The sequence below is a fragment of the Bos indicus genome, chromosome 4, assembly GCF_029378745.1.
Source record: "Bos indicus isolate NIAB-ARS_2022 breed Sahiwal x Tharparkar chromosome 4, NIAB-ARS_B.indTharparkar_mat_pri_1.0, whole genome shotgun sequence".
NCBI classification, from domain to species: Eukaryota; Metazoa; Chordata; class Mammalia; order Artiodactyla; family Bovidae; genus Bos; species Bos indicus.
The window spans coordinates 118,171,742-118,242,921 of record NC_091763.1 but is presented as its reverse complement, the minus strand read 5'-3'; the positions used below and the strand labels follow the sequence as shown (position 1 = coordinate 118,242,921).

General features: G+C 51.1%; 1 long non-coding RNA gene across 1 annotated transcript; it reads left to right on the top strand.

Moving 5' to 3' along the window:
* Positions 1-18,934: 18,934 nt before the first annotated feature.
* LOC139182819 (uncharacterized) lies at positions 18,935-38,943 on the top strand. The gene is made up of 4 exons (XR_011566391.1): positions 18,935-18,995; positions 20,464-20,662; positions 31,039-31,168; positions 32,169-38,943. It is a non-coding gene; the product is annotated as an uncharacterized lncRNA (long non-coding RNA).
* The last annotated feature ends 32,237 nt before the right edge of the window (positions 38,944-71,180 follow it).

Below are 71,180 nucleotides of genomic sequence, written 5' to 3'. Positions count from 1 at the left end.
TGGCATAGTCAATAAAGCAGAAATAGATGTTTTTCTGGAACTCTCTTGCTTTTTCCATGATCTAGCAGATGTTGGCAATTTGATCTCTGGTTCCTCTGCTTTTTCTAAAACCAGCTTGAAATCAGGAAGTTCACGGTTCATATATTGCTGAAGCCCGGCTTAGAGAATTTTGAGCATGACTTTACTAGCGTGTGAGATGAGTGCAAGTGTGCGGTAGTTTGAGCACTCTTTGGCATTGCCTTTCTTTGGGACTGGAATGAAGACTGCCCTTTTCCAGCCCTGTGGCCCGTGATTGTTCATGTCGTGAAGTGACTGTTGGCTTGAAGGGTGGTCTCCCCGTGCTTCCTAGGCCAGGCACCTCGTGTGCCAGTCACGTGGCGAGTCCAGAGGAGGATGGTAGCTGGGGTGCACTGAGCGCTTGCTGTTCGCAGGCTCTGTTCCGTCTCAGCCGCCTCTGTCATCTCGTGTCTGCCCAGCCTCACGCAGGCTCCCAGGGGTTTTGGGGTCAAGGGTACGCCTGCCTGAGGGCCTTCGCGCTTACCGTCTGCTTTCCGCATGAGCGCCGTCCCCCGGTTACGCATGTGGTCTCGCCCCCGTGTCCTCAGGATTGCCCCTCCTCTTCATAGAGTGCTTCTCTCGCCCGTGTCTAGATTCTCCTCCGCCCACTTCTCCCACCCTGTGTGTCCGCATCTCCGAGGATGGCGTCACCTGGCCCCCCGCACGAGCCTGAAGCTCAGGACTCCTCCCTGACTCTCCCCGTAGCTGAGGTGTTGCCAGGTCCTTTGCGTTTCTCTCCCAAAGACCCACAGATCTGTCCGCCGCCGGCCATGGCCTTAGTCTCAGGTTTTAGCATCTCATGTCCCCCAGCTGCTGGGCCCACTTCTTCCCTTTCGGTGGCTTTTGGAACGGCAAGGAGACGTAGTTGCTGTGGCATGGGGCAGCTGTCTACTCATTTTCACGACTGCGTGGCATTCCTCTGTGTGAGGCTGTCACAGTTTATCCATTCCCCAAGTGAGGACATTGGTTGTTTCTGCTCTTGCTGTTGTGAACTGTCCTGCTATTACCAGGGTTGTGTATTTTATTTCAGGCTCGTGCCCAGGGGTTTCTCTGGGATGCGTCTACCCGGGAGGGGAATTGTGGGGTCACAGTGCGTCCAGATGCTCGACTTCACAAAATGATAGCAGGTTCCTTTCCAAAGAGGTGTGTCAGCTGGTCTCTGTGGTCCGTTGGTCCGTATGCTCCCTGAGTTCTCACGTTGTTAGAATTCTTAGCTTTTATCAATACAGCGGGCAGAGACTGGTGTCTCACGGTTCTTAGTTTGCCCTGAGCTGATGACTAGTGAGATCAAACGTCTTCTCACGTGTTTATTGGATTTTCTTGGTATATCTCCTGTGGCTGGCAGTGGCTGTGCCTCTTCCTTTCCAATGCTGGTGGCTGTGCTGCGCTATAACTCTCGGCTGCACGGGCTCTGACCGCCCCTGAGGGCTGAACTCGAGCAGCGGCGCTGGCCGGCCGAGCGCCTCCCTGGCTGTCGGGGGCGCGGCTCCCAGGGCGTTCCCAGGAAGGACTGTAGTGTGGCAGGCAAGGGCCTCCCGTCACTGTGTCATTCCCAAAGTCAGAGAATCTGGAATTCCCGGGCACGCACCCGGCGTCCTCTGTCCTCTGGGAGCAGCTCCCAGGGGTCGTGCCCTTCTGGTCACCTTGTGGTCCCTTTCCCCGGAGGGTCTCCTCTGCTTCTTCACGCGACCACAGGGAGGACGCTTTCCCAGAGAGCGGGCTAGGCGACGGGAGCGGGACTCCCCGCGCCTTCTCGGGAGCTCAGGTGTCCCGGGCTAGGGTGTCAGCCACTGCCCTGGGCTGGGGTTCCCGCGTGAGCCGCTCTGCACGTGAGCCGGGCAACTTCAGCAGCAGCATCCTGCTGATGTGCACACACGCACACGCTCTTACACATACACACACACTCAAACACTACACACTCACGTACACACACTCATAAATCACATACTTCACACACTCACACAGTCTTACACATACACACACACACTCTTACACAGACACATACTCTTACACATACACAGACTCTTATACACTATACACTGTTATACTTAACACTTATACACACCCACATGCTCTTACACACCACATACTTATATACACTCACACACTGCTACCCACACATCCTTATACATTCTACTCACATATTCTTATATACTTTCACACACTCTTATCTTACACCCTCACACACACTCACAAACTCTCACACACACTAGTCACACCTATACTACACGTTACACACTCTCACACGTACACACTATACACTTACACACACTGACTCACACTACACACTAACACACTCATATACTACACACACTGCACACTCAGCCTACACACACATGTACTACACACACCACACACACAAACACACACACCCTGACACACATACCACACCCACTGCACGTGCAAACACACACACGTGCACTATACATACTGCACACGCTCACACACGCTCACACACACACTCCACACACCTGGCTCACACACACCCCCCCCAGTGTGGTGCCGGGCGTGCTCAGTGTCTGGCCACGCCCGCAGCGGCTGCACACACGCTGCGGGAAGCCGTGCGCCTCTCCCGGCCCCTCCTGTCCCCGCCTTTCGCCGTCTCTCCCCCCGTGTCTGCCGCGCCTTCTCTGCTTCTCTTTGAGGGGACCTGCCTTTATGTCTCTACTTGCCCAGGACAGTCCCATTTAAAACAGTGTCAGAGACACCTGCACAGTGTGACTTAATCCCGGGCAGTGTTGCTAAATCTTTTGCTCCAAGGAAAATGTTAACCGACGGTATACTGCTAATGGTGCAGGCCTGCCTCTCTCAAAAATAATTATAGATCAATAAATTATGGGGTGAATTATAAAGTAATTGACTACAGTGTTCCTTTAAATATTGATGATAATTGATTTAATTTATAAGACCATTTCTTTCCCTCTTTTCATAACTGTTGAGTAGAGCACTGGTATCAGCCCCGAAGACAAGTCCACCTCTTGTCTGGGTGAGTGTCATGAGGTGTGTCCTGTTTGGGGCTGTCCTGAGGGATGCCCTGCTTTCTGGCTGTCCTGAGGTGCACCCTGTTTGTGGGTGTCTTGAGGTGTGCCCTGTTTGGGGGTGTCATGGGGTGAGCCCTGTTTGTGGGTGTCGTGGGGTGTGCCCTGTTTGGGGCTGTCCTGAGGGGCGCCCTGCTTTCTGACTGTCCTGACAGCGCTCTGTTTGGGGGTGTCCTGAGGGGCGCCCTGTTCTCTGGGCCCTGCTCCTGCCCTGGGAGGGGCGGCTGCAGGGTTTGAGTCCATGTCAGTGTTCTGATCCCTCGCTGACCGCCGTCAGGCTTGGCGCTCGCACGGTCCCCAGCCGGGGAGGACGAAGCCCAGGGGTGAACATGCGCACGTCCAGAGCCTCAGGGAGGTGTGGCTGACGGCGGTCATAATTGGCCCAGCACGGCCTGGCCAACACACGCAGAGGCGCCTTCCGGGAGACGCGGCCCCGCTGGTGTGGAGACCCAAGCAGGCTTCGTGCCTGGCAGCTCAGCGCGCACTGGGCTCTGTTGGTGCCAGCGGCAGAAGTGGGCCACGCAGAACCTGCGTCCTGCTGCTCCAGGGCGTCACAGCCCGACCAAGGCTCCTCCCGTCCCCGGGGCACGCCCGCCCCAGGAGTCTCCCGCAGAAGAGAGAGACCTCGGCTTCTGCAGGCCTGGCTCTGAGCCACATTTGAAGAGACTGCCACCTAAGGGTGGCCTGGACCCACATCCCACTGCCCGAGGATGACCAGGCCGTGGAGGTTTTCGGCCTGTAACCCAGGCTGTGTCTGTACGGGGCGTGTGACTTGTATCATAACTAGCGTGTGCGATGATTTGTTTCTCACACGCCTGTTGAGAACTGAGGGCTGATGGCACTCATGCCGTGTGGCAGAAGGGCTGCCTCCCCTCCTGATGGCCCTGGAGGAGGCATTAAGGACCCCATCAGTTTCTGGCACCCTGAGTTGCTGAAATTACTGAATTCCCAAGCAGAAGTCATAAGGAAAAGGGTCATGTTTCAGTTCAGTTCAGTCGCTCAGTCGTGTCCGACTCTTTGCGACCCCATGAATCACAGCACACCAGGCGTCCCTGTCCATCACCAACTCCCAGAGTTCACCCAGACTCACGTCCATCGGGTCAGTGATGCCATCCAGCCATCTCATCCTCTGGTGTCCCCTTCTCCTCTTGCCCCCAATCCCTCCCAGCATCAGAGTCTTTTCCAATGAGTCAACTCTTCGCATGAGGTGGCCAAAGTACTGGAGTTTCAGCTTTAGCATCATTCCTTCCAAAGAAATCCCAGGGCTGATCTCCTTCAGAATGGACTGGTCAGATCTCCTTGCAGTCCAAGGGACTCTCGAGAGTCTTCTCCAACACCACACTTCAAAAGCATCAATTCTTCAGCACTCAGCCTTCTTCACAGTCCAACTCTCACATCCATACATGACCATAGGAAAAACCATAGCCTTGACTAGACGAACCTTTGTTGGCAAAGTAATGTCTCTGCTTTTGAATATGCTATCTAGGTTGGACATAACTTTCCTTCCAAGGAGTAAGTGTCTTTTAATTTCATGGCTGCAATCACCATCTGCAGTGATTTTGGAGCCCCCAAAAATAAAGTCTGACACTGTTTCCACTGTTTCCCCATCCATTTCCCATGAAGTGATGGGACCAGATGCCATGATCTTCATTTTCTGAATGTTGAGCTTTAAGCCAACTTTTTCACTCTCCACTTTCATTTTCATCAAGAGGCTTTTGAGTTCCTCTTCACTTTCTGCCATAAGGGTGGTGTCATCTGCATATCTGAGGTTATTGGTATTTCTCCCGGCAATCTTGATTCCAGCTTGTGCTTCTTCCAGTCCAGCGTTTCTCATGATGTACTCTGCATATAAGTTAAATAAGCAGGGTGACAATATACAGCCTTGATGTACTCCTTTTCCTATTTGGAACCAGTCTGTTGTTCCATGTCCAGTTCTAACTGTTGCTTCCTGACCTGCATACAGATTTCTCAAGAGGCAGATCAGGTAGTCTGGTATTCCCATCTCTTTCAGAATTTTCCACAGTTGATTGTGATCCACACAGTCAAAGGCTTTGGCATAGTCAATAAAGCAGAAATAGATGTTTTTCTGGAACTCTCTTGCTTTTTCCATGATCCAGCGGATGTTGGCAATTTGATCTCTGGTTCCTCTGCCTTTTCTAAAACCAGCTTGAACATTAGGAAGTTCACGGTTCACATATTGCTGAAGCCTGGCTTGGAGAATTTTGAGCATTACTTTACTAGCGTGTGAGATGAGTGCAATTGTGCAGTAGTTTGAGCATTCTTTGGCATTGCCTTTCTTTCGGATTGGAATGAAAACTGACCTTTTCCAGTCCTGTGGCCACTGCTGATGTTTCCAAATTTGCTGGCATATTGAGTGCAGCTCTTTCACAGCATCATCTTTCAGGATTTGAAATAGCTCAACTGGAATTCCATCACCTCCACTAGCTTTGTTCGTAGTGATGCTTTCTAAGGCCCACTTGACTTCACATTCCAGGATGTCTGGCTCTAGGTGAGTGATCACACCATCGTGATTATCTGGGTCATGAAGATCTTTTTTGTACAGTTCTTCTTTGTATTCTTGCCATCTCTTCTTAATATCTTCTGCTTCTGTTAGGTCCATACCATTTCTGTCCTTTATAGCGCCCATCTTTGCATGAAATGTTCCCTTGGTATCTCTTAATTTTCTTGAAGAGATCTCTAGTCTTTCCCATTCTGTTGTTTTCCTCTATTTCCTTGCATTGATCCTTGAAGAAGGCTTTCTTATATCTTCTTGCTATTCTTTGGAATTCTGCATTCAGATGCTTATATCTTTCCTTTTCTCCTTTGCTTTTCGCTTCTCTTCTTTTCACAGCTGTTTGTAAGGCCTCCTCAGACAGCCATTTTGCTTTTTTGCATTTCTTTTCCATGAGGATGGTCTTGATTTCTGTCTCCTGTACAATGTCACGAACCTCATTCCACAATTCATCAGGCACTCTATCTATCAGATCTAGGCCCTTAAATCTATTTCTCACTTCCACTGTATAATCATAAGGGATTTGATTTAGGTCATACCTGAATGGTCTAGTGGTTTTCCCTACTTTCTTCACTTTAAGTCTGAATTTGGCAATAAGGCGTTCATGGTCTGAACCACAGTCATCTCCTGGTCTTGTTTTTGTTGACTGTATAGAGCTTCTCCATCTTTGGCTGCAAAAAATATAATCAGTCTGATTTCGGTGTTGACCATCTGGTGATGTCCATGTGTACAGTCTTCTCTTGTGTTATGTTTAGCCCTAATCATTTTCAATCTAATCTGTTTTTTCCTTTTTTATGTATTCACATGATGTAACATTGATTGTTTCAAAGGGAATAATCCAGGGACATTTAGTACATCATTGTACAACCATCACTTCTGTCTAGTTTCAAAATAATTTTCTCGTCCCCAGAGGAAACCTCCCACCACAGGCACTTCCTCCCTCCCTGTGTCCTCCCAGACCCTGGGAAACCCTGCCTTCTGTCTGTAGGCGTGACCTGCTCTGGACACTTCAGGTGAATGGACTCATCCTCTGTGAGGCCTTGTGGCTGGCTTCTTTCACCTGGAGAGGGTTTTGAGGGTCCTCCCCCCGCAATGCTTTGGCATGAGGCCCCAGCCCTTTTATGGCCAAATGGTACCGCACTGTGTGACCAGATCTGTATAACGTCCGTTGTTCATGGACAGCTGGGCTCTTTCCCAGACTCTTAGCTGCTGTGAATAACGCTGCTATGAGCGTATCTGTACGAACATTTGTTTGAGCCTCTGTTTTTACTGCTTTGGGTACCTACAAGTGGGATTGGTGAGTCGTGCAGTAAGTCTGTGTTTAACTTTTCGAGGACCCGTCAGATTTTCCAAAGCTGCTGCGTCATCTGCATCTCCACCAGCAGCGCGTGAGGGTTCCAGTTTCTCCGTTCCGCCTACAGTCGCCAGCATCCAAGCCTGGGCTGCGGTCAGGCTCCCAGTCAGGAGGACCACAGGCTGCGGGCCTGAGTGCTGGCCTGGGGGGATCTGTGGACGAGCCACCAAGATCTGAGTAAGCCGTAAAGTCTTTGTCCACATTCTGAAACCTACGAAGTCGTCATTGAAAGGGTGGTGGCCAAACATGAGGCATTCTCATCCTCTCTTTTGTCTGCATTTCTGTTCTCAGAGAAAGTTCCTGCAGTCATCTCGACTCTTGCTTCACAGAAAATAACTTTAGCCAGAGTTTTGAGTGGGATAAAATGGGATCAAAAGATCAATTTCCCGATTTACTTATTATTAAGATTAAATGCAGTCACTGACCACCCATCTGTCTGTGGATTTGGTTGTTCCTCAAAAGGGAGGGTGAATTACATTCACAGAGCAGGCGTCTGCTCCTGAACTATGGCATGAGCCTCAGAGAGTGTAACATAGAGATAGTTAGAACCAATGTACAGAACTCAATTCTTTAAACTTTGCCATTGACTTCTCTGAAGCTTCAGTTATCTGAAATAAACTTATGCAAGTATGAAATATAATGTTTTAGACTGCAAGGTAATATGTTATGTAGTATTTGTAAAATACTCTAATATTAACTAGTGATGATTTGATTTGTACAGTCATGAGTTGTTAAAATGACTTCATTTTAACATCCACCAATGTAGATTAATAACGTAAGTTCAGATTTAAAGATTGATGGGGGAAACGATGCTTGTTCATACTTTTCCAAGTATTGGGAGTTTGGTATGTTTTGAAAAGAGTAGTTTAAGTTTTGGGTGTCAGGAAATGGGTTTTCTCAGAGCCCATTGCTGGCAGTGGGTGGGCCTAGATACTGGCACAGAGCATTAACTATACTCCTTACTAACCTTGAGGTGGATAACTTGGAATAAAGTTTTAAAAGTTAAAAAAAAAACAGTGGGGCAAGCTGCTCAGGCCACAGGGTGGGATTTCTGGGGCTGGGGACCCCCTGGTGCCCTCTCCGTGCTTCAGAACCTCTAAGAGGCAGCGTGCCTGCTGGCCGCCACTGGATGAAGCTTCAAAGTGGTAGGGAAGCCCGAGGGACATCATCAAAAAAGTTAAAGGTGAGGTCGTCCCGCGGCTGGGTTGGGCGGTGATCCTTGGCGTGATGCTGGTGCCTCCAAGCCGGCCGCGGTGACCCCTCTTCTCATCTGCGCTGTTTCCTGCTGGGTTGGGAGGTTGGGAGCAGGGAGGGGGAGGGGGGAATGGCCTTTAGTGAGAGTCTCACATTGCCCAGGGCTCCCTCGTGGGCGGTGGTGGGTTTTGGAGGAGGCAGAGGGGCCACGGTGGGGGCAGACTTGGCCTGGGCTTCCCGTGGCCAGATGGGCCTGGGGGTCAAGCCTGTCCCCCTCTCTCCATCCACCTCGTCCAGCAAAACAGGGCAGTGCGCGGAGGGCAGCAGGCCGAGCCGCGGTGGAGAGGAAGCAAATGGGTTGGGACTCTCCCGTCTCCAGGGGAGCGATGATGGCCCTGGAGGCCAGTGGGCCGCACCTGTGATCGGGCTGGGCACCCTAAGGGTGGGCACCCACTGCCCGCCCTGCGCCCTCCTTGTCCTGCTCCTGGTCCCCATCTTTCCTTGTGGTCACTGCCTCCCTGTCTCTCTCTTCCCCCATCGGTCACTGTTGGCAGAGCCCTAGGCCTGCCTTTGTCCAGGTAGAGACCCAGCAGCAGAGCTGCCCTGCGGTTGGGGTGGAGGGGCTTCGGGCAGGGCTGCCCCCCGACCCCGACCCCCGCCAGGGGAAGGGCCCTCTCAGCCCGTGTGAGGCTGCCGACAGCCCCGTGGAATCAGGAGGTGGGCATCCCCGAATGGATGTGCACCACAGGGCTGGCCAGGTCACGCCCTGAAGAGTCAGGTCTGAGTGTCCCCTAAGGGGGACCCGGGAGAGGGCGGAGCTTGGAAGGCGGCGGGTGGGAGGGGCGCGCCTGCTGGGGGCCCTGGCTGCCGCCTGCCTCCCGCCAGCCAGCCGTGGTGCGGGATGCTGCGCCTTCCCGGGAGGCACGGGGGCTCCTTTGCTTGCCTCGTCCCCATCTCCGATGCCGTTGTTGGACTACAGTGCTGCCTGCGCGGTGACCCATCACTGTGAGCGGGGCGGCGTGGCTCGCGGGGTGGTGTGGCTCGCGGGCTGGTCTCAGCGCTGTCTGTCTCCCAGGGCCCGAGAGCCTGGATGGCGGAGCCTGTAGCGTCGCGGGGGCGGCTCTGTGGTCACGAGCATTTCCGGGGAAGGACGCGTCCGCTCTGAGAAGCGGAAGTCAGCTAGAGTTGGAGGTCTTTGCCGTTTTCCTTGCCAATCAGTCTGACCCTCCAAGTCCATTGTAGAGCCTTGACTTTAAATTTACCTCCTAGGAGGGGGAGGAGTACCCTGTCCCCCTCCACAGCAGAGTGTGATTGAGAAAGTGCCAATTCACGACAAAGCGTCTCACCAGCAACCCCAGTTGGAAGTGCTTTCATTACTTAAAAATAGATGAACATGGAGAGAGCTGTTGTTCAGTCACTCAGTCGTGTCCAACTCTTCGCAACCCCATGGACTGTAGCACGCCAGGCTTCCCTGTCCTTCATTTTCTCTTGAAGTTTGCTCAAACTAATGTCCATTGAGTCAGTGATGCCATCCAACCATCACCTCCTCTGTCGTCCCCTTCTCCTCCCACCTTCAATCTCTCCCCAGAATCAGGGTCTTTTCCAATGAGTGAGCTCTTGGCATCAGGTGGCCGAAGTATTGGAGGTTCTGCTTCAGCATCAGTGAATATTCAGGATTGATTTCCTTTAGGATGGACTGGTTTGATCTCCTTGTAATCCAAGGGGCTCTCTAGAGTCTTCTCCAGCAAGCAAAAGTTAGTATGTTCTAAGAACTCAGTGTTGATGTTAACTGATCTTAAGGTATACCTGCTCAAAATAAGATCATTTTAGGCAGAATAGTTTCAGAGTTAATTTTCAGACTGTATTTGTTTTTAGTAGTACTTTAGGATTTAATGTGATGAAAGACAGCTGTCGTGTGTTTTAAAATTTTCACTGTTCAGGCTAACAAAGGGATTGCGTCCTTCTTGTCTGATCGAAGCATCTTTCTCTGTGTCAGCACCAGATGGCGCTATGGTGCAGGTCCTTAAAACACGATCTCATCTGAAAAATGAATTTGGGAATCATAGCTGCTGGCATCCTAGTTTCAATAGATTTTGTTCAGTATTTCAAATAGTAGATCAGAGAGTCAAAAACTGAATTTAGTGTGTTTTTTTTCCCCCATCTCCATTCTCATCTGTTGTTGTGGTAGAAAGACTCTTTCCAACAAATTCTGGGTTTTCACGGGGTGGCGGGGGTGGGGGTAACACACAGGGTGTCTGGGGTGGAATTTCCGTGGCTTTGCCCCACAGCCTCTCTGTTTTTCTGTTCTGTTCTTCTCTTCCTTCTGCAGGAGAGTGAGTTACTAAGAGTAACTCACAGCACAAGGTTAGTGGCTTATTTCACTAGAGGAATGGGTGCAAAGGAAGAATAACGTTTGAAGCAAAGAATTGAATTGCTGATGGAACATAGCTCTCGGTGACCAGCCAGTTCAGAAGATTTGTTCATTCAAGACTGACACTTACTTTCACTCTAATCTCGCCGGTGTTCTTTTTATCTGGGTACAGAATAAAACCGTGTCATTTGCTGTGATAAAGACATCTTGCTCAAGGCAGATTTGGTTTTCCTTGTTTTCACAAGAATGCTATAACTAAGAATGGCCCCCGTGAATTTACAGTGAATGAAAAAATGTTTTCGGAGCGTTGATTTGAATTCAGAGAGGAACTGTGTAAAAATGGAACAGGAAAAGACATCTGAATATCCAGGAACGCTATAATTGATGCGTTTAAATCCTAAAACACTATTTATCATTGTCACTAATGCAGATATAATATGTACTGCTGATGCTTCAAACGATAGGGTAGATTCCATTGTTGAAGTTACAGCGTCTAGTGTATGTTCTTACAGGTTATCCTTTATTTTTATAAAAATATTCCTCTTGCTGAACATATATTTTGAGATTAAGAAGTACCTTTTCTGTCTCCGAGAGGAATGTTTCTCACCCCTCAGTTCTGAAATCAGACGCGTGCTTTAGAAAGACGACCCTGCAGTGTGTGGAGGATGGGGTTGGGGGGCGTGAGGGCCAGCGGGCACCTCCTTCCCTCCGTCTGTTCCAGTGAACACCTGCTCTGCGCCCGGCAGTGGGGCACAGTGGCCAGCGACGGGAGTCCATTCCTGGGGTGTGGAAGGTCCGAGCACACCCAGAACACGAGGGTCTTTGGGGATAGAAGGCAGGGAGCCCTCACAGTCCCCCGGGGTCTACAGCCCTGAGACAAGCGTGGGTCACACGTGTGTGGGCGGAGCTCTTCTGACTCTGTTTCTGCCCACCTCACCTCTCTGCACCCTTGGACCTGGGTGTTTCGCTGATGCCTTGTACCCACGCCGCACCCCAAACTTGGTTACTAGTGGGCTTACTAGTAATAAGTTTTAAAATTTCAGGCAGGCCCTGGAGTTAAATCTGATGGTGGACTCAAATACTGATGGGTTTCCTTGATGGGAGTATTATGTAAAGGAACTCATATGTGAATTAATGTTCATATAGACACCGTGTCTGTAACATGGCAAAAACCTGAAAGCATTGATTTCTGGTGCCTCTTCTCCCGATTACAGTGGAATAAAGGCCTGCATTTTTCACGGTGTGGGAAGGGAAATAAGTCCTTTGTTAGAGTACGGGACGTCTACTGACTCAGCCATTCAGTGAGTATTGATGGTGGCCCTGTCTGCGCTGGGCTAGGTCTCTGTGACACCACCCGACCCTAAAGGATCTGGTGGGCCATGCTGCCTGCCAGCGTGGAGACCCTGCCTTCATCTGTAGAGCTGGGCTACGTGAGGCCCTCGAGTGGCTCTGGGCACACAGTAGGAGCTTAATCCCTCCTAGTTCCCTTCATTCATAAGCAGGTCACAGGCCAGGTCCTGGGACGCAAGGCCAACGCCAGCAACCCAGGCCTGCACTCCGCTCCCACCTGTCAGGCGAGAAAGGCTTCTGCCCTGGGAATCCCATGTGGGGTCTCAGCGTCTTTTCTGCTTCCCTGCTTTGAGGACACGGGTGTTGGTTTGTAAAGCTTCCGACACTGAGACCCAGCCCGGCCCGGGCTCTCAGGGCCCGGGGAGTGATGAGTGATGGCCAGGGAGGGCTGGCCTTGTCTCGGTGAGGTGCACGGGTGAAGGGGCCAAGAAGGCAGAGGCGGCCCGCGCTGCAGGAGGAAGCCGGCCCTGCGGTGTTCATGGAGTCCTGGGCTGGTGCTTCCTCAACTCTGTAGGAGAGAGCGAGCGAGCCCGGGGCCGCATGTTTCAGTGGTTCCTGCGTGCCCCTGCCCCGTGCCCTAGCCGGCCCTGCAGTGTTCATGGAGTCCTGGGCTGGTGCTTCCTCAACTCTGCAGGAGAGAGAGAGTGAGCCCAGGGCCGCGCGTTTCAGTGGTTCCTGCATGCCCCTGCGCCATGCCCTCTCCTCATCGCAGTGTTCGGATGAATCTCTGAGACGTACATCAAGGGCTACCTCCCGGCGCGTGGCCCTGTGGCCCTAGGATGACAAAGAGCCTGGACGTTACATAGGCTGTGCCCCGTGGCATGAGGGATCTTAGTGCCCTGACTAAGGATTGAACCCACGCCCCCCGCATCAGTGGCCGGGGGTCTTAACCACTAAAGCACCAGGGAAGCCCCAAGATTCTGGACTTTGATCCCGGAGCAGGGGTGCTGGAGAGTTGTTTGCTTCCAGTTCCGCCCCAAACCACAGAGGACAGAGTCTGTGAGGACGCTCGCCCTCCCTTTGCAGAGCCGAGAGCAGGACAGAGCTGCGATGCGGGCGCTAGGTGCTGCGGGCCCTGGGCAGGACTTCCGGGACTCGGGGCGGCCCGGGCGCGCTGGTGACCCGGCAGGGCGGGGGGCGTCTTTCAGCACCTGCTGCATGTGCCGCGAGTCCCCGGTTTATGAGATGGATGTCGCGCTGGGTCACGCGGGCGGTGCTTGTCAGAGGCGTCCCCGAGCTGGGGGGCTGCCCGAGGACCCCGGGCGCCTCCTCATCACGGCCGCTCCTGCTCAGCGCGCCGATGTTCCGGCTCTGGCGCGGTGCCCATGGTGCTGGGCCGTGGTCAGGGTGGATGGAGACAGGGTTCCGTGCGCTCCGGCGGGGTCTGCCGGTGCGGTGGTGCCCTGGGATCTGCGTTTCGGGGGTCCTTCTCAGTGAGCGGTCTGTCTGGGATGAAGGCTGGCTGGCCTGGTTTGGCCTTCCCCTCTGTTTCCTGTGTGCGCTGGCGGGGGCGGGAGAGCGGCCGGTGGTTGCTGAGTTCTGCGGTGCTTCTGTCGGAGCATCGGTGACGGCCGGGTCTGCCCCGCCTCTCACCACTGCAAGAATTCCAACCATTCCAGGCAGGAAAACCCACTTCAACTCCTAAGCTACAAGCAACAAAGACACACACAAAGCTGCCCTCGGAACGCAGAGAAAGGGAGGCATTTGCATCATGTCCTTCTTCTCGTCCTCCGGGTGTGAAGTGTGTGATTTTAATGGCTCATCGATGGTAGGAACTTGGGGGCCACTCTGTTTGGTCTGTTGGCTTATCGACCAGACCACCGCAGCTTGCTTGTGATAACAAAATTTCACTGTAGGAGAAACTGTAGAATTTCTGTCTGTTTCACGTATGGGGGTTTAGTTCGTGTAAGGAGTCTCGTTGTGAATGGGCCTGGATGACATACACGGCTGAGGCTTTTGTCTCAGACGGTCAGAATAGTAAGTGTAGTCACCACTGAATTATGTCCTGGACTGAAGTAGATTCTCACCATTAATTGGATGTAGGCCCTCTGACCTTTCTGCAGGAAGCAAACTAAAGGTATAATAATTTTTATAAAGATGAGCTTTCTGTACTTCCAGTAATTTTTTTTTAAAAAAACACTGAAATAATTTCTAGACAATGGGAAGAACTCTGACTTTACTGTCCTTGAAATAAGTACAGTTTGGTTTTCAGGGTTGTCACCTCCTCTTTCTCTCTCACCGTCACTCTCCTGCCCCCCGCCACAGCCCCCGACCAGGTGAGGATGATCCAGGAAAACGAACGCAAAGATCACTCACATTCAGGAACAAACATCTAATTGAGTCAAACTTAGATTTCAACCAATGTTGTTTTTAAAATGATCTCATTCAGATTCTTTCCCAAAATGTCAAGCCAAATAGAAGCCAGACCAACACTTGACAAAACTAAAAGCCTATCTTCAGTGGCACTTTTTTCATCTGAGACTAAATACTTTATGTAACATTTACAAAAACTCAGTAACTAGAATATGGAAAGCAGGCTAAGAAAATCAAAGGCTCCCAGTGGGCTTTTGAGATAAGATAGCGCGGATTAAGCAGGAGGAAGTTGCACATGGGCCTCAGCTTGTTTATTTCAGATTCTGCTTTCTTTTATCATTATTAGTTTTTGAGTTCTGTCTCTTTTTCATGGGTTTTGCTCCACTTATTGGATGGGCCACCAGTGTTCCTCCTGAACACTGTGAGTTCAAGGTTTTTTTTTTTTTTTTTTTTATCATTTTCTAATTAATGTTTGCAGGTCAACTGATTGGGGCTTCCCTGATGGCTTCAGATGGTGAAAAATCTGCAATACAAGAGACCTTGGTGTGATCCCTGGGTCAGAAAGATCCCCTAGGGAAGGGAATGGCTACCTACCCCAGTATTCTTGCCTGGAGAATCCCATGGACAAAGGAACTTGGTGGGCTACAGTCCATAGGGTTGCAATGAGTCAGACATGACTAGTTTGCTTCATGATGTAAAGACTGGGCCAACTTTTCTGATTTCAAAAATCTGATGACCTGGTCAAGAGCTACGTACGTAAGAAGGGCCCAGTGACTACTGATGGTGGTTTAACACCAGAGCAGACTTGAAAGGGTGTCGGAACTTGCCTTTGCTGAGGTCTGCCGCTCTCATTGTCCCCCCCTCAGTGACGCCTGGCGGACCCTTGCCTCTCGCCGCCCTGAGAGAATCCTGATGGCTCCAGGTTGGAACGTGGGAAGAGTAGATGCCTTCCAGGTGCCCTGAGCCACATCCCACGCTATGCAGTCTGGGGACAGCCTTGCAGAATGGATCAGTTAACTGTTCAATTATCTTTAGTGTTTATAAATTTAGGTGAAGTAACCAGTCTGACCTTTGGATGTGAAATCAGTGTCTTGATGTAGCAGCGTAGACTCTCTCGTTTAGGATGGCTGTGTCAAAGGTGAGAGATAATCACTCTGTTTTGCAGTTAGATAGTGTACAAAAAAGCACGTGCCTCTATGCATATACTTGCTACGTGCATTTTTATGAAATAATTTTAAAGACACAGATGCATCTTCTTATATGCCCTACTTGTGCAACCATGGAAGGATAATTAGCAACATATATAAAGTGTGTTAGTTGCTCAGTCATGTCCGACTCTGCAACCCCATGAACTGTAGCCCACCAGGCTCCTCTGTCCATGGGAGTCTCTGAGCAAGAATACTGGAGTGGGTTGCCATTCCCTCTTCCACGGGACCATGTTTTGTCGGAACTCTCCACCACGACCCGTCCATGTTGGGTGGCCCTGCATGGCATGCCTCAGAGCTTCATTGAGCTATGCAAGCCCCTTTGCCACGACAAGACTGTGATCCATAAAGAGAAGCCTGGCGTGCTGCAGTCCATGGGATTGCAGAGTCAGATATGACTGAGACTGAACAAGAGCAAAAGCAAATGAAGTACTTTGTCAGTAAAGACAAGAGTACTGTCCATAAATACTCCTACCTCTGCTGAACTGTCAAAGATTGTTTAGAATTAAGGGCAATAGGCTGCTGGCTACGTGACTGAGTGGTTTATTTGAAGTAGAGACGTGTGGTCTTTGAAAGACGTTATCAATGATGTGACAGAAATCTTGAAAAACACCCATTTCAATGGGAAACTATCGTCAAGGCTTTGTACTAACAGGTTAGCTGCCGAGACAAAGCCTTGGGGAATATAATATTATGCTTGAAGGTATTAGTTGCGACAATAAAAAATGCAAAAAGCCACCACTCCATTAATCTTAGTCGTTTCAGCTAGAACTTTGTCGCGATAGTGTATTGCACAGTTAGTGGGTTTCCTAATTAGGTGGGAACTTGATTTTCCTAGTTTGCGTCTAATAAGTATCGATGCTGGTTGTGCTAGTGAATTAGCAGAGGATTTCATTTAGTGCTCGCTCTTGCTTCTGCCACTGGGCTATCACGGAGACCTGTGGGGAGGGGGTGGCAAGGCTGTGGGGCCAGCTGAGCGGCCGGAAGGTCAGGGCAACTTGTGCACACACGCGCTGAGGAAGGCTGCACCCCGGCGGGTAACGCTTCGTCCTGGAGACCCTGGTGCTCCTCACCAGCTGCTGGCTCCTCCTGCTTGCGCTCAGTCGCTCTGTCACGCACGACTCTTTGTGGACTCCCCGTGGACTGCAGCCTGCCCGGCTCCTCTGTCCATGGGATTCTCCAGGCGGGGATGTTGCAGTGAGTTGCCATTCCTTCCTCCAGGGGATCCTCGAGACCGAGGGATTGAACCCACGCCTCCTGCATCTCCTGCATTGGCAGGTGGTTTCTCTACTACCACGCCATCTGGGAAGCCCTATCCTGGCTCCTGTTATCTCCCCCAAATAAACAGATTTGGGGCCATTTATGGATGAGGAACCACTCCACTTAACAGAGAGAAAGCCCTCTCGGAGGGAGTGGTGCCAGCCGCGGCCATTCTGGGAGCTGGTCTGGGAGGCGTCTGTTCTGGTCCTTGGGGCGGAACTTGGGGTGGGGGGACCACGGCCCCATCTCCTCCTTCACTGTCTCCTGCAGACACCAGTACCGGGCCAAGAGCCACCGTTCTTCTGTCCTCAGATAACCGGAGTGTGCAGGTAATAGAGCTTTGCTGCTTCTGAAAACAATGTGAGTGTTTTTTTGTAGCGGACTGGAAGCCAGCATTCTCCTGTTGCTTTCTGTTTACGGCATGGAAACCACGTCTTCACCCCGTGGGTCTCCAGTGATCAAGAGCCGCATGTCAGGGAGCCTGCCTCGTGCCATCTGTCTCCAGATTGATAGTGGCCTGTGCTGCTCAGAGCGAGTGAGCTGCCGTTTAAATCCCCACCAACTCAGAGCGAAGCTGGGGAAGCCAAATTCTGGCTTGCCCGCCTCCCTCACCTCCTCGAAAACAAACATCCAGAAACGCGTTGCTTCTGGGCAAAAAGGCACTGCTCCTTTGTGTTCTCTTGGAGCACGCCGTGCTCCCTGGAGCTGCGAAATATCCCCCCATTGTCTGTGTGAGGCTCTGTCTGTCTCCTGGGTGTCTACCTGAGTCTGTCCCGCATCACGTGTGAAAACGCAGCAGCCCTCCCCAGCCTGTCAACGTGATAGAACGTCGGCCTGGCTCTGAAGGGAGATAATCAGAGCTTATTCTGATTAAAAGGAAACAAAGTATTTTAAGTGGCTGGTGGGCGAGGGGAGTCAGGCGGCCGGGGCATCTGATAGGCAGGATCTCAGCCGGTGTTGACAGCTGAGGTTTTAGCAGAAAATGCTGCAGAGTAAAGAATGCTCTTCTCTTCCAAACATCAGCCATTGTTCCAATATTATCGACTTTTCAAGAAGGGTTTTAGAATGTGTGCAGACTTCAAATATGGAGTCCTTGAGTTCAGTTTTTTGAAGCCTGTGAAACCTAGTGCGGCACCCAGAGCTGGACATTTTTTCCCAAAAATAGCCCACAGGGAAAATGCGGAGTGTTCTTCCAACAGCTTCTTACTGCAAGCTTGTTAGAGCCTCATATGTACGTGCACACGCACACGTGCCGTGCTCCATACGTTTGTGATAAAGTCATTGTGATACAGAGACTTACAGTAGAGATGGGGAATAGAGATTGGCCCTTGTAGAGCCGATTTCTGTCTAGTTATTTTTTCTGTGCTTTATACACATATGGACCATATACATTTTTGAAAAGAGCATCACCTTCACATGGAGGGAAAAATCAGTATAACCAGACTCAGAGTTTTAGAAAATGCTAATATTAAGGAAAAGATTTCTTCTCTTTTTTATATAGTCAAGCTTGACCTACTCATCCGTTTATTCACCCAACAGCTATAAGAGGCACGTGTGTTCCAGGCACTGTCTGGGATGTTTGGAACAAAAAAGGAGACCAAATCTGTGCCTTAATAGGACCTAAATTCTTATTTGAGGAGACAGATAATAAATAAGCAAATAAGTAAAATATGTCAAAGTGGTTAAGTGGAGAAAATAAAGGCGGTGTGTGCCGGTTGGGTGGGTGCAATCACAGCAGTTGGTTTGGTCTGTGGTGGATGGAGTCACAGGGGTGGGTGGGCCTCAGTGGTGGGTGGAGCCATAGCAATGGGTGTGGTCACAGCGGTGGGTGTGGTCAATGCGATGGGTGTGGTCACAGCGGTGGGTGTGGTCACAGCGGTGGGTGTGGTCAGTGCGATGGGTGTGGTCACAGTGGTGGGTGTGGTCGCTGTGGTGGGTGTGGTCACAGTGGTGGGTGTGGTCGCTGTGGTGGGTGTGGTCACAGTGGTGGGTGTGGTCGCTGTGGTGGGTGTGGTCACAGCGGTGGGTGTGGTCAATGTGGTGGGTGTGGTCACAGTGGTGGGTGTGGTCACAGTGGTGGGTGTGGTCACTGATGGGTGGGTCTCAGCGGGTGGGGTTACAGTGGTGAGTGGGTCTCAGGGGTGGGTGTGGTCTCAGTGGGGTTACAATGGTGAGTGGGTCTCAGGGGTGGGTGTGGTCTCAGGGGTGGGTGTGGTCTGGTGGGTGGCTCTTGGGTGGGTGTGGTCTCAGTGGTGGGTGTGGTCTCAGTAGTAAGTGAGTCTCGGGGGTGAGTGGGTCTCAGGCGTGGGTGGGTCTCAGTGGTACGTGGATTTCAGAGGCGGTGAGTGGCGTCACGGCGGTAATTCATTCAGAGGGGAGTGGCTGGGTCACACAGTAATTCTGTATTTAGTCTCTTATGGGCTGTTTCCACCAGAAGACCCCAGGGCTCTAACTTCTCCGTGTGCTCACCACTTGTTACGTTCTGTGTTTTGGTGATGGGTCGCAGGGCCAGGGCGGAAGTACGCCCGAACGCAGGGGAGCAGTGACCGTGGGGGCTCAGGTGGGGCCGCACCAGCTGCTGTACCCAGGTGTGCTTTGCAGGCACCATCTCGTGTGTTGCTGATGGATGTTGGGTTTGGGAGAAGAAATGTCTTGGAGGAGCCTGGTGATTTTGGCAGAGCGGCCGACAGGAAGGGCATGTCCCTTTGCTGAGATGGAGATAGAATTTGGGTGTATGATAAGTCACCTTCGTGTGCCTGTAAGACTAGGAAGAGCTGTGGTATAATCGGTGTGTTTCTGATCCAATCCTGAGCTGTCACGTGTAACACTGGTGTCCCGAGAGCAGGTGCCCAGCGTGACATGGGAGTGCTGGACCTGTCGCCTGGCGGTGCTTCAGAAGAGGCTCAGCTTTCACCACCCTGGTCCCCTTGAGCCTGTTCCTTCTCCCACCTGCCCCCCCAGTCCCTGTCCCTGAGGACGGTCCATCCCTCCCTGGGGCCAGGGTCTCCCTTGGGGGTACCTCTGTTTTCCCTCTGGTCTTCATGGTTTCCCACCCATCTGCATGGTGATATCCATGTATGATTTCAGCTTTCTGCAGTAGCCACTGATACTTAATTGTTTAAGCTCTTAGGCCAAGGATGCAATGCATGTTATGCTGTTGCTCTTTCCGATCTGAAGTTTATCTCTGGTTCCAGAGTGTAAGGTGTCAGTGTCCTGGGAACAGTAGAGTCCAGTGAGGGACGTAGGAACCTGTCCAGAGGCAGATGTCCTCCGGTTGCCGAGCCGTCTCCCTCCCCCACTCTCCCTCTCCCACCCACGCTCCAGTCTCTTCTGGTTTAGATGACACGCGATGAAACCCAGTTCTGGCCACTGTCTCCTCTGCATCTGTGGAACTCTGCAGTTCTCAGGGCCTTTCCAGTACCTGCTCTTCCATAAGGTCTTATCTGGCCACGGCAGCCTGTATTAATTTCCCCGTTTTTCGAAACCTCACTGCATTTTTATTTTTGCCAGTTTCAAGCCATTTGGCACTTCTGTGAAGGCACATTTTGCATCTCAGCTGCAAGGTCAGGGTGTCTGGGGATGGGAGCAGTCTCTCAGATTGTCTTGTCTCCCTGTCATCTTGCAGCTCAGTGGGAGACAGATAAGGATGTGCTCAGTGAACACTTGAGGGGAAAGGGTCTCCTTCCCACACGTCGTACTCCTGGGGCCTCAGACTTTCTTTCCTGTAGACATATGGGTCATCGTAAAATAAGTGATACAGGGAATAAGCAGGCCCTTTATGCTGGGCGACCATGGTCCTGTCTCTGCAGGGGATGTTGGGTGACATCCAGTCTGACGTCAGCTCAAGCGTCTTGATCTGGAGACAGAACTCACGCCAGGAGGCTCCAGCTTAGTCACGTGCTCCAGTGGAAGCCTAGCTATGGACTAGACCTCGGGGCGGCCTAAACTCTCAGTAGATGGATACACATATGAAGACGTCGCCCCAGGCGCCTTGAACACGCGTGCACTGTGAGTCCTGTGTCCACGGCGACATCAGACGTTTCCGTGTGGAAGCCTCCTCTCCCATTGCAGACAGCACCGTGCAACCGTGCTGTGCCGTCCCCTCCTGGGCTCACCCCTGTTCTGCCATATTTACTCTCAAAGGTCTAGTTTTCGGGGGTTTGACTTTTCTTAATTGGTCTGAGGGCTTCCCTGATAGCTCAGCTGCTATCCACCTGCAATGCAGGAGACCCCTGCACCCAGGTTTGATTCCTGGGTGGGGAAGATTCTCTGGAGAAGGGGCAGGCTACCCACTCCAGTATTCTTGGGCTTCCCTTGTGGCTCAGCTGGTAAAGAATCCACCTGCAGTGCTGGAGACCTGGGTTAGATCCCTGGGTTGGGAAGATCCCTTGGAGAAGGGAAAGGCAACCCACTACAGTATTCTGGCCTGGAGAATCCTGTGGACTGTATAGTCCATGGGGCTGCAAAGAGTTGGACATGACTGAGCAACTTTCACTTCACTATCTTGGGCTTCAGTATGCTAGAACTCCAAAATTTTGGTCACCTGATGCGAAGAACTGACTCATTTGAAAAGACTCTGAAGCTGGGAAAGACTGAAGGCAGGAGAAGGGGATGACAGAGGATGAGATGGTTGGATGGCATCACCGACTCAATGGACATGAGTTTGAGTAAACTCCGGGAGTTGGTGATGGACAGGGAGGCCTGGCATGCTGCAGTCCATGGGGTCGCAAAGAATCAGACATGACTGAGCGACTGAACTGAACTAACTGCTGGAAACACTCAAATGGCTTGTTTTATTACCTTTGAAGTCCTTGAAGGTGGCGACGTGTTTTCTGTACCCTTGGATCCATAGGACCCAGCACAGAGCTGAGTTGACAATGGGCACCGTCGTGTTTCCTGAACCAGTGAAGGAATGCCATGATGTGGGGCCCCCAGAACTCTGCCTGGAGCTGGGCAGGCAGAAATGTCTTCTGTGGTTACCACGGCAGGTTACTACTCAAGAGGAATGTCTTTCAAATGGCTTCTAGTCTCCTGGAAATTCTATACCCTCTCAGTCACCCACCAGGGATCAAATTCAAGCCAAAAGTCATCTTATGAGGCTGAATACAGTTCTCCAAGTTTTATTTAGTAACCTCCCTCTACAAAGTGATTTTCTTTCCTAAGTGAGAAACAAAACCAGAATTCTAACTCTGCGTTAAACCTAAGCAAACAGTGGGTTACACAATGGTTTAGGCAGCTGTAACTGGAGAAAGCCCGGCCCTGAGCAAACGTGGAGGGAGGCGTCTTTGATGCTCTGTCCTCCTGGGCCCCGCCCCGCCGGGATGCAGGCCCCCAGCCTTCTGGGGACTTCAAAGCTGAGCCGCACCTCCAGCCTGGCCCCACCCGAACCCCGGGAGCCGGTGGAGCGCGCACCCAGCCATACTCGCGGCTGAGACGCACGGCAATTTGTTCTCGCTGCTGCGACTTTGAACTTGGAATCTCAGGTTTCTCTCTGTGTCACTGGCTTTGAACTGCAATTCCTCGCTGCCTGAATTATCTCTTTACAACTGCTCCTCGATACCTGTCGGAGGGCCTCACACATTCCAGGCCCTCACCTGCCGGGGCCCAGCTGCCACCCCACCGCTTGAGCCTCACCTCTCCTCATCATCTCCACCAAGACCTGGGGTCTCCGATGTGCTGAGGTCACTTCCTAACACCCTGTGCGTCTTCGCTGCCTCCGAGGGTCTTGAGGTTGGAGCTGTCCTTCCAGGGCAGAAGCAGGAAAAGATGGAGCCGGGAACGGTGGCATTCCTGGGGCTGTCCCGGGACCCTGGTCCCTGCTGCACCCACCCCCAGGGGAGGAGCAACCCCCTCCCCCTGGAGCCCCGCCCCCTGAAGCCCCCGTGCTTGTCCGCGCCTTTTCGCTCCTTTTCCTGACCAACCTCCAGGCTTCCTAACCAAAACGCTTCCTAAATCGCAGGTGTGCGCTCGGGGCTGGGACTTCACCCTGCTCTAGTCACAGATTCCAGGAGACGGGAAATGGTTTGGGGGGACCTGCAGTCCTTTTCAGACCGTGGGCATGCAGGGCTCACCTGTACTCCCTCTGTGAGAGGCATATGTGTCCAGAGGTTCCCTTCATCACAGGAGAAAAATACACGTGGTTGCCACTTGTGCAGAAACCACGATGAACAGCTGTCTAGATCCTCCTGTGAATCCCAGAAATGTTACCTGGACACCAGGATGTAGCCATGGTCACAGAGTTCTTGCGTGAGATGTGTTCATGGTACAGATGAAGATTGTAAATGCCCAGTTCCAGTGCCAGGCCCCAGGGGATTCTGGCTGTGACCCCAGCTCTCGTGGGCAAGCAGGCCTGGGGCCCCCGAGGTTGGGGTTCCTCTTTGCTCTGCCCTCCTCTCACCGCCCCCATCCTGTCACCGCCTCTGTGAACCTTTTCCTCTAGGTGCCTGGTCACGAGGATGTGATCTGCCCCAGGGCGGGGGCCTTGTCCTGTCCACTGAGGTACTGGGTCCCCGGGCACGCCTGCTCCCCTTGGCTTCCTGGTCTGTGTCGGGTGACCGCCTGGCTTCTTGGCCACACCTGGAGCTTTCTAACTCCACAACTTTCAACGGGATGTTTTCTTGCTAAAAATCCTTACTTTTTACCCAACTCTCCCAAACCGATCCCCTTCTTGAAGTTCCCGCTCAGACTTCCTCTTGATTTGATTTGATTTATTTTGGCAGCGCTGAGTCCTCGTCGAGACACGCAGGCTGGTCCCTGTGACGGTCGGGCTTCTCCAGCTGTGCTGCGTGGGCACGTGGGATCTCAGTTTCCCCCACCAGGGGTCGGACCCTCGTCCCCTGTGTTGGAAGGTGGATTCTTAACCCCCGGACCACCAGGGAAGTCCCTGAAATTTCCTTGCATGAAATCTTCCTGAAATGTTCTTCCCTTTCCGCTGAATTCCTGTAGAGTCTCTGTGTGTTGTTGTTGAAACGTAGTTTTCTAACCATATTACGAGCATCCAAAGAAGTGTCTTTTATGCCAGCTCAGTGATGGATCCCGTAAATGGGGATTTAAATGAACTTTGTGTTGCAGGCTGTGGGGTCCGGCTTCAGGGAGGATGCCATGAGTCATTGGCCCGCAAAACAGACACTTCCCCCGGTGGGGCAGGTGCTTGGCCCCGGGACAGAGCCGGGGCAGCCGAGGCCGAGATTTGGGCCGAGGGAACCCACTCAGTTCCCGAAAGGCATTAATTCCGATGCTGGGGCCCGGCAGACATCTCAGCATCGGTGGGCTTTGGTGGACGGTCGGACAGTGCAGACAAAGGGCATCATCACGAGGAAGGGCCAGGATGGGCGTCTCGGGGCCCATGGGAGCAGGACACACATCTCGCCGTGGCCAGGCTGGGGACCCGGAGGGAATTCAGTGGTCTGGGCCACGAGCCCCTGGGACCCGGGGTGGTGGGCCAGCCAGGTCACCGTGGGATAATTTTCTGAGCCTTCTGTCGCTTAGTCTTGTAATTCTGGTCCTCACGCTTTTAGCAACCATCTCTTTCTTAAAAGACACGGGCCCTCGGATCAAACTCTTCCAGCGGCACTGATGCTGTCTGTGGCGTGTCCTTTTCTTTCCAGGTCAGCCCTCCAGATCCTCTGGGAGGTTAGTGGCTCTGCGGGCCCAGGGCCTGGGAGGGGGGCGCCGTCTGGCACAGCTCCTGGTCTCACGTCCCAGGCTCCTCTCGCTTCTGCTGAGTAGACTGGGGCCTCGGGAGGACCAGCGTCTTGTCCGAGATCTCCACTCATGCTTATTTGGTGATGGGTTTCATTCCAACCCAGGAATTGAACCAGGGTCTCCTGCACTGCAGGTGGATTCTTTACCAGCTGAGCCACCAGGGAAGCCCTGGGTCGGGAAGATCTCCTGGAGAAGGGATAGGCTACCCACTCCAGTATTCTTGGGCTTCCCTGGTGGGAGAAGCCCTGGTGGGCTTCCCTGGGTTTGATTCCTAGGTTGGAAAGATCCCCTGGAGAAGGGAATGGCTGCCCACTCCAGTATTCTTGCCTGAAGAATCTCATGGACAGAGAGCCTGGCAGGATGCCGTTCATGGGGTCACACAGAGTTGGACATGACTGAGCAACTAAGCAGGCATGCACATCTCTTCCTAAGTCCTGAATCTCGTGGCCTTGTTCTTACAGCGCTTACGGCCCTTCACGCTCAGTCCAGTCTCCTTCAGCCTTGTCCTCCCACGCCCCTGGGCTCTGGGGCGGTTCTGTGCCCCATCTGTCTCCTCGTCACTCCTCAGCCTCCTGACTAAGTGTCCACTCCTGCGGGCTCAGCCCTCACTGCCTTTAGTGGTGTGGTTTTGTGACATGGAAATGCATATCCTTTGAAAACAGAACCAAGAGCATAACGCCATCGGTTGTACATCCCACATGTGTGTCCACAGCCCACCCAGGAGCTGGTGAAGGTCCCTTGTTGTGAACTGGGGTGTAAAGCTGGAGCATGTAGGAGCCCAGACTGCAAACCTACACGTTGGTTGTCAGTGCGTTGAAGGGAACATTCTTGACGGGTGCGCACCCCTGCACCAGTGTCTTGCCTGCTGTGCGCTGTGTGTTACGGTGTCGTCCTGACTGGCACATGTGGCCCAGGGCAGGGTGCTGTGACTGTGCTGACTCCAGGAGGGCGAGAGGTGCTCTGGGGCTGGAGCCTGCAGCCCGGCTCTCTGCGCTGCTTCTCCTCCCAGAGCCTGGAGGACGAGCGCGTCCCCAGCACCAGCCTTGGCTGCGGTCAGCAGGGACACTCGACCCTCTCTGCCGTCCGTCACTCGGTGCTGTGGGGCGGTCATGAGCCCGTGGTCACGCTCGTCTGTGGGGACTCTCCAGTTTGGGGAGCTGCCTTCTCCTCCCAGCTGCACACCACACACACAGGGTGGACAGCCCCTCTCCACTGCCCCCTGGGGTCTCCAGTTTAGCCTCTGGATAGCACTGTTGCTGTTTGCTGTTGCTGCTCAGTCACTCAGTCGTGTCTGACTCTTTGTGACCCCATGGACTGCAGCACCCCAGGCTTCCCTGTCCTTCACTGTCTCCCGGAGTTTGCTCAAACTCATGTCCTTTGAGCCAATGATGCCTTTAGTCTGAAATATTTACTATAAAATTGTGTCTGTTCTGAGAAGAGATGTCTTTTGATTTGTACTTTTTCCTTACGATAGATGAAGATTGGGGAAGACATTCATGGTTGTAAGCCTAGGATTCTGAACTCTGTGTTCAGGTGGGTGTGTCTTTCCCTTTCTCCCTTGCCTTTCACTTCTTTTTTTCTTCAGCTGTTTGTGAGGCCTCCTCAGACAACCACTTTGCCTTTTTGCATTTCTTTTTCTTGGGGACGGTCTCAATCAGCACTTCTGTACAATGTTAAGAACGCCTGTCCATAGTTCTTCAGGCAGTCTGTCTATCAGATCTAATCCCTTGAATCTATCTGTCACCTCCACTGTTAAAAAGCAGAGACAGTACTTTACGAACAAAGGTCCATCTAGTCAAAGCTATGGTTTTCCCAGTGGTCATGTATGGATGAGGGAGTTGGACTATTAAAAAAGCTGAGCACCGAAGAATTGATGCTTTTGAATTGTGGTGTTGGAGAAGACTCTTGAGAGTCCCTTGGACTGCAAGGAGATCCAACCAGTCCATCCTAAAGGAAATCAGTCCTGAATATTCACTGGAAGGACTGATGCTGAAGCTGAAACTCCTGGGCATCTGATGCAAAGAACTGACTCACTGGAAAACACCCTGATGTTGGGAAAGATTGAAGGCAGGAGGAGAAGGGGACGACAGAGGGTGAGATGGTTAGATAGCATCACTGATTCAATGGACATGAGTTTGAGTAGGCTCCAGGAATTGGTAATGGACAGGGAAGTCTGGAGTGCTGTAGTCCCTGGGGTTGCAGAGTCGGACACGACTGAGTGACTGAACTGAACTGAACTGAATAATCATAAGGGATTTGATTTAGGTGATACCTAAATGGTCTAGTGGTTTTCCCTACTTTCTTCAATTTAAGCCTGAATTTTGCAGTAAGGAGTTCATGATCTGAGCCACAGTCAGCTCCCAGTCTTGTTTTTGCTGATTGTATAGAGCTTTTCCATCTTCAGCGACATAGAATATAATCAGTCTGTTTAGGTATTGACCAGGTATTGACCTGGTGATGTCCATGTGTAGAGTCATCTCTTGTGTTGTTGGAAGAGGGTGTTTCCTATGACCAATGTGTTCTCTTGACAAAACTCTGTTAGCCTTTGCCCTGTTTCATTTTGTACTCCAATGCCAAATGACTTTCTACTTTTGTATTCTAGACCCCTATGATGAAAAGGACATCTTTTTTTTTTTTTTGGTGTTAGTTCCAGAAGATCTTATAGGTCGTCATAGAACCATTCAACTTCAGCTTCTTCGGCATTAGTGCTTGGGGCATAGACTTGGAGTACTGTGGTATTGAATGGTTTGCCTTGGGAACGAACAAGAGATTATGCTGTTGTTTTTGAGATTGCACCCAAGTACTGCATTTCGGACTCTTTTGCTGACTCTGAGGGCTACTCCATTTCTTCTAAGGGATTCTTGCCCACAGTAGTAGATATAATGGTCATGTGAATTAAATTTGCCCTTTCCCATCCATTTTAATTCACTGATTCCTCAAGTATCACTGTTCACTCTTGCCATTTCCTGCCTGACAATGTCCAATTTACCTTGATGCATGGACCTAACATTTCAGGTTCCTGTGCAATATTGTTCTTTACAGTATCGGTCTTTACTTTCACCACCAGACACGTCTGCAACTGTGCATCGTTTCAGCTTTGGCCCAGCCTCTTCCTTCTTTCTGGAGTGTTTCTCTGCTCTTCCCAGTAATTTAATCTTGGACACCTACTGACCTGGGGGGCTCATCTCCGGTGTCATATCTTTTTGCCCTTTCACACCGTTCATGGATTCTCCCGGCAAGAATACTGGAGGTTTACTATTCCCTCCTCCACTATTCCCAACATTCTCATCACATTTGAAGTGCTTCGTATGTATTTAAATGTCACCACCCCCCCCCCACACACACACACAGAAACCCCCTAACGCTCGCAGTCACGTCCAGAAAGCTCTGCCCTGGTCTCCATCACCTCGCGTCAGCTGCCCTTTCACATGCATGAAGGGGTAGCACAGTTTTATGAGCTGTAGTTACCTGGGTCCTTTCAGGTCCTGGGTGTAGACCAGTGGCGGTGGCCCCCTCCTCCCTGGTGGGTCCAAACGGATCTTTAAAGTCCTCAGCTGCGTCCTTAGGTCAAGCGGGGGCCTTGCAGCAGTGCGGTCAGTGACACAGCACTTTAATGTGACCCGAAGTCAGGACATCAGCGCACGAGGCTCTCTCCCTCATGTTTATTTGATCGCTGTGCCCATTAGGAGGCAGGTTTGTTTTTGGCCCCTGAGCCTACACGCAGGGGCCCAGCCTTAGCCTCACACACTGTCGGCGGTGGGCAGCCTGCTGCTGGGTGTGGTGTGAACGCCGTGTGGGCGGGAAGGAGGCCCTGCGCTGAGGACCGACCTCTGGGAGAGGCTGGGGACACGGATTCCCAGCCTGGTCATCAGCCGGCACTGGCCCTTGGAATAGGAGGGATCTTCACTGTGCTGAGCCTCAGTCTCCTTGCCTGTAAGATGGGGCAACGGGACCCGCCCAGGGACTTGGAGCTCAGGAAGCTAGAGTGTGTGACGGCTTTTGGGAAGGGTGCTCCCCGTGAGGGTGGGCCAGTGGGTGGCGGTCTCTGCATCCATGTGCCTGCGGTAGGGTGGGCGCCCTGCTGAGCCCGGCCCAGGCTGTCCTTCCCCTGCACAACAGGCTCCCTGCAGACACTGCAGCCAGACTGCTCACCTGCGTCCCTGTCGCAGACATGGGGGGCTTGCACGTGACTGTAGCCATCACTCTTTCACCTTCTTTGTTCATTGATGTTTGAGCTTGGTGCCTCTGAAGGTGTGTTCCCAGATGCCCAGGTTCCAGGCACTGTGGATTTATGCGAGGATTTTTAGAATGATCTTCTTGGGTCCAGTGAGAGCTGAGTCCCAGTGAAGAGGAGACTCTGACACCCAGACCCAGCCTGAGTCACCTGCCACTGGAGAAGAGCCTGGGGAGGGCCTCAGCTGCAGCCTCAGCTCACACGGAGGAGGAGCCCTCCCTCCAGCCCAGGGCCATCTGGGTGGTTGTTGCTGTTCAGTGGCTCAGTCGTGTCCGACTCTCTGTGGCCCCATGGACTGCAGCATGCCAGGCCTCCCTGTCTTTCACCATCTCCTGGAGCTTGCTCAAACTCTTGCCCATTGAGTTGGTGATGCCATCCAACCATCTCGCCCTCTGTTGCCCCCTTCTCCTCCTGCCCTCAGTCTTTACCAGCATCAGGGTCTTTTCTAGGTCCCCCCAAACCAAGGCTCCACAGTCCAGAGAGAAAAGGCAGTCTTGGGGAGAACTGATTTTTTTAAAGCTTTGAACTGTCAGGAGACCCCCAGGTCTTGTTGAGCTTCTTTATTTTGCAGAATGCATGTTTCGATTGCACTAAATACAGGGGAACAACAATCCTCTGGGGAACTCTTGGGCCCTGCAGGTCTTTGTGTGGTCTTGATTTCACAGCATCCTCAGAAATCTACTCAAGTGGCGCCATCTCCACGCATGCAGCACAGAGGAAAGGAGGGTTGGACATGAGAGTGGACGTGCCTGTTGGACCTTCTCACCCCAAGGACGGCGGAAGGGGGCAGAGTGCGGAAAGGTGTTACCACGTGTGCCCAGATGCATAAGCAGAGGACAGAGGACGCAGTGCAGGAGGGACCCCAGGCCGGGCCCCGTCTGCTCTCGGGGGACCAACCTCTTGGCCTTCCTTGCCGGGGAGGAGCCATCGCATGCACCTGATGAGGTGAACTGAGGACATGCGCTGGAGAACAGGGATGGTGGAGATTTCACTCAGTGCAGATTGAGGATACGGTTTCTAGAATCACAAGAAGTTGTAGAACTAAAAAAACATACTAGCCTGCGTCTGAGTTCATCCTTGCCTTCAAAAAAACCACACCATCTGTTGCTAAATAAATAGATAACATAATCCAAGCCGTTAAGGACGGACACAGCATGCTGGATAATGGGGGAGAAGCCATCCTTGATCATATGGTGTGAAGGCCGTCAGCATTTTAGCAAAGTCTGTGGGAAGCACACAAAATATGGAGAAGTGAGAGGTTTTCCCAATGGTGTGAGGGATTCAGTTTTTAGTTGGCCAAGTCGATAATGAACAGCTAACAACCGCTTGTTCATTTCGGCGACTGCAAACCGAAGCCGCCTCCCAGCGGGTCTGGTTGGTGGCTTCTGCTTCCTGCTCTGAGTAAGGACTGCGTTGGTCACAGTAGCTCCTTGGTACCTGGCCCCTTTTGCCCAGTGGGAAATAATCTGCCTGCCTATGAAGGAGACGCAAGAGACTTGGGTTCAATCCCTGGATGGGAAGATCCCCTGGAAGAGGAAATGGCAACCCACTCCAGTATTCTTGCCTGGGAAATCCCATGGACAGAGGAGCCCGGTGGGCCACAGTCCATGGGGTCGAAACGAGTCAGACGTGGCTGAGTGACTTAGCCCGCCCTTTTGTGTCTCTGGAAGAAGGTCTGCACAAACGGAAATGAACAGTGAGCAGTGTGGCTTGTGGAAAACCTTAGATCATTTCTTTGTGATTAGGATCAAGACATGTGCTTTCGTGCTCAGTCACTTCAGTCGTGCCTGACTCTTTGCGACCCCATGGACTGCAGCCTGCCAGGCTCCTCTGTCCATGGGATTCTCCAGGCAAGAATACTGGAGTGGGTTGCCACGCCCTCCTCCAGGGCATCTTCCCTAGCCAGGGATCAAACCCACATCTCCTGTGTTTCCTGCTTTATAGGTGGTTTCTTTACCTCTGAGTCACTGAGGAAGCCCAGGATTAAGACATGGATGACTGTTATCTGTGTTAATTTTCAACATCTCTCCTGAACAGAGAAATAGTACATGTCAAATACAAGGATGTATGGTATAAAAATGTGAGAAGGTAGGCGAAACTGTCATTTTTCATATGATTATCTATAGAGAAAACCCAGCAGAATTAATGAATAAATTACTGAAACCAAACAGAGCCTAGTAAGGAACCTGGATTATTAATAAAATTAACCTACAGTTCTCAGTAGTGTTTTTCCTCATCAGTAGCAAACAGTTGGGTTATATAGTATAAATAAGGCACCATCAGAATAGCCACCAGCTCTTCAGCATCCAGAACTTAACCTGACAGAGAATGCATAAAGACCGTCAGAAGAAAATTTAAATACTCTTTCATGGAGCACAAAAGGGGGTTTTAATTAACGGGAGGATATCCTGGTTTCATGTGCGGGCCGACGAACATGACCATCCAGAAGAGAGAACCCCTGCCACGTATCGAGGGTCACTAAAGGGCCGGAGCAGACGCAGGGCAGAACCAAACCCAGCCCAAGAAGAACCGTGAAGGTGACCAGAGCTGGCCAAGCGCTGGGGGGTCCACTGATGGTGAGAAACGGCGGTACCTGGGTGGGTGGGTGAGACGGAGGCCACGAAGTTGCGGTCCAAGCACCAGGGGCAGGGGCGTGGCCTCCCCAGGGGGGCGGGGCAGCGCCGTGCAGGGGCGTGGCCTCCCAGGGGGCGGGGCAGCGCCGTGCAGGGGCGTGGCCTCCCAGGGGGCGGGGCAGCACGGCAGCCTCCCTTTCGCACCCAGGCCCCGGGAAAGAACCGGAGATCACGATGGGCCGAGCAGCGACTCCAGGTCACTCCCGGCGTGTCCCAGTGTGAACGCACCGCTCAGACTGCGGTGGAGGGCCGCCCTCCGGGGCCTCCTTACTTCTCGGGAGGGCGGCGAGTGCGGCCTCTGGAGTTTCCGCTGAAGTTCACCCCCGAGTCCTCTGAGGGAGCCAAGTCCTCATCTGATAGCTCTTTATGACAGTTTACGACGTGTTGCATAAATGGAGAATCTCGTCTAAATAATCCCCTTCTATCCTCGCTGCTTCTACCCTTTAAATATCTGATGATGTTTATCTTGTCTTCGCTTAGTCCACGATTAGGAGCGCTGCACACACTTGGCGGCCTTAATCTTTTCCTCCTAAATCAATCCCTGAAGCCAGCCTCTTCGTATTGTTGTTGCTCCGCTCGGCTCTGAACCTCGTCCAAGTCGTCTGTCTTTCTTGCATTGAGCTGCTGGGCTGGGGGAGCCGGAAGCAGTGCTGCTCTAAGTGCAGACTCTCCGACGTGCCCCCAGCCTGCCAGGCTCTGGCCTAAGCCTCCTCCGCTGCCCCGTGACCTCTGCTCTCTGCCAGCCCTGTTTTTTTCATAGGGGATTGTTGCTTTCCAAACACCTTCCTGACACCCAGAGACTGACATTCAAATCAGGAGGAGAAAGAAGTGCAGGAACCCCAAGGGGGACCTTCCTCCACTGTCTTTCCAGTGCCTGGAGGCTCTTTTCTCTTTCCCTGACAATAACTGTTTGACATGAAACTATCCCTTTGTATTTCCCCAGAGTTTTCATGCAAGATGCCTCCAGTTCCTCTGCTCAAAGGTCTGAGTGTCTCCTGCGAGAGGCGTGGTAACCTGAGGCCCTTCTAGAAGGAGGGTCAGTGGGCTGCTTCCGGTCCCCCGCTGTCCTGCCCCACTGTGCGTCTCACAGCGTTGTCTGCTCTAGCGGCCGGCTGGGACCTCCTCCCCTTTCGTAAGTCTGGTGTCATGCTCTCTTCCTAAATGAAGCCTTAAAATCTTCCCTGCAGTCGACACACTGCAGTTTGACAACCTTTCATCGTGTTATTATTCACCCTGTCATTGCAGCCTCTCTGCACAGCTGGAGTATCCATGACTTATTTACATGTTATAAATACAGCATGAGTTACCAAGCGAGGTTTTACGACCTGCTTTATTCTGATTACTTCTAATGTGTGACCGGGGCTTACTTCCAGTCCCCAAATAGCTGACTGCCAAAACTGGCCTTGCGTACAAAAGGCCGCTGAGCAGAAAGTGAAAGTGAAGGTGGGGTGACTGCGTGGGTGAAGAGTGCACAGGTCTGGGGGTGCTGGTCCCCCAGACCGCCACGGGCACGGCAGCCTGCCCTTTGTGAGCAGAGACGCTGCGGGGCAGGCAGGGCTCCTCCCCAGGCCCAGGAGGTGGAGGAGCTTACAAGCTCCGTTGCCTACAGGATAGAGGTGCAAGGCGGCTTCCAGACCAGCTGCAGTTTGCACTTTAAGCTTCGTCTTCTCCCGCTTTCTGTCCCAACACAAACCTGCAGGATCCCCCAAGCTTTATCTCGCTGAACCTTTTCACAAGCTGGTCGTTGGCAGTAAGTGTCCTCTCCCTCCACAGCCCACTTCCTCCGGGATGTCTTCCCCTGTCCTGTCTGTGGAGGGACTCTGCCCTTCTGTGCTGGTCACAGCCATGCGAGGGGTCCCGTCATGGCCGTGCAAGTGCCCCGATTCTGCTGGGCCAGGGTGAGCCCCCAGTCAGGTCACAAGCTTGCGGACCGGCCCGGCTTCCGCCCTCCTCTCTTCTGTGCAGGGTGTGTGCAGGTGAGTGCCCAGCTCTGGGTGGAGTGACTGTTTGGAGAGATGATTCCTCGTCTCCTGTCTCTCTCCTCTCTTCTCCACATTCACAACATCTGATCTTGCGGAAACAATGCCGCTAACCGACACGTTGGAAAAGACCCAGATGCTGGGAAAGACTGAGGGCAGGAGGAGAAGGGGACGACAGAGGATGAGATGGTTGGATGGCATCACTGACTCAATGGACATGAGTTTGGGTAAACTCCAGGAGTTGGTGATGGACAGGGAGGCCTGGCGTGCTGCAGTGCATGGGGTTGCAAAGAGTTGGACACGACTGAGCGACTGAACAACAACCACTACAAACTATCACAAGAAAACTTTTCAACGCTCAGGTCCTAATGTATGCCCATTCTGTAGGGAAAAACCCCTTGTTCTCGCTCTCCAGGAGTTTGGACGGGCAAGTCCAGCCTGCTCTGAGGGAACAGCCAGTCAGTGGTGGTGTCAACTGGCAGTGGCTGAGATCGGACGTCCTCATGGAGATCGCCACATTGTTAGGCTCCCGAGAAGGTATAGAAGACACAAGGGAAAAGGCTCCAGGGCTTTTAAGGGTCCTGACGGCTTCCCTGGGGGCTCAGCGGTGAAGAATCGGCCTGCCAGTGCAGGAGACTCGGCCTGGGAATGACCGAGCCTGTGTGCCACAGCCACTGAGCCTGTGCTCTGGAGCCTGGGAGCCGCAACAAGAGAAGCCACTGCAGCAAGCAGCCCGCACACCACAGCAAAGAGCGGCCCGCTCACTGCAGCTGGGGGAGAGCCAGCACAGAAGGACAGCCCAGCACAGGCGCAGCCAGGAGGAACAGGGGTCGGGAGAGAGTGCGTGTGGGCTCTGTGGGCTTCCGTCACCGGGGACCCGTGAACACGATCTGATTTGAAAAACAGGGTCGTGGCAGATGTGACTCAGTTCAGGATCTCAAGACGTGGCCAGCCTGGGCTAACCAGTGGGCTTTAAACCTGAGGGCACAGCCACAGAGGCGCACGTGGAAGCCCTTGATGCCAAGGGCAGAGGGTACAGCCCGGGAGTGCCCTGGCTTGCTGGTGGCCACAGGAAGCAGGAGGGCCTGGAGGAGGGTCTCCAGAAGGCACAACCCGCCGACGCCTGGATCACAGCTCAGTGCCCCAGAACTGGGGCAGCGTTCACCTGCAGTGCTTTCCTCTCGTGGCCCTTGTGTGCTCGTGCCGTGCGGCTCCGTGACGGACGACTGGCCAAGGACACGGGCCCGCACCCCCCGGAGGTGCCCTCACTCACTCAGCTCAGTGGCTGCTGCCTGGTCTGTTCGGTTGTGTTTTTAGCCACGAGCAGCTTACTTCTAGGCAGGAGTGGAGAGGGAAGAGCTCTGGGCATGCCACGCAGGGAACTCGACTTTGTGTAAAGTCCATTGGCTGGGAGTAGGGGGCATGTGTCCCCCCAGAAGGTGGGGTGCTGACACCGCCTCCCTCACCAGTTCCGGGTGATTGGACCCTCGGTGTGTCGAGCGGCTGTAACTCAAATGACTGTTTCCCACCTCTGGCTGGATCCTGGAGCTCCTCTGAGATGGAAGAGGGGAGCAGAGTCCACCCGCCAGTACCTGTGGTGTTTGCGTGACCCGTTGGAGGCCCTGGGGTGTCTATTAGGATAAAACTCTCCTTGGACGGTTGCAGTCCAGTCTGAAGCGCTCTGACTCCAGCCCTGTCCATTGACAGAGTAAGAGGAAGGCGCCAAGGCTGTGGACATGGCATGGGATGCCCGGGGTCTCCACGTGCAAGGGGGCTTGACGCTGGTTCCCACGCCAGAGCTTCATTCGCTGCAGCTCAGCACAGCGACCACGCGTGGCTGTGATACCAGTTACCCCGTGGAACAGAGTGAACACAGACACGTCTTTTCTGCTCAAACAATCTAGACCATGGTGAGGACTGTCTGGTGCGCACACACCCACGGGTTCTAGGACGCTCTGCGGACACTGTATTTTGTTAGTTCCACATCCAGGCAAAGTGTATCTGAACGAGAACAGGGACACGCACCAGGCAGGTCATTCCTGCAGCCTCTGGATTTATTATTCATTATGGATTTTGATCACTGAGGAAGGCTTTCTTGTCTCTCCTTGTTCTTTGGACTCTGCATTCAAATGGGTATATCTTTCCTTTTCCCCTTTGCCTTTTGCTTCTCTTCTTTTCTCAGCTATTTGTACGGCCTCCTCAGACAACCATCTTGCCTTTTTGCATTTCTTTTTCTTGGGGATGGTCTTGATCACTGCCTCCTGTACGATGTCATGAACCTCCGTCCATAGTTCTTCAGGCACACTGCCTATCAGATCTAATCTCTCGAATCTATTTGTCACTTCCAGTGTAAATTGTAAGGGAGTTGGTTTAAAGGCAGGAGAAGGGGACGACAGAGGATGAGATGGTTGGATGGTGTCACCAACCCGATGGACATCAGTGTGAACAGGCTTCAGGAGTTGGTGATGGACAGGGAAGCCTGGTGTGCTGCAGTCCATGGGGACGCAAAGAGTCGGACACGACTGAGCGACTGAGCTGAACTGCACAGATGGTTTTTGGGATTATTCGTTTTCCTGTTTTCTGAGGGCTGAAGAATCGATGCATTTGAACTGTGGTGTTGGAGAAGACTCTTGAGAGGCCCTTGGACTGCAAGGAGATCCAACCAGTTCATCCTAAAGGAAATCAACCCTGAATATTCACTGGAAGGACTGATGCTGAAGCTGAAGCTCTAATACTTTGGCCACCTGATGAGAAGAGCTGATTCATTGAAAAAGACCCTGATGCTGGGAAAGAGTGAAGGCAGGAGGAGAAGGGGGTGACAGAGGATGAGATGGTTGGGTGGCATCACCGACTTGATGGACATGAGTTTGGGCAATCTCTGGGAGCTTTGTCCATTGGTGATGGACAGGGAGGCCTGGCATGCTGCAGACCATGGGGTCACTCAGAGTCGGACACGACTGAGCGACTGAACAACAGTGATAAGCTTCTCTTGATTGTGATGGTCAGGATCGCTTTCTTTTCCTCTCTGTGTACTTTTTATCTCCAGTCTAACACATCGGGATCTTGTCTCTGGGTAGGATTGCCACGGGGCGGGGTGGGATATTATTATCCCAATTATTGTGAAGACATTCCAGATAAGCTTTAAAACAGGAAGCACCATTGGAAATACATGCTGGTAGGGAAGATGCCGCGAGTTCTGAAGGGGAATAAAGACCCTGGGGTGAGACCCTAGCGGCCCCACCGCAGCTGGACCAACTGCTTCTTCCCTGGGCAGGGACTGAGGCAGTTTGGGGCAGGGAAGGATACAGAGAGGAGTCAGCGATAGAATCTGGCTTTAAAGGGGCTTACGGCATAATGAATGAGCTGGGACATAATTACAATTACAAGTTAAAACGCAGCGAGTTTTGTGGGAGGGATAAAAATAAAGAACTGTGGGGGCTTAAGGGGAGTGGTTTCTTCTTTGGGGAGGATCAGAAAGCCACTGTCACGAGGCACTGAGCTGTGGCTTTGCTACTGACTTCCAGAAGCCAATACATTTTGTAATCTTAATTTTCTAGATGTTCTCAAAGCAGGCAGCCTATTCAGCTCTCTCTGAGTTGAACTTAAAAAGCAGGGAGCAAATTAAGGTGGAGAAGCTTCTAGCCTGGGACACGGCGTACTGCGCTGCACTGAGCGCTTCGCATGCCTCTGGAGCTCGGTAAAGGTCATGCTTTCCATCTCGTCACACCGAAAAGACAAAATTTTTTTTGCATTGGGTTGCTGTAATAAACTCCCTTTCTTTTTAATTGCTTGGCATTCGTAACCACTGCTTATGCTCCAGAAGAAGATACTTTGATGATTGCTTAGAGTGTGTGAGAGGGGAAGGAAGGGAGAAAAAGAAGAGAAAGAAAAAGAAAAAAGAAGAAAGGAGGAAAGGAAAACCAAAGGGCAGGCAAGCTGAGAGAGACATCTTAGAAATGAGATCATCTTTTCATGTGTGCAATTTAATGATTTCTTTCGTTTGAAGCAGTGTAAAAAGCAAGTAATTATTGTTATTCCTAATATTCTAATGCCAAATTGGAAACCAAGGGCTCTGGAGAAATAAATGGGGTGCCAGGACTTGATGATCCTGTGTGCGATAGATCACGGGTGATAAGATATATTAGTGCCATTACATAATTTGATCAGGTAGCCAAGAAGCATGTCAGCAAGCTCACTTGCATTTATGGGTCTGTTTGCTGGGTGCTCTGAGTTCCTCGCCCTGGAAAATAAAAGCAATTTGCAGAAGTGCACGTGGCTGTGGTGAGCCTCCTCGGGTGCACACCTCGGGCGTTCTGGAAGGCTCTGTCCGGGAGCGGGTGTCAGAGGCTCCCCCTGTGGCCGGTGCGGCTGCGCCTCCATGCAGCCGGAGATGCTAAGCGGGTAATTAACGAGTCACCAGGCACAGGTGTGCCAGGTGAAGTTTGGTAAATTGCTTTTGATCTAAATTGAGATGCTTTGGGGATTTAACTTCTTAGACAAAAAAGGGCATAAATAAATAATCAGGGTTTTGAGGTTGGGGCTTGCCAGCGAGCTCTAAAACTTCTTAATGCACTGGGGGCCAGCCCTCGACTCACCCAGCGTGCCGTCATGTCGGTTCACCTGATTAGCTTAGAACTCTGGCTTGGCAGCATGTCCTGGGAGTGTGGAGGTGTGCGAGTTGCTCTCAAATGCCTGCAGTTTCCTTGCTGACCTCCTAAGAGCCAAAAGGGGAAGAGACATGAGCCCCTGAGAGGTTAGGATGCCAGCCCGCCATCAGGGGTCGTGCTGACTGTGGGATGGGGGAGTGTGCCAGCCAGCGGAGGCCCTGGGGTGCCCATCCTCAGCACTGGGCACGAGGCCCGTGTGTGCAAGTCTCACATCGAGTGCCCGCGAGGACCCGCTGGATGAGGAAGCTGCAGGGGTCAGAAGGGTGATGCTCGGCCCTTGGAGGCGGGACCGCAGGGATGATAAGGGTGCTGATGGCCCTCTCTCGAGCCTTCTGGGCCACTCACAGGCTCTCTGTGCTGGACTTGGGGGCCACCCTCTGTGGGCCCTGACTTCTCCTGGGCTGGAGCAGCGAGGGGTGGTGAGGGGCCAGCGGCAGACCGGCTCCCTCCCTCCCGGCCAGGGCTGTTGGGGTCCGTCCTCCTTCCAGGGCCAGTGGTCTGTAGAAGCGGGTCTCCCTGGTCCCCAGATGCTGGCAACCAGGTGGCCCACTGGTGTGACTCCGGGGGCGCTTCACCTCCACGGTCGGGGCCCGGATCGCACGCGTGCTCAGCTGCTCTGTTCACAGTGGGCTCTTCTCCCCACTGCATCTGTGCTGACACCACAGACCGCCTCACCCAGGCGGTCGTGCATCATCCTAGGACTAAGCCCTGACATGCCATGGTCGGCTTAAGTCAGTAAGCACACGACCCTGGCGAGAAATCCACTCCCCCGCTGGAGCTCACTTGGGTCGCATGCACCGTGGAATTAATGTATTGATTGTTTTGATTGGCTTGCTTATTCACCCACTGGGAACTTCAGCAGGAAGTGGAGCTGTGCTGGGCAGAGAGGACGCGCAAGCATCAGAAGGCATTCTTGCCAGAGCGTGGACGTTAGCCAGTTAATCCCACTAGAACGTGAGTGTCACCTGCCTGGAGAAGCAGAGCGTGTGAGGGCACAGAGGGGCTGGGGGAGCTTCGTGGGTGTGCGGCATTCAGTGGAGCGGAGCCCAGGGCGGAGGAGTCTGTGGGAGGAGCAGCCTGTGCAAAGACCCTGGGGTGGGAGGAGGGCCAGAGACGCGGGCTGTGGGCTTGGCGGAGGCTCACGCGGGGGCAGGGGCGGGTGTGGGGTTGATCTAGGGGGTCTTGGAAAGACATTGGAGGTTTGGGGCACATGGTGACCAGCTCAGATTGTGGTCGTAAGATCACTGAGGCCGCTGGGTGGGGGTGGGCGTGTGTGCGGGGTCTCGGGTTCAGCTGGTGAGACGGACTGTCAGGAAGTGCATGACAGCGGCCCCTTTATTGGAAACCCGGCAGGCCTTTGGGAGCAGCTTGAACGTGAATTTGGGGTGCTCTAGAGGGGGGCGTCCAGAAGGAGCCCTGGGGTATGGCCACTGCTGCAGGGTGAGGCAGGGATCCTCGGGGGAGGCCGACGGGGGAGGAAGTTGTCACTTATTTCCAGAGTCTTCCGATGCCCCCGCCGTCGACTCTGACCCTGAAATCGTGTGCAGTTTTGCTGAGCTGGGCCCTGTGCGCACGGCAGATGTGGTCTGGGGGTCTTACTGTGTTTTGGTTCATGGCGATTTTCGAACATGAAACCGTCAGGCAGAAATACAACCCTGTAAGAACTGTCATCCTTGTCATCACTTGGCCGGCACAGACGACTGTCAGGGAGGTCAGGAAAGGAGAAAGGTGTGTCCCCGGGTCCGAGAAGGCCTCCTTGCCCTCGGCAGGCAGCTCCCTGCTGTGGGCACAGTGCCACTGGGGGCCCGGTTCCTCCTCCCCCTCCCAGGGAGAGGTTCATGGCTCAGCTCGACGTCCTGGGTTATTTAACATTCAGAGCCGGTGTAACTGGATGGTGGTGGTCTGGTAACCGCAGACCGTGTTCAGAGAGCTGGACATCTTAATCAGCACGTTTTTGTTGGTTTTTTCCCCAAACACGCCGTGCGTACCTGGGGAAGGAGCACGTTTTCCCTCGGCGACGGGCCGGGCCGTTCACTGAGGGGCACACCCTCCTCGGGGGTCTATGTGTGCCGGCACCCCTGTTCTCGCGTGGGGATGGTAGTTGACCGCACCGTGCCTTGGTCCCTGTGGTCACCACAGCCAGCCTCCCAGGGCCAGCCTTTGCAGCTCTGGCTTTCTCTCCAGCTGGTCAGCAGGCCTGAGCTCCCCCCGGCGTCCGGCTCCAGCCCCGCGGATGGTGTGCTGGGTCCGGTGCCTGCGATCTGTCTGTACCAGGGGGCCGGGCTCGGGCAGAGAGCCGGGGGGAAGGATGCTCCGGTGGAGGGGATTCCCGTGGCCTGCTGTTGGGGCCCCAGCTTGGAGCCTGGCATGGGCTTTCACGCGAGCGGAGCAGGACAGCCCTGACCTGGCCATGGGGCTGAGCCCAGAGGCGGGGAGGCAAGAGCATGCCCGCTGGGAGGGCCAGGGAAGCGGGGAGCCTCAGCGGCTCCACGCCACGCTGCTGCTCCCGGCCCTCAAGTCCACGCAGGGTGCCCACACGGTCTCGGACCCCACACCTGCAGGCCAGGGCCACCTGGCTGGAGCGGCAGGTGGGTATGGCTGGGACCCGGGAGGAGCCCCGTGACCAGCTCCTGCTCTCCGCACCGGGCCTGGCTCCAGCGACTCTGTCTCCCCAGAGCCTGCGGACGATCCCTCCTGCCCCAGTGTCCTCTCTAGGGGCCCCGCTTGGGGTCCTGCCACCCTCGGCCTTAGCCGCCTTCTCTGGGGTTTGTCAAGAAGCACCTGCTTTACAGACCAACGCTTCAATGCCTCCGGAAGCTTCAAGTTCAAAACCCTTTCCAGCAACTCCTTTAATGTAAAGAATCTTTTCTTGGATGGATGATCCCTGCTGTTCGGCCTTTCCTTTCTTCATATGACCTGTTTTATGAATGTGTTATGTTGATATCATATTCGTATGTATTGTCATATGTAATATTATATATGGGCTTCCCTGGTGGCTCAGCTGATAAAGAATCCACCTGCAATGCGGGAGACCTGGGTTCGATCCCTGGGTTGGGAAGATCCCCTGGAAAATGGAAAGGCTACCCACTCCAGTATTCTGACCTGGAGAATTCCATGGACTGTATAGTCCATGGGGTCACAAAGTTGGACACGACTGAGCGAATACACCTTGATATCATATATATTTTAAATCAAAGCAGAGGACAGTTAACATTGTCATTATTTTCAAGCAGTAATGACAGCTCAACTGTTACCTGGGCAGACTTGCTGCTCGATGGAGTCAAATGAGGCACACTGTTGACCCTGATCCAGACGGCCTTAGGAGAAGAGTTCATTTTCATCTTCTGTTTCCCAAACGAAGCTTTAAATCTAATTGGATCCTGAAATAACTGTGATATGGTTTCTCTAAGTGAAGGGCCTCTCGTTTAAATAACGTTCTTATTTGTTTATGTGTGTGATTTACAGTAAGTGATGACATTCTTTGCGGCTGGCACACTGAAGGGACCCTCTGCGTGCAGCACTTTGAGCAAGTTATAAACCATTCTGGACACAGAGACGTTTAATTGTTATCACATTGAACAGTGCAGCAGCAAGCCCCAGACCCCAGGACCCCGCGTGGGCTGTGTTCCACATGGTGGAGGCTTGAGAAACACTTTCACTGAGTCAGTGAACTCACGCTCGCCCGCCACCTGCATCAGGATAGAGCAGCTCTCTTATGAAGGTTCAGCTTCTTCAGGAGTTTTCCGTGGGGAGGCTTGAGGGGAGGACTCCTAGATGGTATCGCTTGTTTCAGCCTCTGAGCAAGAAGGGTCCACCCAGACCTGTATCTGGGAGACCTCTGAAGTGGTGGACGGGCCTGAAGCGGGAGGGCGGGGCTGGCTGGCAGGAGGTGACTCAGGCTGCTGGAATGTCCCGCTCTTTGTTCCCAGCCCTGTTTGAAGGGGTTTTCTACTTGTAATGGAGTAAGTTACCTTACTCAGGGCCTCAAGCTATACCTTCAGATGGATTTGCAGAACATCCAGAAACAGAACATCTGCCTAAGCACTTTTCCATAAATTACATATTATTGTTTAGGTTGCTAAGTCGTGTCCGACCTTTTATGACCCCAGGGACTATAGCTGGCCAGGCTCCTCTGTCTGTGGGATTTTCTAGGCAAGAGTACGGGAATGGGTTGCCATTTTCTTCTCTAGGGGATCTTCCCCACCCAGGAATTGAACCCACGTCTCCTGCATTGCAGGCAGATTAGAGCTAGAGTAGCCTTCGAGTATATATATACATATATATATTTATAAATTTAAAAAATGGATTTCCATGAAATTTGCTGTGAGATGAGAAGTTCAGATGTTAACGCAGGCTCACAACCCAGAGGACCGCTGTCCGGGCGGCAGGTTCCAACGGCCGTGGCTGGCGCTGGGCATCGCCCACAGCGCTCTGAGCCCCCAGGTGTGTGAACCGTCCCACGAAGGACGAAGGTGGCACCATGGGGACACATACTGAGGGGCTGTCACCACGGTTAAAGAGCGTAACCATCTCTTGAACTTGGAAGAACTGAGCCTCTGGTTCCTCAGGAAGGCCTGGCTTCATCTCCTCCCCACTTTCTTCTCCAGGAGGCAAAGCTGAGCCTTCTTACCCCTCCACTGCGTGTGTGCGGAGTCACTCAGTCGTGTCCGACTCTGTGCGACCGTGGACTGTACCTGCCAGGCTCCTCTGTCTACAGGACTGTCCAGGCAAGAACACCGCAGCGCGTTGCCATGCCCTCCTCCGGGGGTGGAACCCACATCTCTTACATCTCCTGCACTGGCAGGCGGGCTCCTTACCGCAGCCACCCGGGAAGCCCCGCTCTGGGGAGGTTTGTAAATATTTGAGAGAGTCACACTGAAGATCGGAAGGACAGCGTGGCCCGCTCTTGGGCTTTCTCTGTGCTCCCTCCTTTGGGGCGCAGCGCCGTAATTAGGACAAAGGGATGCTTGAGATTATGCCTTAAATAAACTGGGACAGAACTCCGTTCAGCTCCGCCGGTTATTTTTATCTCCGAGGCAGAAGCACCGATATCAGTGTCGAGCTTAATTGGGCTTTCACAGAACGTAGGCAGGAGGGAGCTGGGGCCACAGTAGGCTCGGAGGCCTCAAGGCCAAGTCAGGAGAGGGCTCCGAGTGTCCTGCTCCCAGGGGACGCAGCGCTGTGGCCTCTCTCGGCTTGGGGCTCTGGGGGAGCAGATGAGCAGGCTCCTCCTCTGCCGAGAGACCCCCTCCCTGTTGTCTCCCCGTCTGCCTTTCCGGGTGAGCAGGACTGTTGGAGCCGACGTGGTGGCAGGCAGGCCTGTCTGGGCTGCGTCCGCCCCAGGCCCTCTGCAGCCCCCGCGTGAGCCCCAAGGGGCCCTTTCTCCCTCTAGCCTTCGGGCTGCACGCCCTCCCATCGTGCGGTCCAGGCAGGCGGCCCGCGTCCCCGGCGGGCTCACGGGAGAAGGGCCGGGTCCCGCGCTCCCGGCCCGCAGGGTCCTTGAGCAGCAGGAGCGGGCGTCCTGGGACAGCGAGGTTCTCCGGGGTGCTGGGGTCCTTTTCTTTTCTGGGTGGGAGCGCCCTGCCAGGGCGACAGCCTGTAACCAGTGACAGGGTTTTGCTCACTCAAGAGAAACGAGACGCAGCAACATAGAGAGCGGCGAGGAGGGACCCAGAGGGTTGAATGTGGGTGTTTTTTCCCCTTGTTTCAAAAATGACATTTTAATAGGTGTTAGCACGAATCTTTCAGTTACTTACAGCCCTGTAAGCTTGAGCACACGAGACACCCTTCTGAGCCTGCTTCCTCGCCTATGAGAAGGGGATGGTGTTATCACTTGTTTCCAGGCGGCTGGGGGGCTGAGCAGGGTAGTGACAATCCGAGGCGTTGGTGCAGCCCCGTTCACGGTGCCCACTCGCGACGTGCGCACTGCTAGCCTGTTTTTAAACTGAAGCATTTACACTGCTGTGTCAGTTTCAGGTGTCCAGCGAAGTGGTTCAGTTACACACACGCACGCACGTGCACACACGCACACACACACGCACACACACACGCACACGTTAAAGCTTTCCGAGAGTCTTTTTGACTAGAAGTTATTAAAAAATCTTGAATATTTTCAAAACCGTGCTGTGCAGCAGGTCTTTGGTGGCCGTCTGTGGTGTGTGTGTGGTGTGTGTCTTGGTTCCAGACTCCTAACTGCCGCCCCGCCTCCCCTCTGGCGGCTGTGAGGCGGTTCTCTGTGTGAGTCGATTTCTGCTCTGCAATTAAGCCCATTCGTGTCACTTTTCTAAGCCCCACGTATAAGTGACATCACGTGACCCCTGTCTCTGACTTGCTTCAGCTAGTGTGCGCGTCTCCAGGTCCACCCTGGAGCTGCAGATGGCGTTGCTTCATTCTCTTTCACGGCTGAGTGGCATCCACTGCGCGGCGCCCTGTCTTCTTTGCCCACTCCTCTCCTGGTGGATGCTTAGGCTGCCTCCATGCCCGGCTGCTGTGAGCACTGGGGTGCATGGATCTTTTCAAATCCAAGTTTTACCTCTTCTGGAAAGATGCCCAGGAGTGGGATTGCGGGATCGTACGGCAGCTCTGTCTTCAGTTTTTAAGGACCCTCCCAGGGTTCTCCAGGGTAACGGCTCCAATTTACCTTCCCACCACTGTAGGAGGGCTCCCTTTTCTCCACACCTTCTCCAGCGTTCATTGTTTGTAGAGTTGTGAACAATGGTAATTCCGACTGTTGTGTAATTGGTAATTCTGACTCACTTTGGTTTTGATGTACATTTCCCTAATAATTAACGATGTTGAGTATCTTTTCATGTGCCTGTTGGCCATCTGTATGTCTTCTTTGGAGGAATGTCTGTTTAGGTCTTCTGCTCATTTTTTGACTGGATTGTTTGCTTTTTTTGGGATATTGAGCTGCATGAGCTGTTTGTATATTTTGGAAATTAAGCCCTTGGTTGCATCATTTGCTAATATTTTCTCCCAGTCCATAAGTTGTCTTTTCATTTTGTTTATGGGGTTTCTTTACTGTGCAAATGCTTTTGATTAGGTCCCATTTACTTATTTTTGCTTTTATCTCTTTTGACTTGGGACACTTGGTCATTTCTAGTTTTATTGTTGTAACAATAACCTGAAAGGGGAGCAGTCTCTTAATTAACTTCTTTCTTAAATATGTTAATGAAGATGAAGGAATTTTGAAGGCAGTTTCTATAAAAGTCTCCTGTTGGCAGATACGTGTCACATTTTGCTCTTGGAGTTAGGCGTAAAGTGCTGAATATCACCTAACGTAACTCTTCTCTCTAGTGAAATGCTTGGTTGTTCATCTTCAATTGGGTTTTTCTAGGAGATATTATTTTTCCTCCCGAATGTGATCTTAAGGTTGGGCTGAGGTATGGGAGGTCACTGCTGCTGTTCCTTGTCTGATATTAAAACAGGAAAGAATTGTAGGCACACGGTATCCATGTGATGTGTGTGTGTGTGTGCGCGCGCATGTGTTTGGCTGATTATAAATGATTGTAAAAGCTGAAACCACCCTGTTTCCATCCATCCATCCATCCATCCATCACCCACCATTCCATCTATCCATCATCCATCCACCCATCCCTAATTCGGTCCTCAAATGCCTTGTGTCTCTGTCGACCTTGCTTCCCCACCCTGAACTTCATATCGTTAACTCTTCACATTTTGGGTCTCACTCGGACATCACTTCCTCAGGGAAGCCTTCTGGATCCCAGACTGTAGTTTCCACAGATGATGTGAAGTTGTCAACCACCAAACGCTGTCTTCTTCAGAACCCCACTGCTCACCCTTGTGTCTCACGTCACCGTTCTCCCCAGGTGACGGGCTCCAGCCTAGGGTTACTTTACCTTCCTCCTGGCTCCAAGCAGCGGTGCGGCGCCCAGCCCTCTGCCAACACGCCGCCGTGTGGCCTCTGCTGCTGGGGCCCTGTCTCTGCAGGATGCTTGGTCATCGCCCTGACTGTTTCCTCTGCCGGGAGTGACCGTCCCCCCGCCCCACCCCGGCTGGCCGTGTCTGCTCTTCTGGGTGTCCCCACCCCCGGGGGGCCGCCCAGGGCTGCACCTGCACCCCCGCAGCCAGGCCCTCCCCTTTCTGACCACATCCAGCGTGGCCCGTCCGCTCCCAGAGGCACACACCCGCTTCTTGCTGCTCATCTAAGAGGACGATTGGCCGGAGGGAAGCGATTGTCTTGCTCATCTCTACGCGATGCGCGTTGTCCATATGGAACTTTAAATTTGACACGCTTCCGGTCACTTTTCTCACTGAGTGCTTTTGAGCCGTCTTACCCTCTCCTTTGCTGGATCATCTCTCATGTCACACGTGGAACATTTGCTTGGCTCCTCCTCAGTTTCCATCCACGCTCACCTCCCACAGCCGTGAGCAGGAGGCCATGGGGAGTGGCCTGTGGGGCTGGAGGATGACCCCCCCTGCCCTGGTGCGTCCCGCCTGCTGCTGGCACGCTGCCTGGAGTCCCCTGGCAGCACCCCATTAGCAGACAGGTGTTCCGCGGAGCTGACGCAGGCAACCTCCCGCCCCTTCTTGGCAGTTAACCTGGGATATTGGTTAGTTCACTAGCCATGCCTCAGTGATTTGAGCCTTTTCTCAAAGAGAAGAGAGAGGGACCAGTTTGCAGCAAAGGGCAAGTTGGGATCAATTCACAGCCCAGGGACAGCATGGGGGTGATGACTAGGGAGGGTCCCTGGACAGAGGGAACCCCGTGGACTCTGGGAGGGGCATCTGAGGGCTGTCCCAGCTGCCCTGGCTGCCGCCCACCTCTGCGCTGGCTCAGGGCCTCGTGTTTACCACTGTACACTGAATGAACGTGCCCGGTTCCTGACAAGCGCTGGGTCCTGACCCAGATGCCTTCCGAGCAGTGGCTGAGCCTGCAGGAGAATCTCCATGTGGCTCTGGGTGCTCAGCTTCCTGGAGCCACAGGAACAGGTACAAGACTTGCTCTGGTCATCAGGAGGATGGGCTGCTGGCCTGGACCCAGGAGGGGCCATCAGTCGTGAGCCCATTTCCGTGGGTGATGTCTGGTCCTGCCCAGGGCGGCGCTGGGCTTGCTGCACACGCAGGATGTGAAGGTCCCACCGGAAGGAGCCAGGTGAGGCTTTGAGAAGTCGGGGAGGCAGAAGAGAACCCTGTTTCAAGGCGGGCTTGAGGCAGCTGGGTTGTGAGAGCCATGGGCTGACGCGCCTGCACCTCTGGATCCTGGCCCTGGGGTGGGGCGCTCCGTGGCTCCTGCTTTCCTGAACTCTCAGGGTTCTCCCTGCTCCTCACTGAGGTCCCCCGTCACCCTGGTCCCCAGTTCTTTGCACTGAGCTTTCCCTGTTGAAGTGACTAGAGGTTTTCTCTCCTGCTCAGACCTTGCCTGCTGCTGTCAGTTCTGCTGTCCTCTGTTGGTGGAAGCCACCCTGAGCCCACCTCCCATCGGGGGTGTCAGATATTTGCAACCACCTGCTGACCCCACCCCAGGCCGAGGCAGGCATTCTCAGACCTGAATGGTGTACGGGTGGTGGAAAGACCTCGTTACTAGGGGTCTTTGGGAAGCTTTCGTTTTCTAACCCAGTGTGCTGTGCTCAGACACAGCTGTGTGCGACTCTTGCAACCTCATGGAACCTGCCAGGCTCCTCTCTCCATGGGTGTTCCCAGGCAAGAATACTGGAGTGGGTTGCCATTTCCTTACCCAAGGAATCTTCCTGACCCAGGGGTCGAACCTGTGTCTCTTGTGTCTCCTACATTGCCAGGTGGATTCTTTACCAGCTGAACCACCTGGGAATCCCAGCTAACCCAATAGTGCTTTAATTTAGAAAAGTTCAGGCCTTGTGTGGAAGATGTACCATGGCAGACAGCTGTGGACTATATTATTTGTCAAGATGACCTCATGGCAGGCCTCAGATTTCTCCATGATCAATAAACCAGAGTTACCTGTGATTTCAGCCCATAATCTCATTGCAGGTCATAGCTTCATAATCCTGCTCTATTAGAGCTGGTGAGTCTAGGCATCAATACGATACCAGTAACTGTTCTTTTCTGAGCCTCTTCCTAGATGCCGAGCACTGTGAGCACCGTTTTCACGAACTGTCTCGTGGGGCTGCCCCACACAGGCTGAGACTTCCCCAAATCTCAGACCAGGAAGCTTGAGGTCACATGGCCACTGATGTCCAGAGTCAGGACTCACACCCAGAGTCCAGCAGCTGCATCCGTGGCTCCCCCGCTGCAGTCCAGGGGACCTAGAGGTGTTTATCTTATTCTGTGTAACCCTGCAGGTATTTGAGGACAGCTGTCGTAGCCTGTCCAAGCCGCAAGCCGCCCTCCTCTGGTCTTGGCTCAGTGGTTCCTGGCCAGGCAGTTTCTAGCATTGAACCCTTTCTGATGACCCTTTCATGGTGGATTCTACCTCATCAGTGCTTTTCATCCATGACACCCACTGGACAGGCACTTCCAAATCGTCAGGGTGCTGTGAAGTTACTGAAATAGTTCTTAAGGACGTGGATATTTATGCATGGATATTTATATATGTTTCATCAGAGAGACGAGGTGCAGACAGTTGTCCGTCTGTGACATTTGGAGACATGGACAGTCAGCTGTCTTAGACACTCACCTTCCCTTCCCTTGTCTTGAAACTCGCAGCTGTAACTAAAATGTCAGGGACTGGGCGGCTTAAACAAAAAACACGTCTGTCACAGTTCTGTGGGTTGGCAGTCCACGGTCATGGCACCAGCCGATTTGGAGTCTGGTGGGAGCCCACGGCCTATTCATAGCCAGCTATACTCTCACTGTGTCCTCACATGGCAGAGAGACTCTCCTCTGTTTTAAATTTATTTTATTGAAGTATGATTGTGAACCGTGAACTTCCTGATGTTCAAGCTGGTTTTAGAAAAGGAAGAGGAACCAGAGATCAAATTGCCAACATCCGCTGGATCATGGAAAAAGCAAGAGAGTTCCAGAAAAACATCTATTTCTGCTTTATTGACTATCCCGAAACCTTTGACTGTGTGGATCACAATAAACTGTGGAAAATTCTGAAAGAGATGGGAAAACCAGACCACTTGATCTGCCTCTTGAGAAATTTGTATGCAGGTCAGGAAGCAACAGTTAGAACTGGACATGGAACAACAGACTGGTTCCAAATAGGAAAAAGAGTACGTCAAGGCTGTATATTGTCACCCTGTTTATTTAACTTATATGCAGAGTACATCATGAGAAACACTGGGCTGGAAGAAGCACAAGCTGGAATCAAGATTGCCAGGAGAAATCTCAATAACCTCAGATATGCAGATGACACACCCTTATGGCAGAAAGTGAAGAGGAACTCAAAAGCCTCTTGATGAAGGTGAAAGTGGAGAGTGAAAAAGTTGGCTTAAAGCTCAACATTCAGAAAACAAAGATCATGGCATCCGGTCCCATCACTTCATGGGAAATAGATGGGGAAACAGTGGAAACAGTGTCAGACTATTTTTCTGGGCTCCAAAATCACTGTAGATGGTGACTGCAGCCATGAAATTAAAAGACGCTTACTCCTTGGAAGGAAAGTTATGACCAACCTAGATAGCATATTCAAAAGCAGAGACATTACTTTGCCAACAAAGGTCCGTCTAGTCAAGGCTATGGTTTTTCCTGTGGTCATGTATGGATGTGAGAGTTGGACTGTGAAGAAGGCTGAGCGCCGAAGAATTGATGCTTTTGAACTGTGGTGTTGGAGAAGACTCTTGAGAGTCCCTTGGACTGCAAGGAGATCCAACCAGTCCATTCTGAAGGAGATCAGCCCTGGGATTTCTTTGGAAGGAATGATGCTAAAGCTGAAACTCCAGTACTTTGGCCACCTCATGTGAAGCGTTGACTCATTGGAAAAGACTCTGATGCTGGGAGGGATTGGGGGCAGGAGGAGAAGGGGATGAGAGAGGATGAGATGGCTGGATGGCATCACTGACTCTGTGGACGTGAGTCTGGATGAACTCTGGGAGTTGGTGATGGACAGGGAGGCCTGGCGTGCTGTGATTCATGGGGTCGCAAAGAGTCGGACACGACTGAGCGACTGATCTGATCTGATCTGATCTGATGGTTGATCTACAGGGTCAAGAGACTCTTCTCCCAAGGGCACTGATTCCACCACGAGGGCCCCACCCTTGTGGCCTGATCACCTGCTCAAGGCCCCACCTCCCAATACTGTCACTTTGAGGGTTAGTGTTTCAACATAGGGCTTCCCAGGTGGCTCACAGGTAAAGAATCTGCCTGCCAGTGTGGGAGACGCAGGTTCTATCCCTGGATGGGGAAGATCCCCTGGAGGAGGAAATGGCAACCCACTCCAGCATTCTTGCCTGGGAAGCCCATGGACAGAGGAGCCTGGCGGGTACAGCCCATCGGGTTGCAAAGAGTTGAACATGTCTGAGCACACCCACACACACATACACAAAAGCAGGCGTGTACGTGCACACACACATGTGTGCACACAGAATGCTTCTGAACCCACAACACGGAAGACTTTCAGCACCCGGAGTCTTACCCGTGACCGCAGGAGACAGGGGAACAGGAGGAAACCAGGCTCTGGGCCGTGTCCCGAGTCCAGCTGTGCTCACGCCGATTGTCTTTGGCCATGGACGCCCAGCGGGGCTGCCATTGGCTGCTGCCTGGGGCACCAAGGAGGGCAGGGCTTGCGTCAGAGCAGCTCAGGGTGGGCAAGCAGTCGAGGGCTCAGTGTAGGTGAGGAGAGAGTCCCATACAGAGGGAGCGGGTCACTGTGTCAGGATAAAGATGGGAAAGTGTCACTGAGCCCACAGACGGGGTCACTGGGGGTTAGGACCCGAGCTGTGAGGAGTCTGCAGACGGGAGTCACTGGGCGTCATGACCCGAGTTGTGAGGAGTCTGCAGACGGGGTCACTGGGCGTCATGACCTGAGCCATGAGGAGTCTGCAGACGGGGTCACTGGGGGTCATGACCCGAGCCGTGAGGAGTCTGCAGACAGGGTCACTAGGGGTCATGACCCGAGCCGTGAGGAATGCAGGTAGGCTGAGTGACAGGTGGCAGATCACTGGATCACGTGTCCCCTGGGTCACCTCGTTCTGCCATATCAGTGTTTGGGGACAGTAGAATCCTGTTTTCACATTATATCTCACTCAGGGCCTCCATGAGAAAACAGATAAGACCAGCCCACCTGGGAGAGTTGGGGTGAGGCCTGGGCCCCCAGCCCCCAGAGCCTGAGAACCCACCTCTCACCTCTGGTGCCCTGGACCCAGTGCTCCTGAGGACACGGTGTGGACGCCAGCCTGCATCCTGCATCTACTCCACTAACGAGCTGTCCTCACAGGTTGCTGGCCTCCCTCTCCTGGGAGTTGCAGCTCCGGACAGATTTGGTCCAGCCTCACAGAAGGTCTGTGAACTCCATCATGGGTGGGCGGTAAGATGCCAGCGGTTGTCATGGTTGCATTTCAGGTTAATTTCTCGTGGGCGTGTCTGAGATGTGGCCGTGGCACAGTGCATCCGACTCCCGGCTGTGCAGGTGACCCAGACCAGAAGCCCCATTTGCTTCAAGTGGTACCCAGTTCCCTCTCCCGACGGGGGCTTCCTCGTCACCTCTCTGTGACCTGGGCTCCTTGGAGGGTGGTGGTTGCAGTGGGATGGTCCCCAGGTGGGTGGGACAGGCAGCCCCGGGGTGTGAGGGATTCCCGAGAGGCTGCTGAAGACCCTGAGTTTCTTTTTCTAATTTACTTTAAAATTTTTATTGGAGTATAGTTGATTTACAATGCTATTAGTGTCTGCTGTACAGCAAAGTGACTCAGTTTTACATATATGTATATCATTCTTTTTTAGCTTCTTTTATTAGAGAGTATTGAGTAGAGTTTTCTGTGCTATAAGCTCACGTTTCTTCTTCACAAAAGACTTTGGGCCTTTCAGTGGTGTTTACAACACAGTCCAAGGCCCAAGGACCGTCTGCGCTCAGCGAGCCGTCCCCTGCACTCTGCCAGCTCAGCATGTCCTGTTCCCTCTTCTCTGGCCTTGCTTTCCTTTCTTCTCCACCTTCTTCCGCTCTGGTGAGGTCAGTGAATATGAAGACAGGGCGAGAATCAGAATTCTCTTCCTCAGAAAGGAAGAGACATTTTCGTTCTTGAGAAGGAGGAAGCCTTTTCCAAGAACTGAATGCAAAAAATATTCACCTTGGACTTTTCACATCAGGCCCCGAGGGTTGGTGCGCAGCGTCCTCAACCACAAATGCAGCAGGAGTTTCTTAATTATTTATGCCCCTGCTTCTCGGTGAGGGATTCAGAGTGACAGTGCTCATAAAGCAGTTTCTCGTAGTGACCCCCAGAAAAACACGCTGGTCCGGGGGCCGAGCTGCGAAACTCCCAGGGACGAGGCCCAGACGCCCCATCCTCCGGGGCGGAGGGCTGGGATGGAAAACCCCGAGCACCCACCCTGATCCCACGGGGTGACCTGGGACTCACAGGCGAAAGGAGACTGTAAAGTGCTAAAGATCGTCCCCGGTCACTTGCTCACCCACTAGGCTGTGACGCATACGCCGAGACACGAAAACTGTCTCACAGCTTTTCCTAAAACTACGCGCTTCTCGAGTTTTATGAAACGAGATAAGAATATGTTAGATCTTGTCCCACTTCCTAAAGCTGTGCAGAGAACCTGAAACCGTGGCCTTCCCTTCCTGCCGTGGCCTATTGATCCCAGGAATTCCTTGCAAGATTCTAGAATCTGTAATTCCAGGGAATGTCTTCACTGGCATGAGACTGGGAGTGTATTTCCCTGGTATTCCGCTTACTGTCCTTTTCTACTTTTGAAGGAGAGAGAAAATTCTGCTAAAAATAATGTACAATGTCTGTGGTCAGGGTATAATCCCTCTAGGAAGTACGCCTCAGGACGGCAGGGTTAACTGTTCAGTTTTCTCCTTGGCACACAGAACAGAACTCGATCAACGTCTGCTGAAAAATTAGTGGCAAGGTCTGTGACAGAGAGGAAATAGCAGTGGGATATTTGAGAGAAGAGTTGTCAAGGGCCTGTGACTATCATCCCTGTGAAGCCAGAAGTGTCAGGGTGGAACCAAAGGAACCGGTCAAGAGGGAACTCACTCAAATCCTGCCGATGGTCCCTGGAAACTGGCGCCACGTGGCTGCTGACCCCTGAGATAAACTTGTTGTTATTCAGTCACCAGGTTGCGTCTGATTCTTCACAACGCCATGGACTGCAGCACGCCAGGCCTCCCTGTCCATCACCAACTCCCAGAGCTTACTCAAACTCACATCCATCGAGTTAGTGGTGCCATCCAACCATCTCACCCTCTGTTGTCCCCTTCTCCTCCCGCCTTCGATCTTTCCCAGCTCAGGGTCTTTTCCAGTGAGTTGGCTCTTTGCATCAGGTGGTCAAAGTATTGGAGTTTCAGCTTCAGCATCAGTCCTCCCAATGAATACTCAGGGTTGATTTCCTTTAAGATTGACTGGTTGATCACCTTGCAGTCCAAGGGACTTTTAAGAGTCTTCTCCAAAACCATAGTTGGAAAGCATCTATTCTTCAGCGCTCAGCCTTCGTTATTGACCAGCTCTCACATCCGTACATGACCAATGGACAGACCATAGCTTTGACCATACGGACCTTTGTCGGCAGAGTGATGTCTTTGCTTTTAACACACTGTCTAGGTTTATCTTAGCTTTCCTGCCAAGCAGCAACTGTCTTCTAATTTCATGGCTGCCGGCATCATCTGCAGTGATTTGAGAGCCCAAGAAGAGAAAAATCTGTCATTGTTTCTACCTTCTCCCCATGTATTTGCCATGAAGTGATGGGACCAGATGCCAAGATCTTGGTTTTTTGAATGTTGATTTTTCACTCTCCTCCATCATTCTCATCAAAAGGCTCTTTAGTTCCTCCTTGCTTTCTGCCATTAGAGTGGTAACATCTGCATATCTGAGGTTGTTGATATTTCTCTTGGCAGTCTTGATTCCAGCTTGTAACTCATCCAGCCCGCATTTCCGATGATGTGCTCTTCATACAAGTTAAATAAGCAGGGTGACAGTGAACAGCCTTGTCACACTCCTTTCTCAATCCTAAGCCGTTCAGTTGCTCCATACAGGGTTCTAAGTGTTGCTTCCATACTCCTTTCTCAATCCTAAGCCATTCAGTTGTCCCATACAGGGTTCTAAGTGTTGCTTCTTGACCCGCATACAGGTTTCTTAGGAGACAGGTAAAATGGCCTGGTATTCCCATCTCGTTTTAAGAGTTTTCCACAATTTATTATGATCACAGTCAAAGGCTTTAACGTAGTCAATGAAACAGAGGTAGATATTTTCTGGAATTCCCTTGCTTTCGCTATGATCCCACAAACATTGGCAATTTGATCTCTGGTTCCTCTGTCTTTTCTAAACCCCGCTTGAATATCTGGAAGTTCTCAGTTCACGGAATGCTAAAGCCTAGCTTGGAAGATTTGAAGCGTAACCTTACTAGCTGGACCAACAGTACCTCTTAATTTTACATGAATACTGAAAATTGTAATGTTTTGGTAAGCGTCTGAGGAAGACTATCTTGTGAGTCTGGCAACTTAAATTCATGCTCGTAAAAACCATTTCATGCCCTCAAGTGAAGCTCTGGGTGGCAGGTATGGCCATCTGCCTGATTTTTTGTATCAGTCTAGCTCGATGCCAGTGGACAGAGGTGCGCCCACTGCCCCACCTTCCCGAGCACCAGCATCTGGCAAGGACAGTGATCTGCCGCGTAACAGGAGCCCCTGCCCCGCTTCAGACTCAGCCTCAAGTGTTCCTTGGGGTCGCATCTGAGACCTCTGTAAGGAGCTGGGTGCTGTTTGAACTGTGCCTACAGGGACCCCTGGGGTGGGGACCTGTGTGTGTCCTGTCGGTTCTGGGTCAAGGTGGCTGCTTGTGCCCTCCAAGTGCCATCTGACCTGTCCGTTCATGTCCAGACTGTGGTTTCCTGGACCACAGCCCGGCAGGAAGGGGGCATCCCGCTTGCTGTGCGCATGCTGAGGGCCATCCCGGGGGAGGGGGTGGGGCGTTGCTCCGGGGGGAACAAAGGACCTGAGGTCACATGCATTTGGGAAGCGGCTACCTTGCAGCCCTCCCAGGAAAGGCAGCCTCATAACACTCGTCCTGACTCAGGAGGACGAGTTCTCATCCCCAGCGCGTCTGCTGGGCACCCTTAGCTCCCTGATGCCTGCGGTGCCGACGTCTGCCAGCCTGTTCGTCCAAGGCAGCCCCTTGGCTCAGATGTTTGCCTGTGAGCTGTGCCCGGCCAGCCGCCCTGTGTGACTTTCTTCCCGCACCAGGCGCGTTGGAGGAGACCTCGTGTACGCCTGGTGCGGGGCTCCTGGTGGCGCGTGCGGGCCGGCGGCAGGCCTTCCGTTTTGAGAGGCACGCGGTTTGCCCCTTTAGCTCCTGTCAGGGTCTTCAACGTGGGGGTCGCACGACTGAACGGTCCCTAATGTCCTGGGGGTGGGCTTGTCCACGAGGTGGTGGGTGTTCGGGAGGAACCCAGGAATGCCCGTGGGTGGAATGTGTGGGGGCTGGAGGCCTCGCTGGGTGGGCCTGCCCCCACCGTCCAGGGATGCTGGCTGCAGGCTCCCTGGGGTTTCCTTGGCGACTGAAGTTCAGCAGAAGGGCTTCCCCCTCGGTCTCCTAGGGGGGTGTGGCCCTCCAGAGTCGGAAACTTGGCCATCGTGACTGCCTTGGTTTGTGCTTGCTTTTACTTTTTCACATTATTGCCATTTACAGCTTCCTCCCCAGTTTAATCTTTTTAAAAAGACATCATATTTTTAGAGCAGTTTTAGGTTCTTGGCAAAACTGAAAGGAACGTACAGGCAGTTCCCACCTACCCCTCGCCCCCCTCGCCCCAGCCCAGCCTCCCCGCTTTCAACATCCCCACCAGATGGTCCATTTGTTACAGTCAGTGGCGCCGCAGGTTCACGTGGTCATCACTCAGAGCCCGTAGCTTGCATCAGGGCGCACTCTTGGTGTGTCCAGTCTAAGTGAAACTGAAAGTCGCTCATTCGTGTCCGACTCTTGGTGACCCCCATGGTCTATACAGTCCATGGAATTCTCCAGGCCAGAATACTAGAGTAGGTAGCCGTTCCCTTCTCCAGGGGATCTTCCCAACCTAGGGATCAAACCCAGGTCTCCCACATACCAGTCTATGGTTTTGGACAAAGAGGTAACTCCGTGGGCCCAGCACTGTGGTAGCATGCAGAGTATTTTCACTGCTCCAGAAACCTGTGTTGATCTTACAGCGCTGTTTCAAGACCCTCCAGCTAGTCAGTGGCGTCCTTTGAGCACTGACTCAGCACCTCCTCTGACCTGTGCTGGGCGAAACGAGTGCCCCGGTGGCCTTGCCAGCCCCGGGGCCATGCCTGTCCTGGGCTGCACAGAGCAGAGCGTCGGCACAGATCGTCCAGCTGCTTCTTGTGGCCACTTCGTATCCTGCTTTGTCCATTCACCCATCCCAACACACGTTTATTAAGTGCTGAACATGTGTTAGTTGCTGAGGATCTGATGGTAAACAGAAAAAGCTCAGCCTCAAGGTGGAGGAACGTCTGTCATCTGGTGGACCATGCTTAAGTGCTATCATTCAGGAAGCTTCTCAAGTATTACTGTTATTTTTCTTAAAACACAAATTAGTATCCTCAGATCAGATCAGATCAGTCACTCAGTCGTGTCCGACTCTTTGCGACCCCATGAATCACAGCACGTCAGGCCTCCCTGTCCATCACCAACTCCCAGAGTTCACTCAGACTCACATCCATTGAGTCAGTGATGCCATCCAGCCATCTCATCCTCTGGCGTCCCCTTCTCCTCCTGCCCCCAATCCCTCCCAGCATCAGAGTCTTTTCCAAGGAGTCAACTCTTCGCATGAGGTGGCCAAAGTACTGGAGTTTCAGCTTTAGCATCATTCCTTCCAAAGAAATCCCAGGGCTGATCTCCTTCAGAATGGACTGGTTGGATCTCCTTGCAGTCCAAGGGCCTCTCAAGAATCTTTTCCAACACCACAGTTCAAAAGCATCAATTCTTCGGTGCTCAGCTTTCTTCACAGTCCAACCCTCACATCCATACATGACCACAGGAAAAACCATAGCCTTGACTAGATGGACCTTTGTTGGCAAAGTAATGTCTCTGCTTTTGAATATGCTATCTAGGTTGGTCATAACTTCCCTTCCAAGGAGTAAGCGTCTTTTAATTTCATGGCTGCAGTCACCATCTGCAGTGATTTTGGAGCCCAGAAAAATAAAGTCTGACACTGTTTCCACTGTTTCCCCATCTATTTCCCATGAAGTGATGGGACCGGATGCCATGATCTTTGTTTTCTGAATGTTGAGCTTTAAGCCAACCTTTTCACTCTTCTCCCGGCAATCTCGATTCCAGCTTGTGTTTCTTCCAGTCCCGCGTTTCTCATGATGTACTCTGCATAGAAGTTAAATAAGCAGGGTGACAATATACAGCCTTGACGAACTCCTTTTCCTATTTGGAACCAGTCTGTTGTTCCATGTCCAATTCTAACTGTTGCTTCCTGACCTGCATACAGATTTCTCAAGAGGCAGGTCAGGTGGTCTGGTTTTCCCATCTCTTGAAGAATTAGTATCCTCAGTTTTCCCTACTTCTGCAGTTGAGCTTTTGAAGTACAGGACTTGTTACATGAAGTTAGTTTCGGTCATTTAGCTATTGTTTTTTGAAAGCCTGTCAGGTTACAAATGCTTGTACTGTGTCCCCTCGGGATTGTATACATATACACTTCATGGACACATTTGTTGATAGTTTCCTCTAGTTGTTGCTGCGGAGATTCACTGGGTCAGGGCCCCCTCCAGAGCCCCACGTCAGCCCCCTGGACACTTCCCTCCAGGAGGACATAGTCACACGTGGATCTTCTACACGGTCGAGTCCACCGTTCATGTCTCGTGTGGTCTTTCTTCCCAGGAGCTTGGGCTAAAATAGGGATTGATCTGCGGTGGTTACTGTAATTTCAAGCCCACCTGTCTGTGCAGGTTGCTTTCCTGGTTAGTTTATTGTGATACTATTTTGGCCTTATCAGTGGCTCTCTTATGCGTCTCCCAATAAATATCCTCTGTTTTGTTCAAGGAGGACGAGGAAGGCTGCAATCAGTTAATGCCCACAGAAGCGGTGACTTTCGTGTCCCTCCCAACCCATCCTTCTTTCACATGGTCTGAGATTTGTAGAAACCAGAAATCCTCAAATGTGACATATTGAGAAACCAGTTAGGTGTCTAAAGGGGAGTGTCCTTATAAGAGATTAATTCCAAGGATCCAGATGTTAATGGGGAAACCAGACCACCGAGGCCAAGTTCAGATACTTTCTAGTTATAATTGAGCTGGGAAATGAAGACCTTTGTGCAGTGTGAAGAGACCGGATTGATGTGTTTTTCCAGCCTCAGGGCTAGATTTGGGAATATACCCAGAGACATTAGTAGGGAATTTAAAATAATTTCAGGGTTTGATGGGACTCCGTCAGAGCCCCGAGGTGCCCCTCCACGTGGGGTCTGTGTTCCTGGGCGGGGACGCAGCTCAGAAGAAGAGACGAGCTCATGGGTGTGCTAATGGACAGCGTTCAGCCGAACAGAAGCACAGATTCATGGTGTTCTTACCTTGGCTGACCTGTGTGTTTACGCAGCCCTGGATGACACGGCCTCGTTTCTTGAACTGGTTACTAAGACTGCACGTGAGGGTCGGCGGGGGCCAGGGGGAGGGCCTGGAGAGGGCCCCCAGCCTGGAGAGGCCCTGGGTGGGGAAATCTCACAAGTTACACAGGGATCGAGGCTCCTGTGTTCTCCCCCTGGCTTTGATTGCGAATTACAGGCACACAGTTTGCCAGAAGCAGTGTCAATGTCCGTGAGGATGAGCTCAGAGATGCCTTTGTTGTTGTTCAGTTGCTAAGTCATGTCTGACTCTATGCCCCACGGGCTACAGCATGCCAGGCTTCCCTGTCCTTCAGTTCAGTTCAGTTCAGTCGCTCAGTCGTGTCCGACTCTTTGCGACCCCATGAACCGCAGCACGCCAGGCCTCCCTGTCCATCACCAACTCCCGGAGTTCACTCAGACTCATATCCATCGAGTCAGTGATGCCATCCAGCCATCCCATCCTCTGTTGTCCTCTTCTCCTCCTGCTCCCAATCCCTCCCAGCATCAGAGTCTTTTCCAAGGAGTCAACTCTTCACATCAGGTGGCCAAAGTACTGGAATTTCAGCTTTAGCATCATTCCTTCCAAAGAAATCCCAGGGCTGATCTCCTTCAGAATGGACTGGTTGGATCTCCTTGCAGTCCAAGGCACTCTCAAGAGTCTTCTGCAACACCACAGTTAAAAGCATCAATTCTTCAGCGCTCAGCTTTCTTCACAGTCCAACCCTCACATCCATACATGACCACTGGAAAAACCATACCTTGACTAGACGGACCTTTGTGGGCAAAGTAATGTCTCTGCTTTTGAATATGCTATCTAGGTTGGTCATAACTTTCCTTCCAAGGAGTAAGCGTCTTTTAATTTCATGGCTGCAGTCACCATCTACAGTGATTTTGGAGCCCCCCAAAATAAAGTCTGACACTGTTTCCACTGTTTCCCCATCTATTTCCCATGAAGTGATGGGACCAGATTCCATGATCTTCATTTTCTGAATGTTGAGCTTTAAGCCAACTTTTTCACTCTCCTCTTTCACCTTCATCAAGAGGCTTTTGAGTTCCTCTTCACTTTCTGCCATAAGGGTGGTATCATCTGCATATCTGAGGTTATTCATATTTCTCCCTGCAATCTCGATTCCAGCTTGTGCTTCTTCCAGCCCAGTGTTTCTCATGATGTACTCTGCATAGAAGTTAAATAAGCAGGGTGACAATATACAGCCTTGACGTACTCCTTTTCCTATTTGGAACCAGTCTGTTGTTCCATGTCCAATTCTAACTGTTGCAACTGATTGGAATGAAAACTGACCTTTTCCAGTCCTGTGGCCACTGCTGAGTTTTCCAAATTTGCTGGCATTTTGAGTGCAGCACTTTCACAGCATCATCTTTCAGGATTTGAAATAGCTCGACTGGAATTCCATCACCTCCACTAGCTTTGTTCGTAGTGATGCTTTCTAAGGCCCACTTGACTTCACATTCCAAGATGTCTGGCTCTAGGTCAGTGATCACACCATTGTGATTATCTGGGTCGTGAAGATATTTTTTGTATAGTTCTTCTGTGTATTCTTGCCACCTCTTCTTAATATCTTCTGCTTCTGTTAGGTCCATACCATTTCTGTCCTTTATCGAGCCCATCTTTGCATGAAATGTTCCCTTGGTATCTCTAATTTTCTTGAAGAAATCTCTAGTCTTTCCCATTCTGTTGTTTTCCTCTATTTCTTTGCATTGATCGCTGAAGAAGACTTTCTTGTCTCTTCTTGCTATTCTTTGGAACTCTGCATTCAGATGCTTATCTCTTTCCTTTGCTCCTTTGCTTTTCACTTCTCTTCTTTTCACAGCTATTTGTAAGGCCTCCCCAGACAGCCATTTTGCTTTTTTGCATTTCTTTTCTATGGGGATGGTCTTGATCCCTGTCTCCTCTACAATGTCACGAACCTCAGTTCATAGATCTATGGCACTCTGTCAGGCACTCTATCTCTCAGATCTAGTCCCTTAAATCTATTTCTCGTTTACACTGTATAATCATAAGGGGTTTGATTTAGGTCATACCTGAATGGTCTAGTGGTTTTCCCTACTTTCTTCAATTTGAGTCTGAATTTGGCAATAAGGAGTTCATGATCTGAGCCACAGTCAGCTCCTGGTCTTGTTTTTGCTGACTGTATAGAGCTTCTCCATCTTTGGCTGCAAAGAATATAATCAATCTGATTTCATTGTTGACCATCTGGTGATGTCCATGTGTAGAGTCTTCTCTTGTATTGTTGGAAGAGGGTGTTTGCTATGACCAGTGCATTTTCTTGGCAAAACTCTATTAGTCTTTGCCCTGCTTCATTCTGTATTCCAAGGCCAAATTTGCCTGTTACTCCAGGTGTTTCTTGACTTCCTACTTTTGCATTCCAGTCCCCTATAATGAAAAGGACATGTTTTTTGGGTGTTAGTTCTAAAAGGTCTTGTAGGTCTTCATAGAACCATTCAACTTCAGCTTCTTCAGTGTTACTGGTTGGGGCATAGACTTGGATTACTGTGATATTCAATGGTTTGCCTTGGAAACGAACAGAGATCATTCTGTTGTTTTTGAGATTGCATCCAAGTACTGCATTTCGGACTCTTGTTGACCATGATGGCTATTCCATTTCTTCTGAGGGATTCCTGCCCGCAGTAGTAGATATAATGGTCATCTGAGTTAAATTCACCCATTCCAGTCCATTTTAGTTTGCTGGTTCCTAGAATGTCGACATTCACTCTTGCCATCTCGTTTGACCACTTCCAATTTGCCTTGATTCATGGACCTGACATTCCAGGTTCCTATGCAATATTGCTCTTTACAGCATCGGACCTTGCTTCTATCACCAGTCACATCCACAGCTGGGTATTGTTTTTGCTTTGGCTCCATCCCTTCATTCTTTCTGGAGTTATTTCTCCACTGATCTCCAGTAGCATATTGGGCATCTACTGACCTGGGGAGTTTCTCTTTCAGTTTCCTATCATTTTGCCTTTTCATACTGTTCATGGGGTCCTCAAGGCAAGAATACTAAAGTGGTTTGCCATTCCCTTCTCCAGTGGACCACATTCTGTCAGACCTCTCCACCATGACCCACCCATCTTGGGTTGCCCCATGGGCATGGCTTAGTTTCATTGAGTTAGACAAGGCTGTGGTCCTAGTGTGATTAGATTGACTAGTTTTCTGTGATTATGGTTTCACTGTGTCTGCTCTCTGATGCCCTCTTGCAATATCTACCGTCTTACTTGGGTTTCTCTTACCTTGGGCGTGGGGAATCTCTTCACGGCTGCTCCAGCAAAGCGCAGCCACTGCTCCTTACCTTGGACGAGGGGTATCTCCTCACCGCTGCCCCTTCTGACCTTGAACGTGGAATAGCTCCTCTAGGCCCTCCTGTGCCCACGCAGCCACCACTCCTTGGAGGTGGGGTTTCTCCTCCCGGCTGCGGCCCCTGGCCTCGGGCATGGGGTAGGTCCTCCCGGCAACTGGTGCCCTTAGCGCAGCTGAGAGGAGCTACCCCACACCCGAGGTTAGGGGCAGCAGCCGAGAGGAGCTAACCCTGTTCTTCACAATGTAATAAATATTACTGTTGCAAACTTACTTCCTCCAAACCTATTACCCTTTCTTCACTGTTTCCTTCACTAACATCTCTGATATTTAGAATCATATGTTTGCATTCACTGCTTCCCCACTGGACTGTGGACTTCTCGATACCACAGATCTTACTTTGTCTCATATGCCTTGGTCCCAAGCAGGGGATCTGACACATAGTAGGCACTTAACTCTAAGGCAAAGTTGAAATTAAAGTCGTGTGAAGATCTGAGGTTGAAACTTCTTGTTCTGCCTCCAAAATGATGCCAACAAGTCATCCTTACGCGTCATCTGGGTGGCTGGGTTGGGTCATCTTTGGGACCCCTGTACTGGATATTGTAAAACCAGCAATGGCTCAGGATTTAGGACCTCACCCATGGTCCTCAGTGTTGTGGAGACCACAGGAGGAGAAGGGGTCCTGTCGGTAGGGAGCTGTGGTCTAGTTGAAGGTTCCAGATCGACTCCTACAAAGTGATGGGTGACCATTCCTAGAAAGTGTGTGCCCACCAGGACTTCAGCAGAAAGGAGAGGTTCTTGCAACCTGGAGCCTGGATTCCAGATTTTGAGAGATGCTGTCTCTTAGTCATGCCCAACTCTTTGTGACCCCATGGACTGTAGCCCACCAGGCTCTTCTGTCCATAGGATTCTCCAGGCAAGAATGCTGGAGTGGGTTGCCATGCCCTTCTCCAGAGGATCTTCCTGACACAGGGATCCAACCCATATTTCCTGCATTGGAGGTGGATTCTTTACTGGGGAAGCCCTTTGGAGAGATGGTTGGTTCCAAATTGGCCTCAAGCAAACCCTATTTCTGGGGCTGTCTCCCAAGTCTAGATTTCTAGTAAAGATACCAGGTTACCATATTGTTATTACAATAGCACAGTAAGAGGAGTGGCTGGTTCTAATCCAGGCTAAAAAAAGCAGCAAGGAAGGAACATTTTGTTACAGAAACAGACTTTCTGAAGTTCATCAGTTGTTTTTTTCCCAAAGGATTTTGAGAAGGGAACTGACCTGGGTGCCAGCTTGTTACAGAGCTTGTTGTTGGTGGGAGGTGACTGTGGTTACCTGTCTGAGGAGGGGATGGCACATTTCTATGGATTCTTGGGTGGCACTTTTCACCTTGCTGTTCTGCTGGCCTCCAGAGCCTGAGAGGAAACCTCCATGGGTGATCCCGACACAGTCCCGTCCACTGGACTTCCTCAAAGTGCTGTGGGAGCGCCCGCTGCGGAAGTTAAAGAGAAACACCTAACACTAGTTTGGGTCAGAGCTGGGTACCAAAACCTACCAAGCGTATCCTGTGTGCTTGGTCACTCAGTCGTGTTTGCCTCTGTGACGCCATGGACTGTAGCCCGCCAGCTTCCTCTGTCCATGGGATTTTCTAGGCAGGAATACTGGAGTAGGTTGTCATTTCCTACTCCAGGGGATCTTCCTTACCCAAGGATTAAACCTGCATCTTCTGCATTGTCAGACAGATGCTTTACCACTGAGCCACCTGGGAAGCCTAGGTTTATCATAGGCAATACTCAAAATACAATATATGGAAGTTCAAGACTGTGGTGATGACAGAGTAGCTTCTCAGGTTAACTCTCCCAAGGATAATCATTGCAAAAGCTGAACAGAATATAATAATAATAAAAACCCATTCAATGTCAATGGAGAGTAACTGATAATAGGCAGAAACTGGAGAGGAGCCCAGTCTTAAAATACAAGCCACAGAGGTGGCGATATTTTTGGGTTCACACTTGGGGTCTTTGCTTGAAGGACCTCCCCGGTCCACAGTTTGTGGCTGGGATGGCAGACACGTGCAGAGTTTCTAGACTGAGGGACCTTGGGGCTGGCTGACCATCTAGAAAGTTAGAAAATGATGGAAGAGAGGTGCCCCAGACTGTCACATACAGCCCACCCCACTGCCAGCTGACCGCTGAGCTGTGCTGTGTGTTGCAGGGTGAGAAAATGGCATCTGGAAACCAGTACAATTACACAGACAATTTAGCTGTTGTCCACTGCAGAGTATGGGGTTTGAGCCCTGCCAAACTAACTGCATATTAAAAAGCAGAGACATTACTGTGCCAACAAAAGTCCGTCTAGTCAAAGCTATGGTTTTTCTAGCAGTCATGTATGGATGTGAGAGTTGGACTATAAAGAAAGCTGAGCGCCGAAGAATTGATGCTTTTGAACTGTGGTGTTGGAGAAGACTCTTGAGAGTCCCCTGGACAGGAAGGAGATCCAACCAGTCAATCCTAAAGGAAATCAACCCTGAGTATTCATTGGGAGGAATGATGCCGAAGCTGAAACTCCAATACTTTGACCACCTGAGTCGGCAAAGAGCTGACTCATTGGAAAAGACCCTGAGCTGGGAAAGATTGAAGGTGGGAGGAGAAGGGGACAACAGAGGATGAGATAGTTGGATGGCATCACCGACTTGATGGACATGAGTTTGAGCAAACTCTGGTAGACAGTGAAGAACAGGGAGGCCTGGTGTTCTGCAGTCCATGGGGTCACAAAGAATCGGACATGACTGAGCGACTGAACTGAACTGACCTGAAACTAACTGCTTGCTGAAATAAAAATTATTCTCCAGAGAAGTGTAAAATAATCCAGAAACTACAGTGTTTCATCCCTAGTGACTTGTGTTTAATAGTAATTGGTGCAGTGGTAAAGAATCTACCTGCCAATGCAGAACCAAGAAACTCGGGTTTGATCCCTGGGTCAGGAAGATCCCCTGGAAGAGTAAATGGCAACCCATTCCAGTATTCTTGCCTGAAAAATCCCATGGACAGAGGCTCCTCAAGGGCTACAGTCCGTGGTGTCAGAGTCAGACGCGACTGAGTGACTGAGCACTCCACGGATGTGTGAAGAAGCAAGAAAATGTACTTGTACTTAGAGAAACAGCAAATAACAACCAACTCAAGTGAGCCAGATGCTGCAATGAGCATAGGTATGCATTAAAGAACTTAATAACATGTATACCAGAAGATAAAGGAAAGTAAATGCCTAGTAAATGAATAGCTGGAGAGCTCTGGAAGAAAACTGGTAAGTAGAAATTATTGGCTTTAAATATTCAGAAATAGAACTGAAGTCATCACAGAATTGACTTCACAGAAGAATGAGACGAATGATGGAAGAATCAGTGAACTTGAAAACAGATCAATAGAGATCTTCTCCAATGGGCCAATGGTCAAGAATCTGCCTTCTCATGAGGGGGATGTGGGTTCCATCCCTGGTGGGGAAACGAAGATCCCACATACTGCAGGGGAACTGAGCTTGCATTGTGAAATCAGAGAGAAGCCCGTTTGCCACAGCAAAGACCAGTGTAGCCAAAAAAAAAAAAAAAAGAAAATAGATCAATAGAAATGATCAATTCTGAAGAAGAGAAAAAGCACTGAAGAAAATGAACAGAGCTTCCAAAGCCTAGAGTTAAATAGAGATCAAGGAATCTAACACATCTGTAATTAAAGTTCCAAAAAGCAATGAGAAAGATACTGGAATGGAAAAATAGATTTGAAGAAATAATAATTTAAAGTGTCCTGAATGTTTTAAAAAACATCAAGTTTACAAATCCAACAACCTCAAAGAATTCCAAGTAGGATAAGAGAAGAAAAACCAAAACTGCAGACCTCTAGGCATGTCGTAGTTAAGTTCCTGAAATCCAAGCATAAGTATGAAATTTTGAAAAGCAGTTAGGGGGAAATGGCATCTTACATAAGGCAAATGGCGATGCAACCACAGAGGTCTCTTCTGGAACAGAGACCAGAAGACACTGGAATCATATTTTAAACCAAGGTGCTGAAAGCATCTGCTAACCTAGAATTCTATACCCAGGAAGCTAGTCTTCAACACAGAGCACAGAGACATTCCAGGGCTCAGCTGCCCAGCTCAGTGGCCACTGGCAGAAGCTGTTGAACACTTACAGGGGACTAGTCTGCATGCAGATGAAAAATGCAGATATATATATATATATATATTTCATAAAAATGCTGCTGCTGGTGGCTTAGTCACTAAGTCATGCCCAACTCTTATGACCCCCTGGACTGTAGCCCACCAGGCTCCTCTGTCCATGGGATTCTCCAGGCAAGAATCCTGCAGTGGGTCACTGTTCCCTCCTCCAGGGGATCTTCCCAGTCCAGGGATTGAACCCTGGTTTCCTGCATTGGCAGGCAGGTTCTTTACCACTGACCCACCAGGGACTCCTATATATAAAAATAGATGTGTATTAAATAGATATATAATATATAGATATAATAATATGTAATATATAAAAATAGGCTTTGAGGCAAAACATATCACCAAATATAAAGAAAACCACTTCATACTAATGAAGGTCTATCAGGAGGACATAACCATAAACACTTTGTACAAGCCTTAGGACTAGAGGTTCAAAATAACTGCACCAAAAAGGACAGAATTTACTAGGCTTAGTAAAACTGTGTTGTCAGGAATCTATAAAATAACTAGACAAAAAGAATCAGTAAAGACAGAGAATCTTGATTATGAATTATGATTATAAATCTATATGTTTATAAATTTACCCACTTAAATTATAAACCTAAATTATAGGATCTCAGTGGCTTAATTGACATTGATGGAAACTCTGCCCAAGTCTGCAGATTTCACATTATTTTCAAGCATACATGGAATGCTTATCATGATAATTCATATGCCATGCCATAAAATGACACTTAATCACCTTCAGAAGGTTGAAATATTACAGAATGTGTCTTATGGCAACAATGGAATTGCATTTGAAATCAATAAGAATAAGAGCTCCAGAAAAGTTCCAAATATTTTTATGTTAAATGATGAACTTGAAAAAGCCCCATATGTCAAAGGAGAAATCACAATGTGAAAGAGAAAGAATTCAAATTGAATGAAAATACAAATGCTGTATATCACATTTTATGAAATGTAGTTAAAACAGTGTTCAGAGGGAAATTTATAACTCCAAAACGCTTATTTTAGAAAGAAAGTGATTTAAATCAATGATCTAATTTTCCACTTCAAGAAACTAGAAAAAAAAATGAGTACATGAAACCCAAAGCAGCTAGAAGGAAGGAAATGATAGAACTTGGAGCAGAAATAAATCAGGAACAGCCCGTAACAGCCGGGATCAGGACAACGCCCAGTGAGGTCTACTGAAAATGTTAGTAAAGTCACAAACTCCTGGCAAAAATAATTCAGAAAAAAAAAGGGAAAGCAAAAGCTGATGGTATTAGTCATGAAAGAAGGGAGATCGTTACAGATCCTGCAGGCACCTGCAGAAGTGTAATAAGGAAATATTACAAACAGGTTTATGCCATAAATTTGATAGATCTGACAGTTTGACATTTGTCTTTTGACATTTGTCAATAAACGAAAATTGAAATGGACAGATTCCTCAAAAAACATACAGCTTATGAAAAATTACACAAGGTGAAAGGAAGCCAGGTAAGACCTTAAAATTCCTATCAAAGTAATTTCCCACAAGAGAACCCTAGACCCAGAGGGTTCCTCAAATATATAAGGCAGAAAAATCATCAATCCTACAATAATCTTTTAGGAAATAGAGAAAGGAAACTTTTAAACTCATATCGAGTGTAGCATAATTGTAATACCCAAACCTGACAAAAAGAGTCACAGAAAAAAACAAATTATAGACCAGTATCTTCTAAGAACATTGATGCTGAAATCTTTAACAAAATGTTAACACACTGAATCCAACAGTACATGCGAAATATACATCATGACCAAGTGGGCTTTATCCTATGAATGTAAAGTTGGTTTAATGTTTGAAAATCAGAGACCACAGAAATTGAAAATCATTGAAATTGAATAAAAAAAGAAAGATTCATTTCAGTAGATTCGTAAAAAAATTTGGTAAAAATTAAAACCTGTTCAAGACAAACATTCTCAGGTATCTAGCAATTGAAGGAAACTCCCTCAATCCGATAAAAGTGTGTGTCGGTCGCTCAGTTGTGCCCAACTCTTTGCGACCCCTTGGACTGTAGCCCAGCAGGCTCTGCCCATGGAATTCTCCAGGCAAGAATACTGGAGAAGCCATTCTCTTCTCCAGGGAATCTTCCTGACTCAGAGATCCAACCCGGGTCTCCTGCCCTGCAGGCAGATTCTTTACCGTCTGAGCCACCAGGGAAGCCATTTACTAGACAGTGATGCTTTTCTCTACGGCGGGGAACGAGGCAGGGATACCTCTTACCATCACTACATTCAGCTTCATATGGGGGTCTGCCCAGTACAGAAAGATAAGAAGAAGAAATAGAAATAAGGAGGTAAGACTGTCCTGTCTCAGACAAGCTGATTATTTACACAGAAAATCCTAAGTTATTGACAACAAGCACCACAACAATATCTTATTAGGACAAATCTGTACATTTAACAAAGTCTTAGGATGAAGGTCAATATTCAAAAATACAATTGAATTTCTATAAATTAGCAGCAACCAGTTGGAAAGTAAAATTTTAAAAAATCAATGTGTAAAAGCATCAAAAAAGCATAAAGTAGAAATAAAGTTAACAAAAGACATACAGAGTATGTCACACTGAAATGACAAAACTTTGATGAGAGAAAACAGGCAATCCCTCAATAAATGAAGAGGCACGCACCATGTTTGTGAAAGGCTGGAAGGCTCAGTACTGGTAAGCTGTCTCTCATCTCCAATTTGATTATGTTTTCAACGCAATCCCAGTCTCACACAGTAAGCATTTCGGTAATTGGTTCTAACATTGATTTAGAAGCCTAGGAAAGATGGGCCAGCCTCAAGACTGAGAGAGCTTGTGATGCTTGACATCATGACTTATTGCAAAGTCCAGCATCAAGCAGTGTGGCTCTAGTCTGAGAATATAAAATAGACATTAGTAAACAGTGGAGTGAAATAGAGGTTCCAGAGCCCACCCTTATATGGCCGATTGGTTTTTAACGAAGACGTCTAAAATGTTCAATGGTAAAAGTAAGGTTTTGTAAAAAGACAAATATTACTGAAATGACTTGATGCCCATAAAGGGGGAAAAAAAACAAACTTTGGACTTCCCTAGTGGTCAGTGGATGAGAATCTGCCTGCCAGTGCAGGGGACACGGTTTGACCCCTGGTCTGGGACGACCCCACATGCCGCAGAGTAAGCCTGTGAGCCACGACCAAGGAGCCCGTGTGTCTGGAGCCCGCACCCTGTAGCAGGAGAAGCCGCCGCCCGCCGCAACTAGAAAAGCCTGTGCAGAAGGAAGACCTCGCATGACCATAAACAAATAAATAAAGAAGAAACTTGGCTTCCCTTCCCTCATAAACAAAAACTGAGGTGTGTCATGTATATATAAAGTAAAGCTAAAACTATAAAGTGTTTAAAAGAAAACATTGGACAGTATCTCTCTAACCAGGAGGTAGGCAACAGGTTCTTGCACGGGACACAGAAAGCAATGTTCAAAGGGAAATTTCTGATTAGACTTCATTTTAAAAAATCCTTCCAGTCCATTAAAAGTATATTTTAGGATAGAGAATGAGCAGATCTGGGCTGGGAGAAAGTATTCTCCAGGCAGAGGTGACGTAGGACTCATACTGAGAATATAGTTCTTATTCTCAACAACAAAAAATAAACGCCTTATTTTTAAAAATAGGCAGAAGAGTTGACCAGTCAGCTCACCAAGGAAGACGTCCATTGGTCAAATGAGCCCATAGAGAAGCGCTCAGCATCGTAGCTGTCAGGAAGGTGCAGATAGATGTCACGAGGGTGCAGCTCCACCCGCCGAAGAGCATGGCTACGTCTGAAAAGAGCAGCTGCAGTTCCAGCCTGATTCCGCCAGGTTTGCAAAGCGGTGAAACCACTTTGGAACGTGTTTGGCAGTTTCTTATAAAGTTAAACTCATGCCCTTAGACTCCAGTAATGCGATCGTGTTTTTATATAAAAAATAAAAACAACAAAACAACACAGGAAAATATTTGTCCAAAATATTTACATCCTAGTGTTCACAGAACCTTCACTCAACAATTGTACAAAACTGGAGACAGCTCCAGTGGCCACCCGTGGGTGAAAGGACAAGCGAACTGTGGCACGGTCACCCGGGGGATGCCACCGGCCACCGGAGAGGAGGAAGCAGTGGCCGAATCGGCCGGGCGGGTGACTCTCGTGGACGTGAAGCTAAAAAAAGAAGCCGAGCCTCTCCCCGACAGCGTGCTTTATATGACTCCATTTATGTGACGTTCGAATCCCAGCTATGCTGGTCTACGGTGAGGTATGTCCGAACGGTGATTGCTTCTGGGAGGTGGAACAGGAGGCCGCCTTCTGACAAGCTGGGGATGCTCTTTAAGGGGATAGGGTGTGGGCTTCACAGGTGATTCAATTCGTCACAATTATTCAGTTAAGATTTGTGCATTTCAGCGTGTTTAAGTTTACCCCCCAAAGAAAAATATAAGGATGTAAAAATATAAGGATAAGAGTTGACTGGGACCTTGAGATCCCAGTGGAAGACAGGGAAACGAAAACGGCACGATGTTGGTAACCGTTGAACCAGGTCGTGAGAGTTCGATGTGTACGGTCCGATGTGAGTGTCAGTACCGGTCCAGGTGGGAGGTGGGATGCCTCTGGCTGTCCTGGCTCCTCTTCAGTCTTGATCACTATCACAGCTCGGTGGCAGCGTGAAGGCAGGGGTTAAGAACTGTCCCAAGAGATCCCCAGTGCGTGGGATTATAGCCTGCACCTGCTCATATGGGGAGCTAAGGGAGAAGGCCTCCGTGGGAGGCAAGGCAGCCCTCAGCCCCCTGACGGGGGGCCATGAGCCCCTGTGATTTCTGCTCCACCCCCCTCCCTGGGCCAGGCCACAGAGCAGCATCTCCAGTGACTGTCTACGCAGGTCTGGGCATCCGTGCCGTGTGGAAAGGTGGATAGAGGTCCACGCGTGGGGGCTTCCTGGAGCCGGTGGGATTCTAGCAGCTTCCTTCCTACCACCCTCATGTTCAATCCATGCAAACGGAAATGAAACCAGCCCAAAGCTGGTGAGTTCCTGGGCAGCAGCACAGGTGTCTGTGCCCAGAGGGCCGTGGTGTGGCCCGTGGATGTGGCGTCTGGGGGAGCAGTGGCCGGTTTGGACCGAGCAGCAGGGTGGCCGTGTGCGGT